Genomic DNA, 72,089 nt, shown 5'->3' with positions numbered 1-72,089 from the left:
ATGGATGCACACTCGGGAGACTGCCCGAGTTGTAGAGTTTGTATTTATGTATTTGTGTGATGCTATCTGTTTTCTTTGTTTTTTCTATTTCAGGTTGTTCCAAGATGAAACCGCTCGTACTCAATCTCCATTCGAGTCGGTTGATTTAAGGAGTATCCTATATATATAAAAAAAAAGAAAGAAAAAAAAATGTTTATTTCTTTATGTTTTTGTTTTCCGTATTGTACGCCGCTACATGCGAGCGGGTTTGAGTTTTGCAGGTTACATTATGCGCATAGTAGCTATGGTGGCATTTTGGAACAGGTTCTCCCGAGGTTGCGGCCGCGAATGAAATGCTATACGGTCGTTTGGATACTACTCAGCTGTTGAGGATTCTACACACAAACCAGGGGAGTAACCCGTTCTTTGTTTTGTATACTTTATTTTTATTTTCTGGTTTATTTTTATTTTATTTTATTTCTTTTCCTTATACTCATCGAGGACGATTTCGTTCTAAGTGTGGGGATGTGGTTTATTTTACTCAGTTGTAGGAAAATTTTTGAAAAAAAAAAAATTTAAAAAAAATAGTCCCTTGAAATTTGTTTTCTCTACGTTAAACAGGAGATGATATTATTACCAAGTAGTGGTTATTTTATAAATTCTTGGTGGGTTCAAAAATATATATATAATAAATAAGAACAGTGCCCATTAGACCCGCACGTAATGTATGGTAACCGAACGGTTTAGACTCAGTAATCGTGTGTCGGTAGGCTCAGCCTTTGAGAATGAAAGGGCGGTTTGGTTGTTGACCTAATTGAACCTCTTAAATGGCCTGACTATAGTGGGAAACATCTTAGGGGTTTTGTTTGCTTAACCAAGCTCGTGACAGGACTGGAATGAAAAGCCGGGTCATACTCAAGCCTCGAGTCACATGATCGTCTGTATATATTAGTTGTTTTATCTTTTGTATTTGTTTCTGTTCATGCAAAAGCCATGTAATTTGAGTATCAAAAAAGAAAAAAAAATTGCAAAAAGCCAAAAGGCAGAAAAAGAAATAAAAGAGATGCATTTGTAATTGCGTGCACTTGAAAGAGAGCTAGAGTTTATAGTTTGTACATGAATGAAATGTTTAATCATGTGGCAAAAGGTTTAAGTCAAGTTGGGGTGGCTCGGCCCGGTAAAACCATAATGGAATTGGTGAAGTGGCAGCAGGGCTTTAGGTGTGGGTTCCACTTAGTCATACAAATTAATAGAATCGTCACGCCTTATTTGTCTCGGTAAGTATTAGGGGCATGGGTTTAAAGTGGACAGCAATACCGGCAATCGACCTGATCTGGCTTATTAGGTGAAAGTTGGAAGGGGTAAAGGGTCACTCGTTCTAGTACTTTAATATATATATATATTAATAATAATAAATAAATAAAACCAAGAGTGGTCGGTTGAACTCGGGTATGATCCTGTGTAGTATTCTTTTTCAGGGACGAAAAAGTCTTAAGTGTGGGGATATTTGATGTGTTGTAAAACACTCGTATTTTCCGCACGTTTTATCTACGTATTATATTATATTTTATATGTTTTAACTCGTTTTAGATAGGTTTTACATACATTTATTAACCTTGTAGGTTTTGGGTGAAAGAAAGAAGAAAACCGGGACTTTTCGAGCATTCTACGAGCCTTTTACGCATACAAGTTCAAGACAAAGCTCAAGGCCTGACCCGTATGCATCATGGAGGCCCAAGACCATATTATATTATAACATAAAAAAAATTTAAAAACCCTAAGGCTGCTACAGGAGTTCCGATCGCAGCAGGAGCAAGGAAGAAAAGAAGAAAAAGTTTTGTGGAGCTAGGGTTTGGACTTGTGGTGGCTAGGGAAGGAAGAAGACACAAGAATCAATCCCCGGGATCGTTTACCATCTGTTTTTACAGCCAAGGAGCAGCCATAAACATCCAATATCCTTACATCTTTTTCATTGTTCATATACCTTGAATTACTTGTTCAATTACTTAGTAGTTTTGCAATTACTTGGGATATTGACTTGTTATTGATTAGTATTGATTATTGAATGCTTGAATTGATGGTTGAGATGAGTTTATTGATGTGTTTATTAATTGTTCATGGCTGTCCAAAGATGATTATTGGCTAAACTTGTAGTTCTACCTAGGAATGATGATTCTTGTTAGTGTTTGATGAGCTTGTTAGATTGTTTGATTGATAGACTTGTATTGCTATTGTAAAGTTTGATTTAGACATGAAATAGGTTGTGTTTAAGGGCTGGAAATTTTGGTGATTCATTGCATAAACCCCGTGTGTTGATTGATTAGTTTTGTATTGATTGATTGGTGCATTGTTTGATTCTAGACTTTGTGTTTAGGGTTTGTTTGCGGTAGGAACAACCGTAGGGTTTTGTTGCGGGATTAATTGGATTAAGTATAGCAGTTAAACACCTTCCTTGAGACCGAGAGGTGATAGGAAGTTAGGGTTGTCTCGTTGCCTTTTCATGCTAGAATAAGGATTGCGCGAGAGCGAGTTCGTTTCTTGTCAGGTTTAGGAGTTTTGAGCGACTAGTTGATCTATTTTGGTTTAAGTTGAATTGTTCCTCTATCCTTGGTTGTGTAGGATTCATTGCCATTAGGGTCGAGTGTTGGTGAGACCGAGAGGTGATCTAGCATTAGAACACGTTAGCAATTGTTTCCCGGTTTGGTCGTTTTAGGCGATTTTGAGTAGTTTAGGCTTGTTGAGTGAGACCGACAGGTAATCCAGTGAGCCCGAGCGATCCTTAGTCGTGTCATCTTTAGGGACCGGTGTCTAGATATCATTCAATCCATTAGCTTGTTAGGCCTACAATTTGATTCAGACATAGGTAGACGTTTTTCTCCACCCGAAGTCAACTTAGTTAGTTTTCCGTTAAGTTTTCTATTTTTGGTAAGTTTTATTAGTTAATCCAGTTAGTTCAGTTAAGTTAAAAGAATTCAAAAATCAATTAATTATTATTCTAAGGTAGGTCTCGTCTAGGGTTAGTGATCTTTAGCGTTCTTACGTGTCCACGTGTTCGATACTCGGACTTCCTATGTCTATACTACTTGCGATTGGTATACTTGCCGGTTGTGTGTGGTTTTAGGATTTTCGTTTTAATATTAAAGCTTAGTTGTGAGGGTCATTATTATAGGGTTATTAGACACACATCAGGTAGTCTTGCCAAAGCTAAACTTTATAATACTCTATAACGAGAACTTGACATGAGGACTGTCAGTTGTTACTCTATAGGATATCCCAAACATACTGTCAGTTTTTACTCTATAGGATATCCCAAACATTCTAAGGGATTTAAATTCTATTACCCTACGTATACTACTCGCATAGTAGAAACTCGTAATGTTGAGTTTCTAGAGAACTCCAAGATTAGTGGGAGCAGTGAAAGTGAAGTCTTTGATTTTTGAGAAGTGCAAGAGGGGGGGAGGGGGGGGGGGATGGGCTCTTCAACTTTGCCTCCTAATATACCTCTTGTACATAACACTGCACCACCTAATATTTCCTCAGAAAATAATGCTTCAAATATTCCTGAGAGTTAAGGCACATCAAACACACAAGAGTAAAACCCTGAACCCATTAATGATCATGAACCCGAAAATCAGTTTAGGAGGTCATCTAGGTCTAATAGGCCTACTAACTTTGATGCTTATGTAACATACCTTAATGAAGTTGATTTTGGATTTAGGAATGTATAATGATCCAACCTCTTATAATGAAGCCATTAGTAGTGATCAATCTTATGAATAGAATAAAGCTATAATTGATGAGCTTGATTCCATGAGTAAGAATGACGTTTGGGACTTGGTTAAATTACCCGAGGGTATGAAACCTGTAGGTTGTAAATGGGTTTACAAAACCAAATTGGACCTGAATGAAAACGTTGAACATTAGAAAGCAAGATTGATTGTTAACGGCTATACCCAAAAGAGAGTATTGTCAGGAAACTTTCTCACCTATATTACAGAAGGATTCCCAGAGGATTTGTATGACATTAGTAGCAAATTATGACTTATAGCTACGTTAGATGGATGTCAAGAATTATTTCCTAAGTGATGACTTGCATAAAGACATGTTCATAACTCAACCTAAGGGATTTAATCCCAAAGGTAAGGAACATTTAGTCTTTAAGTTAAAGAAATCCAAATACAGGCTAAAACAAATATCGGGTCAATGGTACTTAAAGTTTGATAAAATTATTAAAAAAATGCTTTATGAAAACCAAGTTGATCAATTCACCTACCTTAAAACGAGTGGGAGCAATTTTACTATACTTGTCATTTACACAAAAGATATCTTTTGTGGCAAGTAATAGCTTAGATTTATTGCATGGGTCAAAGCGATCATTCTCGCATAATTTTGACATGATTGATCTCCGAGAAGCCCCTTACGTATTAGACATCAAAATACACCGGGATCATATCTATGAGACATTAGGTCGGTCTCAAAAGGCTTACGTTAATCGTGTTCTTGCGTGATATAGCATGCAATGTTGCTTTCCATTAGTAGCTCCAGTAATTAAAGGAGGTATTTTCGTTTCATTTTAAATGTCCGAAAATAGAGGTTTAGAAGGAGTGAATGAAATTGATACATTATGGTTTAGTAGTTGGAAGCGTGATGTATAGTTAAGTTTATTTTTGTCAAGTTGTCACAATTATTGTCAAGTTATCTCATTATGGTCTAGATCATTGTAAGACAATAAATAAAGTATTGCGATATCTACAAAGAACAAAAGAAGCTTGATATACAAATAATTGATAATTGACTCTTATAATTTTACTTTGCTGAATGCAAAGATGATAGAAATCAGATTTGGGGTACCTCTTTATGTCGATAGGCGGACTAATGTCATGGAGAAGTCATAAGCAACAACTAACAATCTCCATAATGATGGTTGAATATCTTGTAGTGTACAATGCAGCATGCCATGGAATATTGTTTGAACATTTGATAAGTGGACTCAAAAATTGTTTAACTCCATATCACGAAAATTGAAGATATACTTTAATAAGTCAGTTTCCATTAGTTTCTCGAATAGTAAAAGTTCGAGTGGCGCTGCATTATGTTTTGATGCAAAGTACTTATTCGTAGTCGTACGTGAATGAGTAGAGGAAAATAACCTTTGCATCGAATACATTAACACTATAAATATGCTATCAGGATCCAATAACTTAAGGTCTCCTGCCCATAAATATCTGATAACTTATAACGCATATGGGTATAAGTAGAGGCATTGTATAATAGCATATGGTGTGTATTATTATGGTTTCCTCGAATGCTTTGTTTTTGTCTATAATAAAGATTACGTGCACATTATGATCTATAGACAAAACTTATGCAAATTAATTAATTACCTTAAATGGTTTATTCCAGTTATTTGACACTAAATTTTAAAAGTCGTATGTTGAGACTGTAGTATGACTGTTGGGGATCTCGAGTTATCAGCAACTTGAATGATTGTAACTATCTACTATAGTTTTAATGCACAACTTAATGAGTGTTTAACTTGGCCACTAATTTAACGAATTACTCATCATAAATGGTTATTCAGCCAAGTGGGAGAATGTTGGAAAAACCCATATAACGTGGCCTCATTACCATTTAAATATTATAATTAGTCAAATAACCTAATTGGGCCCATAAGATATATGGACTATTTGATGGACATACCCATATATATATATTAGGGTTTCCCTTAGATGTCATATAACAAAAACAGAGAATTAAAAACACACGCCAATAACTTTCTCTCTAAGATCTCCATCAATCAGTGACATCATAATGGAACCGAATCAGGAGTCATCATGGCATCATCATCCTTCTTAATGATCTCTATTTCTATAAGTAAGTTCTATTACTTTGATGTCTAATTTCTTATTTATGATTGAATCAATATGTTAGGGCTTATGTTTTACCCATGTATCAAGGATATAATCAACAGTTCCTCGATTCCGGTTGCTCAAATCACATGTGTGGTAGTAAAGATAAGTTTGTTAACTTTGATTAATCTTTTAATACCACTATGAAGTTGGGAAATAATACAAGAATGAATGTAAGAGGCAAAGGAAAGGTGAAACTTAGTTTCAGCGGAACAAAATTTGTGATTACAGATGTGTACTACATCCCGGATTTGAAAAATTGTTTATTGAGCATTGGACAACTTCAACAAAACGGGTTGTCATTTTTGTTTCAATCAAACTATTGTAAGGTATATCATCCTGAAAGGGGGATGTTATTTCAAAGCATCATGAGCACTAACCGATTGTATCCTCTAAATGAGGATGTCAAGGTTGCTGATCCACACTCAGATGGATGTAATTACACTAGTGTCGATAGCGAGGAAAGGCTATGGCATGAGCAACTGGGGCACATCAGCAAGACTTACCTGCAAGAAATGATAAGAAGAGATATGGTTCGTGATCTGCCAAACTTGGAAGTGAGTGAAATCGTATGTGAGCCTTGCTTGGTTGGAAAATAAATACGAGAAGCAATCCCAAAGAAGGCTAAATGGCGTGCAAATGAAGTTCTTCAGTTGATTCATTCAGACATTTGTGGACCTATATCCCTTATGTCCAATATGGGTAATAGATATTTTTTAAGTTTTATTGATGATTACAGTAGAAAAGGATGGGTCTATGTGTTATCAGAAAAATCTCAAGCACTTGATAAGTTTAAGGAGTTTAAAAATAAGGTTGAAAATGAAAGTGGGAAAGTGATAAAATGTTTACGGTTCGATAGGGGAGGGGAATATTTGTCAAATGAGTTTGTTGAATTTTGCGGTATTAACAGGCAACTAACAACTCGGTTCACACCTCAACAAAATGGGGTTGCCGAACGCAAGAATCGTACTGTTATTGGAATTATTCCTGCCTTACTTGCCTCCAAGAACATGGCTAAGATGTTCTGGGCAGAAGCTGTGGTTTGGTGTTTTTATGTTTTGAATAGGACTCCAAGTAATGCTAATTCCACTATGACACGTGAAGAAGCTTGGAGTGGATCAAAACCTACTGTTGATCACTTCAGGGTGTGGGGTTCTCTAGCCCATGTTCATGTTCCAAAGGAGAAGAGAAAGAAGCTTGACGATCGTAGTCAAGTATGTGTGCTAACCGGTGTAAGTGAGGAGTCCAAGGCCTATTGGTTGGTGGATCCTCAAACCATGAAGATTGTTGTAAGTAGAGATGTAATATTTGAAGAAGATAAGTCATGGGATTGGAGCTCAGTTAAAGGGAAAGAAAAGGAAGAGGAGCCTTTAACATGGGGAAATTATAATGTAGAAGAACAAGAAGAAGATCAATCAGATGAAGATATTGAAAGTATTGAAGAGGAAGCCGTGGTTAATGATGTTGGGGCTGTTGACCCCGGCCCTAGCACCATTAGAGCTAGGGAGGGTAGGGTGAGAAAACCTCCAACTTACTTGCAAGATTATGTTACTAATAAATTGCCCGTTGGTATTGAAGATGAGTTGAATGTTGTGATACAAGAACAAGACCCCATACGATTTGAAGAAGCTGTGAAATATGAGAAGTGGAGACCAGCCATGGATGTGGAGATTGAATCCATAGAAAGAAATGGTACGTGGAGTTTAGTAGATCTGCCAAAAGGGGTAAAATGCATTGGGGTGAGGTGGTTGTTTAAGACAAAATTAAATGAGAAATGAGAAGTGGAGAAGTATAAGGCAAGACTCATTGCTCGTGGTTATGGGCAGCAATATGGTGTTGATTATTCTGAAGTGTATGCACCAGTGGCTAGAATGGACACCATTCGATTAATGATAGCGATGGCTACTCAACGCGGCTGGGATATTCACCAATTGGATGTGAAATCCGCATTTTTACATGGTGTTTTAGAGGAAGAGGTGTATGTTCAACAGCCACAAGGATACGTGATTAAGCACAATGAACACAAGGTGTACAAACTCAATAAGGCCTTATACGGGCTAAAGCAAGCTCCCCGAGCTTGGTTCAATCATATTGAGACGTATTTCCTAAGTGAAGGTTTTAGAAGAAGCAAGTTTGAGCACACGTTATTTACAAAAGAAGGTCAAGGTGGAAAAAGGATTCTTGTAAACATCTATATTGATGATCTGATCTTTACAGGAGATGATGAAAGATTGATATTCAAGGATTCTATGAAAAATGAGTTCGGGATGACGGATTTGAGGAAGATGAGATATTTCCTTGGTGTCAAAGTAATGCAAACTCCTACTGGAATTCACGTGTCTCAAAGAAAGTATGCTATGGAGGTATTGTCTCGCTTTAATATGCTGGACTGTAATGCTGTGATGAATCCAATAGTTCCGGGTAATAAGTTGAAGAAAGGCGATGGGGAAAATGTGGATGAGATTACATTCAAGCAAATTGTAGGGTGTTTAATGTATCTTACTAACACCAGACCCGACATCCAATTCGTGGTTAGTCTTATCAGTCGGTTCATGTTCGGTCCTACATCCATTCATTTTGCTGCTGCCAAGAAAGTGTTAAGGTACTTAAAAGGAACAGTGGACTATGGGCTATGGTATAAAAGAGCGGGAAAAGGTGAGTTGAAGGTCTACACTGATAGTGATTTCTCAGGAGATCAAGATGATAGAAAAAGCACGTCTGGGTATGTGTTTCTTTGGGATGGCACTGCATTTAGCTGGGCTTCTAAGAAACAAAGTATTGTTGCTCTTTCATCTACCGAAGTTGAGTATGTTGCAACTGCTGCGTGTGCATGCCAAGTTATGTGGGTTCAAGGTATATTGAAGGATCTTGGAGTTGAGGTGAAAGCTGGAACTATAATTAATTGTGACAACACATCTACTATCAAGCTATCTAAAAATCCTGTCTTTCATGGAAGATGTAAACATATTGGGGTTCGATTTCACTTTCTTCGTGAGTTGGTGAATGATGGAAGCATAGAGTTAAAGCACTGTGGAACTCATGATCAGATTGCAGATATTTTAACTAAGGCAGTTCATCGAGATTGTTTCATAAGATTAAGAAGTCAACTGGGATTACTTTCTTTTGGAAGCAAACTTGACTTGGTTGGTATGTCAAGTTTGAGGGAGGGTTTGAAGGAGTAAGTCTTGGTCATCACTGGACCGTTAGATTTAGTTGCTTTCTGTTGGAGAATAAAGTGGTAGTGGAGATCTTATCGGGAGGATTAAGTCTTCATTTTACCAAGTCTTAGTTTAACTTATTTTTGTTTACATTAGTTTGTTCCTTCTTTTATGCAAGTTGTTATTTCTTTTCTTGTATTTATAGGCTTCTGCCTTTGATTAATGAAGCAGTTTTAGTTTTCGTTCTATCTTTGACTACCAAATAACAATATGAACTCATCATCATTAACTTAAGAACAAGGGTTAAATCATCATACCTTGGTTCATTCCTACGTGAATGAGTACCACTCTCTTAATTCTAGCTTTAATATCAACATGCACCATTAAAAAGACTTGAAATTCTTAAGTCACCTTGATTCTTGTTGCCTTCATCGAACCAGTGATGAAAAACGTGGGCTACCCCACCTAAATCTGATACATGGTTTTTATTTAACAAATTATAATTTACCCCTCCAACAATTTAAGAAGGTTACTTCTCAAACCTCCAAATTTAAGACTTTAACCCACCATAATTTATATGGTGGTAAAACTTAAGCTCCCACATTTTATTTGCAAACATCGTGTGCATTTTTATAAAAAGTTTCCCACCTTTTGCGTAAAACATAATATCAAAGATATTTTAAAATTCCCAATGCTTATTTTATTTGACTAAAATTTTCAAAGTTTAGGATGTTACATTTCTAGTAGTGATTCATTTCTAGTAGTGATTCATCATGTCCAGTAGATTGTGTTGAAGAAAGTGAACATGAGTTGTAAAAATAAAAGCGTTTTAAATTCACTTTTTGATTCTAACGTGAATCCAACCAACTCTGCATGTAATAACTTTATTTCCATACAAAATGCATTGACTTCATCTTCGGATGGTAAAGCAACGTGTGAATTCTATGACGTAGCACACGGTGGAACGAAAACCCGGGTGGGCTTAGGATTTGATTCGAACTCACAATCTTGCACAAGTCTTAACTCAAATCCTTCGTTGTTATACTCCACCAAAAGGGACACAAGTGAGGATTGAATTAACTTGGGTCTCCACTAGAGAACCCAAGCCGTCTACCTAGAGGTGGGCAAATAAACCGGTTAACCGAACCGACCCGAAAACTGAACCGAAACTGAACCAGTTTGAAACCGATTATGTAGAAACCGGTTTGGAACCGATTGAAACCGTTGGTTTGGAACCGGTTTGTAGTTTTCTCCACCAAAACCGGTCCAAACCAGTTAACCGAACCGAAACCGACCAAAACCGGGCAAAAACTGGTTTAAACCCGAACCAAAACCGATCATAAACCGGTTTTAACTTTTGTTGACCAAACCGAACCGGTTTTAACCCAAACCGGTTTTGAGTTTTAAACCGGTTTGTGCATCTCTACGTCTACCACTAGGCCATTGCTGTTGGTAATACAAGATTTGTACTTAACCATTAAAATGTAACGCATGCAATTAAAGCAGGTGTAATTGTCCGTATAATTTGCATTAATTAGTTTAATTACAGTTGATTTGACATGACTAAAATACTATGTATTTAATATGATTAATTAATTTATGAAATTGTTTTGATGCCTGTTAAAATAAATATGCTGGTGGCTTAGGCAGTTAGTTAATCAATCCGGTAGCCGCAAACAAAAGAGAAAACATTGAGGTAGGAAATTATATGGTTCATTTTTCTTTATAGCTATTTTATAGACTTTAGTATGCTGTCTTTCGTCCCCAGTACTACTACCAGATTGCCAGATGCTTTCTTTCCAGACTGTTGACCTCGGGATGTCTTAAACAGCCCGTCGTAATTCCTGCACATAATCAAGAAGCGATGGAGATGAGGTTTTAATGTGCTTATTTGGTCGCTGCCATTGAAATCAAATTCGTCGGAGGGAACATGAGACAGGCAACGGGTGCCAGCAATAGCAACTAGCCACTAATATTATAATTTATTAGGATGGTCGAAAAAGCTTGGTGCTTGCATATATGTAGTGTATACTGCATGTATATAGTAATATATACTGTTGTGGTAAGGCAAACCCACGCCCCCCATGAGTTCTCTAGTTCTCTCGTTAAGAGTTAGGAGGAATTCGCTCGATCCCACCCCATATATTATTTATATTTCAAGAAGGTTACCTTTTGCATTTATATACAAAAATATGTATAAAAGCATAAAATTTAAATTTCTTTTTAAATAAATAAATGAGATGACTAGAGTTTTCTACAAGCCGAGCTTGCTTAAAATTTCACTTCGCTCAGATAAATCCAACCCCCGAAGCCAACTTGTGTAATTAGCACTTGATCGGCTTTTCTACATTTATTGAAACATTGAAAATTTCCATATTTGTGCAAAATAGTTTAGTTATTATCTGCAAGAGTAATTATTATTGATTACGAATTAGCTTTAGAAAATTTTGGTTACTAACATTTATCTTTCTTAATTTAATTAACAAACGCAGAACATGAAGATGTCTAGTGTTCATCTGACCGTTTTCATCACTCTATGTGTGTTGCACTCGGTGTCTTTGGCAATCAAAAGTAAAAAGGTATACTAGAAGTAGCATTCATGCATGCAGTTAGTTTCATCACTGTTTTCTTTTTTTGTAAATTAATATTTTTAATGTCCGAACATTTTCTGATTTTTGCACTTATATAGTCTACTTGGGAGGACTAGATCCTGAATTAGAAGCATCTCAGATTCAAGATTCTCACTTTGAGTTTCTCGGTTCAGTGCTAGGAAGGTAAATTAAATTATCTGTAGAAAATAACAAAACATGATATGTTTACTTTGGATCAAAGTAGTGGACCTGTTTTTCTTCATTGTGCTTTGAAACAGCAAAGAAAGGGTCGATGAGGCCTTGATTTACTCGTACAATAAACAGTTTAACGGCTTCGCTGCGATTCTTGACGAAGAAGATGCCACTAAACTTGAAGGTTTATTATGTATTCTAACATGTTGGCCAATGTATATTTGAATTACAGTCAGCTAATCTTTAATTTGCAACTAACTTTCAATATTTATATCATGTAGAGCATCCGAACGTGGTGTCGGTGATCCAGGATAAAGGCGTAAATTTACACACAACCCATTCCTGGGATTTCTTAAAGCTTGAAAAGAATGGTTTAGTTGGTTCATCTTCTTTGTGGTCAAAAGCAAAATATGGTGAAAACATCATCATTGCCAATATTGACACTGGTAACTTGCTTTGTACCTTCCTAACCAGTTTTGATTGTAATATATAGTGTTAACCTTTTAGCGGATGAATCAAGAACACAAACTTTTATTAAGAAAACAACTAACGAGAAAAACTTAATAAAACTGATACATTGAAACTAGGGTATATATAAACCTACGGTTCCAATCCTATACTTACTCAAATACACAATTTGAATCCAAAACAAATAGGATTAAATAAAATAAGAGTAACTTATCTTATAATAATAAACTAATTATTATATTAAATATTCTCCAAGATACTAGGAGCCTTGAATCTGATTTTGTGTTGGACCCTTTTAACATATATGCTACATTTTCTAAATTTGTTCTCTGTTAGGTATTTGGCCTAAATCAAAAAGCTTCAGTGCCGAGGGTTATGGGCCGGTTCCATCTAAGTGGAAGGGTGGATGTGACAACCAAACCATAGTTCCTTGCAACAAGTAAGAACGTTACTTCTTTGTTCTTATCTGATTACATTATACATTAAAAATTAAATTATGATTTATATATATTGACGGTATTTGCAGTAAAGTTATTGGGGCCAAGTACTATAACAAAGGTTATCAGGCCGTAAATGGAAAACTAGATCCTTCAATGAACAGTGCACGTGACCACAAAGGGCACGGTAGCCATACATTATCAACTGCTGGAGGTAACTTTGTTCCAAATGTGAGTTTCAATGGAGCGTTGATGGGAAATGCAAAAGGTGGTTCACCAAAAGCCCAAGTGGCTACTTACAAGGTCTGCTGGCCACGTAAACAAGGAGGCGAATGCATTCATTCGGATATAGTGAAAGGGATTGAAGACGCCATCCATGACGGCGCTGATGTAATTTCGGGATCTCTTGGTGCAGATCCTGCTGAATACATAAATGATGGTCTAGCCATTGCCTCATTCCATGCTGTCATGAAAGGAATCACTGTGGTGTTTTCTGCAGGGAATAGTGGACCCGCACCTGGATCAGTGACCAATGTGGCTCCTTGGGTTATCACCGTAGGGGCTAACACGATTGATCGCGAGTTTGAATCTTTTGTTCACCTTGCTAATGGACTTACCTTGAAGGTTCAAATATCCATAGTCGTTACATTACCAATTCGCTTAGTTTTCTTTGGAGATATAACTTCAAGTTTTTCTGTCCTATAATGACAGGGATTAAGCTTGTCCAAAACCTGGCAAAATACTGGATTCATCCCCTGATTAATGCTGCAAATGCGAAAGGCAAAAATGCAACATTGATGGACGCGTACGAACTTTTAATTTCTTAAAACATTTTCCTAGTTTCTCTTGGTTTGTATTGTAATATTGATGGTGTTATATATGTGTGCCTGCTGACGTAGAATGCTTTGCCAGCAAGGTAAACTTGACAAGGAGAAGGTTAAAGGGAAGATCTTGGTGTGCCTAAGGGGAGGCAATGAGAGGATTGTCAAGGGGTTAGAAGCTGTACTTGATGATGCTTCAGGCATGATTCTTTGCAATGATAAAACCACTGGAAATGACATAATAGCTGATCCTCATTTGCTACCAGCAACACACATTACATATGCTGATGGGCTTCGTCTTTACGCCTACCTCAACTCCACCAAGTAACTACCATCAACCAGACCTCGTCTGACCCGACCCGGCCATTTTGCCACCTCTAATCACTATATTTCTCTGTATTTCTGACATCACTATATCCCTCCTGCGCCTGCTATACACACAAAGCCTGCTCCAGTTATGGCCAACTTCTCTTCTTGGGGCCCGAATTCAATCACGCCAGAGATTCTTAAGGTGTTTGAACTAGTAACAGATTTTTTTCTTGACGAGTTAGTTATCTTAGTTTTATGAAAAATGTGCAGCCTGATATTACGGCTCCTGGAGTGGATATCCTTGCGGCATATTCAGAATATGAAAATATTCTAGGATTACCGTATAACTTACTATCAGGCACTTCAATGTCTTGCCCACATGTTGCTGGAGTTGTTGGTCTTCTCAAAAGTGCCCACCCTGACTGGAGCCCTGCTGCCATCAAATCCGCCATCATGACCACTGGTAAACTTTACTGATTAATTGTTGCTAGTATGTTAGTTTAGTAACTGATTATCATCTCGCATGTACTTTTACAGCAAATACAAAAGACAACACGGGGCACACGATGATGGATGAAAATAAAAATGTGGCTGATCCGTTTAGCTACGGTGCTGGAGAGATTAATCCAAATCGTGCAATGAATCCTGAACTAGTATATAATCTTACGGTAGACGATTATCTCGACTTTCTATGCACTAGAAGATACCCACCAAACATTCTTCGAAGGTTTTATAATCATCCTCATGAATGTCCTGGAAAGAGCAGAATCTTAGACTTTAACTACCCTTCCATAACTGTCCCTAACCTACTCGGAACAGTCACCGTCAGAAGAAGATTGACGAATGTGGGCCCACCCGGAACATATACAGTTCACGTTAAGAACCCTGCTGGGATATCAGTGGATGTGGAACCCAAAGTTCTTGTATTTGGGAAGAAGGGTGAAGAACAGAAGTTTGAGTTGACAATAAAAGCTGATAGCACAATTGTAAATAAAGGTTATGTTTTTGGGGAACTAGTATGGTCTAATGGCAAGCATTTACATGTGAAGAGCCCCATTGTGGTTTCCGTGATATAGACCATTGTAAGTAGTTGATGGAATAAATAATAAGTTGTTTGTAAGTTGTTTGGAGGCCTAACGCAATCAAATCTTGTTATAGAATATGATTGTTATTATTGATTATAGAATGAATACAACGCCCAATATATAGATAAACTAATTACAGTTTTAGTTAAATAGCAAATCAGTTTTAGTTATAAAAAAAATTGATACCCTCAATAATAATAAACTTGTCTGTCTAAAATAACTTAGTCTAACAACACAAGTTGAGGGCAGGGAATGACCTGCAACTTGGACCGCAGAAACTCAAATCTTTGTAAAGACAAGGGCTTTGTAAATACATTAGCAACTTGATCATCAGTGGAGATAAACTTGACGTTCAGCTTTCCTTGAGTAACCTGTCCACGAACAAAGTGGTAAACTTGTAATCTACTTCAACGTGTTTCGTGCGTGCATGAAATAGTGGATTAGCAGAGAGATAGATCGCACCAAGATTATCACACCAAAGCAGTGGCGGCCCAAGGTTTTTAGAGGTCTCAAGCTAACTATCAAGTTAGAGGCTCTTTTTCAAACATTTTTTTTAATATAAACCCTCCTCCTTTATCCGGGCTTGGGACCGGCAATAATAAACCAAAATCGTTTATAGTTGGCGGAGTTAAAATTTTTTTTTAAAGTTAAATCATGTCGGTGGAAAACAATGTTAACATGAAATTTATTTTTCTAGCTTTAGTAGATCCAAATTGTTTAATGAAATAGTCATTTGCAAATTCATTGTTTATAGGATGATTGTCATTTGTAGGTTCATAACCAAAGCGTTGGTGCCTTGCTAACCAGACCGAGCTCATGAAGGAGAGATTTTAATCATATCAGTTCTGCTAAAGTATAAGCAATAGCCTTATATTCAGATTCTGTTGAAGACCGAGAGATAGTTCGTTGTTTACGAGCGGACCATGAAATAACCAGGTGGGGTTTCAGGAAAGATAGAGATATATGGCGGTTCGGGTCTTGGTGAGGGCTGGGTAGGTACAGGGGTATGATATGGGAAGGCATGTTCATTGAAACGAACGTGTCGGACAATGTATATCCATTCGGTAGACGGATCAAAGCACCGGTAACCATGGTGAACAAGGCTGCAGCCAAGAAAGACACATGGAGTGGACCAAAAATCAATCTTATGACGGTTGTACGGACGAAGATAAGGAAAACATTGGCATCTGAAAACACGAAGGAAAGAGTAATAAGGTTTTCATTTAAAAACATGCTCATATGGAGATTTGTTGGAGGAGACACGAGCGGGGAGTCGATTGATTAAGTAAACAGCATGTTTCAAAAGCAAATTGCCAGAAACGTTGAGGAAGATTGGGTTGTGCCAGAAGGGCAAGTCCTGTTTCCACAACATGGCGATGACGACGCTCTACGATCCCATTTTGCTCACTTGTATATGAGGACAAGATGCAGGTCCTCTAGAATGGATCTCACAACTTTAGTCGGATCAATCCGTGTTGTTGGTTAGCGGAAATCACCAACAACACTCGAATCTCGGATCTTAGTTTGTTAAAATAAGAGAGAAGTGGGTGATGGGTGAAGGGTGGAGAGAAACTTTATTTCCAGAGGTTATGTTTCTTAAGTTGTTTGGAGAAATGGGTAAAGTGACACTTTTATAGGGTCCCCATTTCTCCAAATTTTACATTTTAATCGTGCAAAATAAACGGACCGAGTACGAAATACATCGACTAAAAGCAAACTAAAACGACATGCACAATCCTAATAACAATATAGAATATTGGCCCTACATTCTTCCTCTAGGATTGAGTATGTCGAGGAACCTTCGTCAAGTTCTTTGCTTCGTCTTTATTTCTTAAAACTTAGTATTTGTCTTGATCTAGAATCTTGAACCAAATTGGATTTTGGACAAATCTTTATTTCCCGATTTTGTAGACTTGAATTTCAATCTTATTTTCTGGGAAGGATTGGCAACAGCATATTTGAAAAACATTAGATGCGGGAGGCTTGGCATCTAATTTTCTTTTATTGACTTTCTTGAGCCGACTGGTTTCTGTCCTTGTCTTCAGACACAATCAGTTCATTTTTTTTAGGTTCAACCATCAACTTTCACGTTCTCGTTTTCTTTTAAGCGCTTCAGTATCTGAAACTCCAAGCAAGACTTGATTTTGATCTACCTGTCTATGTATAACTACACAAAACTTAGAACAAATAAGATTCGTTCACGGACCCTCTCGAGGGTCAATGAAAAATTCATTCACAGGCCCTCCCAAATTTAGTCTCTCAACTTGTAAGTGATTTGTTTAAGTCCTAGGTTTCCAACAAACTTTGCATGAACGACCTTGACAACAAAACATATGATTTTGAATAAAACAAGGTTTAATAGAATATATACAAACACAATAAAAACTTAAATTCTTTTTGGCATTTTTATATATTTTAAAATTACGAAAATATATACATAATATTTTGAAGTTGAAACATAAAATAAAACAAAAACAAAAGTTAAGATTAAAGATGAAATTAATATTATATACAAAAAATATTTACTTAAAATTTTACTAAATTAATTTTGTGAGAAAGATCACGACATGGAATCACATTAGCTGATAGAGAGAGCGCGCAACAATGAGCTAATGCGAAAGGTATTCTATCATATTTTAAGAGTCTTAATTTTGTGTTTTATATACACTTGTTAGACAATATTTTAGGCCACACAAATGCTCTATCAAAGCATCTTAAAAAAAGAGTCAAGACTTGTTAGAAACATCTACGTCGATAAACGGGACAAACTGAGCATTGAATAATTTAATACAAAAAGGGTTTGAAAAGATGTTGGATAGAGTGACATCTTTTTATGAAAAAAAACAAGATTTAAGATGCTAGATATGACGAAAAGTTATGATAATAAAAAAAACAGAAAGTACGGTTTTGGACATGCAAATTCAATAAGATGCAAATTCAAGAAGTTGGAAATAGATTTAGTGAGGTCTCAACTAGTTTGATAGAAAATATGTCCGGTTTAAATCCTTGTGACTCATTTTCTAGGTTTGGAATATCTAAGATAGTGGCATTTTCAGAGATGTATCCAAATGACTTTAGTAATGAAGAAAGAGGATGTAGTTAGGGTGATCTTTCGACCTTTTATCATGTAACATCTCGGATTTTTTGTATTTGTATTTGTTTAAGTTTGAATTGATTCGGGAACGTAATTTGGATCTTCCAAACTATTTAAAACTTGTATTTATTGGTATTTAACTTGGTTTAACTTATTTTATAATTTCATAACTTTTAATTATGCCAAATAGCCCTTAGAAACCTTTAAAATCGCTTAAAACGGCTAAAAATCGCATTTTCGAGAACTACAGGGACTAGCTTTGCCAATTCTTTCCTATTTTCGATTAAATTAACGAAACTTAAACTCCAAGAAATGTTATAGCTGGTCCAATTTTGTTTTCTTGGTTTTCAAGCCAAATTTTGTTAGTTATTGTACTAAATTTCTCATTAAATAACTTATTTTGTTTCCTAATTTGTTTTTAGCATCCAAATCGCTTATTTTTGGCATAAATCAGGTAAATTAAGGTCCAAGAAAAGGATTATAACTAAAATACAAGTCCATATTCTTAAATTACTGATAAATCACGAAATCTTTGATATATTACATTGATATTCTCATTAAAATCGTATTTTGTTACTTAAACGAGTAAATCTTTCAAATATAGTTCGTTTTTGTAATCTCTATATAAACACATCATAATTCTCTGCCACAAACCTGTATCCTAACCCTAGAGAGACCTCCTAGCCGTAACCTACCTCTGAACATCACCAAACCTTTTGGTTTTTGCTTATTCGTTGAAGATACAATGCTTGTTCGTTTGACTTTGCATGCGTATGGACCTTTGACTCATCAAATCTCTTGATTCTTTCACTTTCAAGGTAAGTTGTAAACATAGGAATCATTCATATACATTCCCTAGTCAATAACCTTTAATCAATTTCGGTGGTTGAAGGGTGTTGACTGGTCAAATCGTTTAAAACTCGTTAAAGGGCAAAATAGTCAACAAGTTTGACTATCCGTTTTCTCATACTTCTGGTCGGATTCAACGTTCGGTCCAGAAGACTTTTATTCTCATAACATGATTTTTAAGGCTACTGACCAAAACCCGACTTTTATTCTCGTAACATGACTATCCGCTTAAATCTTAAATTTAAACATAACTTAAGTTCTAAACGTCTGTTTGGATTGATTCTAGGGGCCACGAGTTTGTTTTTATTTATATTATCGTATCCTAAAATCTCAGATTCTGAATTATATTTATCGTTTGACATGTAGTAGACGACTCGCTTATTCGTTAGCTCGTTTAATCGCATTTAGTAATCGCTTAAGGTGAGTTTATCATTCCCCTATTTTACAACTTTTCTAAATGTTTTGGGGACATATGCGTACGTATTTGTATTTCATACTATATATATATATATATATATATATATATATATATATATATATATATTCAAACAGATGCATACGTGTTATTGTGAGTGATTTAATCAAACATACGTGCTACTTGCTTACTTGTGTTACCATTCAATCAATCGTATATTGGGATTACTATTCAATCAATCATATAGCGGGTGTTCCTGCTAGTGACCAACGCCCGATTCGCTTGGCAACGGTCTGCATACTTGTTTATGGTTTGATTATATTTACCGCACTTCTCATGTTATGCTATTTATATTGTTGTGTCAAAACTGGTGATATTCTCACTCAACTTTATGTTGACAAAACTCCATTTTATACGCATATATAGGTTGCTTGTATTGAAGATTGAAGTTTGGACATATAGACAAAACCTTATGATATAATCAAGTTAATATTTATTTGAGCTTATATTTGTATATTTAAATTGTTTATTGTATTTGGATATTGTGTGTGTAATTGCAATAAAATAATTAATTAGATATTGTCATATTTATATTATGATAGTATCTTCGAGCTGTAAACAATCAGATCACGCCCCGACATTTCCGCTTAGGTTGGGATGTGACATATCACACTTGAAAGGAAGATAGTAATTTTGCAAATTTGGGTGGAATGTGTGACCTTGCTCAGGTAATGGTGGAATGGGTGGAATGTAATGGCTTGATTTCAAGTTATCAAAAACCGAAGAGGAGAAATCTGCAGCCCATGTGTTTAAATGTATTTATTATTGTGTTTCTATTTTGTTTAATTTATATTATATGAAATACGGTAAAAAAAGGTGAACGTTACCCCTAACATTTTGTTCTAGATCCGTCACTGGGTCAGGTTGAATAACCTATGCTAGTTTTTAGTAACTCTATGAGCGTTTATCATCCCATAAACCTAATTCAGTTTGATAGAATATTGGTACTTGTTATCTACAATATTTATGACATGATTTTAATATCAACTTCTTTCTATCAATAAAGTTTATAAAATTGTAGAGCACATGCTAAAATTTAAGTATTATAGCTAAGAAATGAAAATAAAAGAAAAAGAAAAAAGTTAACGTAAATGCAGATAAAAGGAAAATGCAAATAATAAAACAAAATGATCGATAGATCTTGAAACAAAATTGATCTTTTGTTGGGTGATAAATATACTAACAGTGTTTTTTTTAAGTGTATAACATGATAGAGATTAACACTGAGATTTTTTTTCTTCCTAATTAAGGGCCCTTAGATTTTTGGGGCTCAAGCCCATTGGGCCAGCCGTGGTTATAAGTACCGAAAAATCCAGATAAAAAAAAACTATTCGTAAGTCTCATGATCTTTGGGAATTGGGACTACCTACAGTCTAACGTCAATGATAATGATATAAAGCATGTAGGAATAGGATCGAACAAGAGAAAATAGCCATAGATAATTGTTGATCTTAAAACATGAACACATTAACGGTGTTTAGTGATTAGGTCACATAACCGTGACTTCCGGCAATTTACTATCTAACTTCGTCAGACATTAGCCAAAGTACAAACTACTAAGCCTAATTAAAACACTATCACATGATAATTAACATGACATAATCTTTCGTTATGAACTTGAATACTTCCCCTTAAACTAAAGATAGTTTAAGGACTTCAATCCATCAATTCTTCTTGTTCCAACTTGCATCGACATCTTCCTTCTTCACATCATATTCTACAACACTCTTCCGTGTATCAATCTTGATATCCTCATGCTGCATTCTTCCTTCCATCATTCTTGCATAAGATTTTACTATTGGATCATCTATCATAATGTCAATTGTCGTCAACGACTTCGTTCTTCACTTACATTTTAAGTTTGCTTGTCTCTGTTTATGCACTTACCTTATGCTCTCCTTCGTTTATTTCATTCTTCATCACTACATGTCATACGCCCTTAAAACGGGCTGGATATGACACATTGTTGTCTACGGATCAACCATGACCCAAACAGAGTCTTGGATGCAATCGCATCACTAAAGTAATTAAAGGGTTGTTAATAAATGTCTACACTATTATTACATCAACTAAAACATCAAAAGGTTCTTTATTTAGATATCATCATAAGGCACCCTCTTAGTTTCCACTATCGTTCGTCTACATGCACTTCCCCATCAATAAAGTTTCCTGTAAGTACAAACTCTAAGTACGTCAACAAAAATACTAGTGGAGTCATGAGTTTAAGACACATAAATAAACAAATTATAATGTTTGACACATATGGTATATGAACCAATGAAGTCCACAATCAATCATACATCTAGCGTACGTGCTCCCAAGGGGGGCGGATACAAAAATGTTTTGTAAGGTGGGCACAATATGGGTTGGCGCAAAATTTGGCCGGGTCAAGTTAGTGCAAAATAAAATAGGAAATGTTTTAAGTTAGTGCAAAATAATTCCTAAAATTAGCCACTAAGACCCTCAAATCAGCTAATCATGCATCTAACTAAGATTTAAATCATAAATAAAAATGAATATTTATGTAAATTAGCAGCTAAATATGTATTCAAATCAAGTTATCAACATTCAAGAGATAAAAAATAAATAAAGAAAAGAGTAAACTTACTAGCTCGACTCAAATTTTGTCCCGGATCGATTGGGCTTCATACTCGTCGAGTGTTGCGTATTTTTAAGTTTACTGCTTCTGTACTTATATTTATTAATTATCGCACTACACAACTGAGTTCATGCCGAGCTTTAGCTCATTTAAGGCCACTACACGAGCTTGATCCGAACTTAAACTCATTTAAGTTTTTTCTCAAAATATATAAAAAAAGTTAGAACAAATATAAATTAATTAATAAATAATAAACAAGCTAATCTCGAGCTTGAAAAAATAACTCACATGCCGAGATCGTGCCTAGTTCAGCTCAAACTCGGCTCGACTCATTTACGCCTGTACTTTCTCAAAAAGTTCTTGGGCACTTGGGCTTAAATTGGGATTTTTGGTTATGTATAGCAGTGTAAGTTTGGGCTGGACAGTGAGCACATGCCCACCCTCCTTCGGCCTTGCATCCGCCTACCCAAACATACCATAAACATTACAACCTTCCCCAACTATTTCCCTGCCAGGATTAATAAAATATGCAGGATGTATGATGCAACGATTCCAGTGAGAATTTCCTTGCATCGGGTCACTGTGCGTGTGAGTCTCCACAGATGGTACTGCTCGTATATACCCCTGGCTCACTCCCTGAGTTACTAATTGTGTTGTTAAAGTTGGGACAGAATAATGGCAGAAATAAAGTCTTGATTGATTATATACCAATAAAGGTGTAGGAATGTATCAGCTCCCAAAAGATTAAGTAAAAAGAGAAACACTCAGACTCACTGACTTAGGATTCCTAAGTTAAACAAGGACGTGTCCGTTTCACATAATAGAATTGAATTGGAATTAAAATTTGCATAGGATTTGGAATTAGAAAGAACTGGATTTGGAATATAAACATTCTAGTAGAAATTGGAATTGGAAGGAATTGAAATCCAATTCCATTATTGATGTTTTCATTTGACCATGAATTGTAATATATCATCACATATATCACCGCATCTCCGGCCAACCCCACCACTTTCAGGTAGGGGTGACAAATGGGTTGGGTCAAACGGGTCATGGGTCAAAATAGGTTTGGGTCGGAATGAGTTGGGTCAGAACGGGTCGATTAAAAAAGGGTTGATTTGGTTTGGGTCAAAACAGGTTTGGTTTTTTTTATTTTTTTTACGAGGATAACGACGGAAACATTTTAGATTTTTTGTTTTTTATTTATATTTTGCGTTATGATTTTTTTATTATTATTTTTTTGAATCTTTTTAGGGGTTTTCTATTAAGATCAAAAAAAATATTAAAAAATAATAATAATAAATTCATAACTCAAAATATAAATCAAAAACAAAAAATATTTAAAATGCTTTATTCGTTGTCCTCGTTAAAAAATAAAAAATAATAAAAACAAACTCAAGAAATGAGTCGAACTGAACTGGCCCGAGGCGACCGAGCATGAACCGAACCGGGGCGTCAAACCGGACGCGAACTGACCCATAGTGTCGAACCGAACGCGAACACACCCAAAACGTCGACCTATCAAATATTCCTATGAATTACTTGAATTCCTCCACATTTTGGAAGAACTTGGAATTCATTTATTTAAAGGAATTTGAAGTAATTGAAATGCAATTCCAATTCTTTGATAACCGTACACACCAAAATGGAATTAAGATTCTAATTCCAACGAAATGAATACGCCACGTAGGGCTGTTAACGAGTCGAGCCAGGGTGTTTTCGAGCTCAGGCTCGAAATTAAACGGGGTAACTTAGTTAGGCTCTAGCTTGATTTTAAAGTTAAACGAGCTTAAGATCGAGCCAATGAGCCGAGCCATAAATCAAGCCGAGCCACAGTCAATTTTGGCTCGGTTACAAAAATGATCCAAATCAGCTCAGGATGTTTAAAATCAACTTTTTATAGCTAGTTTTAATCGAGCTTTTTTCGAGCGAGCCACATGCCCGAGCTTCGAGCCTCGAGCTTTTTGAACAGCCCCCACGTCATGGGATTTTAATTCCAATTTCTTTGAATTTTCACAAATTCCATGAAACGAACACGCCCTAAGGTTAAATAACTGAATTACCTTGGATATGTCCTACGATGATTCTTGTGTGTACTGCCCTAACCAAACTTGGGTGAAGATTCGAGTTTTAATTCTTGGTTTAACAAAGTTTCTATTTTATGAAATTGTGTCTTACAACAAGTAATTGTATGGATTTGGTTATCACAAATATTATATGGGTTATTATGGAAACAACTTTTTGTTATTAAGGTATTGTCTTTTAAAGATGAAAGTTTCTATAATAATTAAGTTTGGGTTTTCCTAATTAGGCCTAGTGATGTATTTTAACGCCCAACATAAATTAAGATAACATGACACTTTAAAGATGGATTAAACCACTCCTCACTTGTATTGAATTTGTTCAAAAGGGTCATGGATTATGCTTTTTACGGGTTGTTAAAAGACAAAGGACAATATATTAAATTAACAATTAATAGGAGTGAGATAGAGTTAAATAGATTAAACCATTTTCTTTGGGTGAGATGAAGTGAACAAGAGAAAAATGAGTTATGTGATGCTTATGCGGTGTTAAGGAGGTTAGAGTATACCCATGACCTTATGCTACGTACATAAACTATATATAGCTATAACCTATTATACTAATTAATTATAATCTGGTTATAAAAGTAATTATAGATGTGGTGATAAATGATAAATCTGATAATGTGAAGATGGAAGGACATTTCGGAATATAATGGATTACCAAAAATAATAAATAAATAAAAATGGAGCCTTTTAAAGAATGAAGTTTTTATATTTCTCTGTTCATAAACGCTTCTCGACTTCAGTTTTGTTTTTCTTTATAAAAAAACCGTGCACATATAGCAGGCTATTAATTAACTATCCCATTTACTTATAATAATTAAAGCAGGAATAATTGTCCATATATTTTGCGTAGTAAATAATTAGTTTAATTACAAATTAATCATGATTTGATATAACTTACTAATTAGACTCAGCTATTTCCAAAATAAACTATCTGTTTGATATGGTTAATTACCTTCCAATATTGGTTTTTTTGCCTGTTTAAAAGAAAAAAAAATGAAGATGGCTTAACAAATTAATCCAACTGCAACAAATTAAAGAAAAGGTGAGGTGGGGAATTGAATGATTTAATTCTTCTTTCAAACTATTTTATAGATTTTATTATGTTGTATTTCTTCCTGTGACTATTACCAGCACTGGTTGCAAAAATCGTGCCTAGGCGTCGAGTACTCGACCTGTAATCCCCGAGTGCTCCCCGCCTAAACCAAGTCAGGAATGGGATGGCTAGGTGTGTTGTCCGAATAGTTATTAATCTTGCATTAATTAACAAATGCAGAACATGAATTTTTCTAGTACTCTTTTGACCATCTTCATCACAATATGTGTGTTGGAGTCTTCATCTTTGGCAATCAAAAGCAAAATGGTGAAGTAGCATTCATTTTATGACATGTTTCTCTTTTCTTTTTCTATAAATTGATTTTATATATATATTTTCGGATTTTCAGTCTTATATAGTCTACTTGGGAGGATTAAATCATGAATTTGAAGCATCTCAAATTAAAGATTCTCACTTTGAGTTGCTTGGTTCAATGTTAGGGAGGTAAATGTTTGGTATACAAAAAACAAAAATAAACCTATGTTAAATTCGCCCCTTAATTTACTCTATGTTTTGAAACAGCAAAGAGAGAGTTGACGAGGCCATGATTTACTCATACGATAAACAGTTTAACGGCTTCGCTGCTCTTCTTGACGAAGAAGATGCAGCTAAAATTGCAGGTTTATTATGTTCTTAAAACACTCGACTTATTTGTTGTGTGAAAATCTATAATGACGATTTAATTTACGTGTATATCATGTAGAGCACCCCGACGTGGTGTTGATGATCCAGAATAAAGGAATAAAATTACACACAACCCATTCCTGGGATTTCTTAAAGCTTGAAAATAATGGTCTAGTTGGTTCATCTTCTTTGTGGGCGAAAGCAAAATATGGTGAAAACATCATCATTGCCAATCTTGACACGGGTAACTTGTTTTGTGCTTTGGTTGTCATTTTTTTTTTTTTTTTGTATTAGTAGGTTTCTAGAAATTAATAAACATACCTATGTATTAAAATCAAGAACTTTAACAAGAAATCAAGAACTTTAAACTATTAATTATAATTAAAGGTTAGAAATATAATGGTAGTTACACACTGACTGATTAGTGACTATGGTTTATGATTGTCACCCATCGGTACCGATATTGTATCATTTGGCAGGTGTTTGGCCTGAATCAAAAAGCTTTAGTGGTAAGGGTTACGGACCCATTCCATCTAAGTGGAAGGGCGGATGTGACAACCAAACCTTAGTTCCTTGCAACAAGTAAGCATATATATATTAGTAACATATGTATATATTAAATTATTACTCTTTTCTTTTTATTTCCATTAAAACATGCATACCTATTTATATATTGGTTATGTTTGCAGTAAACTTATTGGTGCCAAGTACTTTAACAAAGGTTATCAGGCCTCATATGGACAACTAGACCCTTCAATGAACAGTGCACGTGACCACAAAGGGCACGGTAGCCATACATTATCAACTGCAGGTGGTAACTTTGTTCAAGGAGTGAGTTACAAAGATGAATTTAATGGAACCGCAAAAGGTGGTTCACCACGAGCCCGAGTGGCAGCTTACAAGATCTGCTGGCCACCATCTTCAATTTTTGGAGCTGAATGCAATCTGGTAGATATAGTCAAAGGTTTTGAAACCGCCATCCATGATGGGGTTGATGTAATTTCAGCATCTCTTGGCGGAGATGCAGCCGAATACATGTATGATGGTCTAGCCATTTCCTCGTTCCACGCAGTCAAGAATGGAATCACTGTTGTGTTTTCTGCAGGGAATAGTGGACCACAATTTGGAACAGTCACTAATTTGGCTCCATGGGTTATAACTGTAGGGGCTAGCACGATTGATCGCGAGTTTCACTCTTATGTTCACCTTGCAAGTGGACTTAACTTGAAGGTTCAAAAAATATTAATACATTATTCTCTTGAGCTTTAAAATCTAGTGTTAGCTAATTTCTTTGTTTGTCTCATAATACAGGGATTAGGCACGCCTAATCTGTTGCCGACTGATGGATTGTATCCACTAATCAGTGCTGCAAATGCTAAAGCTGATCACGCAACAATGTTAAATGCGTACGTACCTTTACCTTTATTTTTAAAGTTAGAAGAAAAAAACATCTTTTGGAAACGAATTGATGGGGTTTTATTTTCTTAGTTACACTTGAAATCTGGGTTAGCCGCTATCTAAGATACCTACCTTAGAGCATCTCCATCATTTTCATAATTTTCTTGAAACAATTAATTCTTAGTTTCTCTCAGTTTTGTATTGTAGTATTAATGATTTAATGACATATATATGTACATGTGTGCGCATAGAATGCTTTGCAAAGATGGAACACTTGCCGCGGAAAAGGTTCAAGGGAAGATTGTGGTGTGCCTAACGGGAGGCAATAGGGTTAACAAGGGCATAGAAGCTGCGACTATTGGTGCTGCTGGCATGATTCTTTGCGATGATAAAACCAAAGGCAATGCCATAATGTCTGATCCTCATGTGCTTCCAGCAGTACACATCACATACGCTGATGGGCTTCGTCTCTTTGCCTACCTCAACTCTACCAAGTAACTACCATCAACCCAATTCGGCTACCTCGTGTTTCCACCTTTATTCATTTTATTTACTCTATTCCTGACATGATATGTTATGTTGATGTAGTAATCCATTGGGCTACATAGCCCGTCCTGAAACTGTTATACATGCGAAGCCTGCTCCAGTGATGGCCGATTTCTCTTCTAGGGGCCCGAATTCAGTCTCACCACAAATTCTTAAGGTGCTCTCTTTTAGAGAGGCATTATGCATTGCATGTTATTAACTGAAAATGAATTATCTTTATTTTATGACAAATGTGCAGCCTGATATTACGGCGCCTGGAGTGAATATCCTTGCAGCATATTCTGAAGATGTAAAGCCGGTATTACCATATAACTTAGACACAGGCACTTCAATGTCTTGCCCACATGTTGCTGGAGTTGTCGGTCTTCTCAAAAGTGTCCACCCTGACTGGAGCCCTTCTGCTATCAAATCTGCTATCATGACCACCGGTAAACTTAACTAGATTGATCGCATGAGTTAGTTATATGTTAAGTGTCTCCCATATGTTGGTTTAATAACTGATTAATATCAATCCTGGTTATATCTCTGTGCAGCAAATATAAAAGACAACAGAGGGATCCCGATGCTGGACGACATTAATATTGAGGCGACCCCATTTAGTTATGGAGCTGGACACATTAACCCAAATCGCGCAATGGATCCTGGACTGGTTTATGATCTAACCATACACGATTATCTCGACTTTTTATGCAATAGAGGATACAACAAAACCATAATTCAAAGGTTTTCTGGTCAACCTTATGAATGTCCTAAAAACTACAGCATCTTAGACTTCAACTACCCTTCCATAACTGTCTATAAACTTAATGGTACCGCCACAGTTACAAGGAGATTGACGAATGTGGGCCCACCCGGCACGTATGCAGTTTGTGTTAAGAGCCCTGTTGGGATATCAGTGGATGTGGAGCCAAAACGTCTTGCATTTGGGAAGAAGGGTGAAGTACAGAAGTTTGAGATGACAGTCAAAGCAGATGGCAAAAGAGTAATTAAAGATTATGTTTTCGGGGAACTACTGTGGGCTAATGGCAAGCATTACCATGTGAGAAGCCCCATTGTGGTTTCTGTGGCCTAAACCATTTAAAAGTAATTGTTTTGAGTAAGTAATGACCTGTTACTTGTTCATTGGTTTTTATTATTTGTTATTTTGTTGGGTTTGTTTCTATGGAATGTGATTCAGGTTTATTAATGTTCCCCTTCTCTATTCTATATTGTTATTATTAATCCTATGGATATCGTTTTTTTTAATGGCCAAATTTTATAGACGAAAAAGAGGAGCTTCTAACAAGAAGCCAGAAGCCCAAGGTACAACTGAGACTCTGAGAGTCTAAAAATTATAACATAACAATACAAGAAACTAAAAGTTGATTACAACGGAAAATTAATAAAGGTGAATTAGCTTCAAGACTCCCAATCCTTTTGTATATAGTTACGTCAATTAATAGAAATATAGAAGTGACGATGTATTTAACAAACCCTATTTATAAAAGTTGATACAATTACGTGTGTAATGTTAAGAAAGAAATATACAACTTTCAGTAAATCTGAAGTCTGAAAAATAATGTTTTTAGTATAATAGGCATATAGAGATAATAATTTACAACTATCCTATACTTTGTAAAATCTTTTTTTCATCATGTATTTTTTATGTTATAATAATTGATATTTTTTTTAAAATAAATAACTAAATATTAGAACTAAAATAATAAAACTATACAATTAATTCTAAACTAATTATTTGAGCCATGTTCAATCTATCTCCACCGGTTTTCCCAATGCATGTACGTTGGAAGATTCCTTGGAAGAAATTTCCTCTGGTGCATACAAGCTCCTTGAAAGATTATAACAATTCCTTTGATAACCTATTGAATAAGGTCACAATTAGTTAATCATATCCTCAAGTGATCGACACCCAAGATTTGTGGACCGGTAAATGTAAGTCCCCGAATTCCGATAATCCTATCGTTGGTAATCATACAAGAAACTTTTAAAACCAAGAAAAATTTCGTTTTATTTAAAACCGATTCAGAGTAAATAACAGCGGAATAACAAGTGTCAAGATTCCCAAAAACTTAACAAAATTTTAACCCAAAGCAACTCGTTTTATTTGAAAACCAGTTCAGAGTATAAAATCAGCGGAAAATCACAAGTACTAAAACAAGTTCCCCAAAGCCGGGAATGATGCCCAAAACAAACTTTAGATATATCTAGTCATAGTTAAAAAGAAACAGTGTTCATTATTGAAATCCCCGACTAGATATGTCTTCAACCGTCCAAGTAGTTTCGAGCACGTCCAAGCGGTAAGCATCCTCCTCTAAACCTGAAACACACACTAACATACACACAAAGTCAGCTTAAGCTGAGTGAGTTCAAGTTTTAATAATTGACATTTAAATAAATCATTCCAAGGGTTTAAATATAAAAACGGGATCTGGACAGTTAGGCCATAATAAACAATAAGTAGTCATACTTATATATCTATATAATTATATCCCTATGCTTAACATCCAAGTAATAACATCAGGGTCGAGCACACGTACAACCCAAACACGTAATATCCAAGTAATAACATCAGGGTCGAGCATACGTACAACCCAAACACGTAACATTCCATCCGATGGTGATTATGCCACACGAGCCTCCCCCCTTACGGGCTTTCCAGGGCCCGCCACAGGATTTAGAACCTGAGTAGTATAGTTTGGCCCGGCCAAGGTCACCATCCATCCGTATGCAAACACAAAGTAGGCATACACAAACATCCTTAGTCGATAACGACCAATTAACATCGTCAATTATTGGCCATAAAGTAACACATGTATAAACATACGTATGTATATATATATATATATATTTCATTCCAGAATATATCATAATGAAAGTAAGCCTATGGTCATAAAGTAACACATGCGTATACATACATAAATATCATCTCAAGGCATACTATGATACAAGTAAGCCTATATCCTTGAGCGTAGGCCATAAGTAATATATATAACCTTAAGGAATATATATGACCATAAACGAGTCTCAAATATCCTAAGGCATAGAATATAATTCACACATATTTTCATAAACCCACAAACACAAGTAAGGCCATGTAATACCATCCAATTAGTTTAAACAAGTAAAATCGGGTAAGTTGTAATATGGTGTGTATGCTAGCCCAAAACGTAAAAATATAAGAAGGGGCATCATGAACTCACCTGACACGAGACACACAATCACAACAGGCTAGAGGACCCTTAAGTACTTCCACAACTCAAAAGCCTGTCGGATTACGAACAGTAATTACTAACAGTACCGAATCGACTTGTTTATCCTACGAGGCGTTCTAACATGGTTTGATCTATCTAACGCCTCGACCTCGCCAAATTCATTTAAAACAGCCCCCCCCCCCCCCCGGGGGCCTTGAATTAACCAAAACCACCCTTAGGAAAACCCGAGAGTAGAGAATTCCCAAATTACCCCCGGAAGTGCTAGTAGGCGCATATGCGCGTTTAAGAGTTGTTTAGGCACTTAACATTCAACTCAGCCCCGTGTGGACCAAATTTAATAAAATCACAGCCAACAAGTCCACACAACACTACACGAGTTGGATGGGTCGGTAATTCGCGAACACAACGCACCAACTATCAAATAAACGCGAATTCGCGTTGTACTAACCCGTTTGAGTAACCGACAACCAATTCAGCCCCAATACTTAAAAAAATAATTTTCCAACAGCCTGTATATCAAACCGAAGCTACCCGAACTGAATTGGTTGTTAATTCATTCAAACCTCGCGTTAAACGCAACAACTCACTATTCTAGACAACCGAATACTAACTTACAATCTACCACTAGTTGACCAATCAAACGAGCACCAAAGTGCACGATACTAAAGTATATTATATTAGACATACATAGGAAGATTATGGAGCAAAAACCTCAATCAAAACAGTCCCGAAAGGTACTCGAATGGACAGCCACCAGTTAAGCCTAAAACGAACGAATAGATCAATAACGAGTATAACGTGCAGATTTTAGTATGTAAAGATGTATTTTCTTACATAGGAAAACCATAGAAATAAATTATGAAATTTTACCAGAGTTGCATAAATGTCTTAGATTTAAAAAAATATTTTTATTATATTTTTCCAGTTGACACAAAAATCATAAAAATTCTTCCAACACAGAAAGGTATGTGCAGCTATTTCAGTGCGCAACAAAATGGTTTTATTTTTATAAAAATCATTACCCAACCAAATTAAATGATTCCAATTGGGTTTCATTCCTAACTCAAAATATTAAGTTCCAGAGGTGGAACCAACCAATTTGGACTTGTCGAAAAAGAGTTATGATGTCGAGAAGACAGACCAGAATCTGTCATCCCGCATCAGCTTTGACACTCGATCTTATAAAATCATAAACACCATTCAAATCTCGTCCAAAAATTACATATTATACCTTTATGGAAACTAGACTCAAAGTATAACATTATAGAAACAAGAATCGATCAAAAACAATAAATTGTCAATGAGTTACAGACCGAGCAATAAACGAGTACGAATCTGTCAGAAATTGTTATAATCAAAACTCAACCCTAACGTGTTCAACAAAGGGTTTAATGGTGAAAAAGAGTTATACTAAAATGGAACCGACCTTGAATTAGACGAGAGATGGCTGGAACCTGCTTGAAATGGCACGAAAACCGAGGTGGGAACACCTCCTTGCTGCCGATCGGACTCAAGGGAAGAAAGAAAAAGACTAGGGTTTATGTTGTACTAATTTTATACTTTGGCCCTCCCACTTGCAAAACGTATTATCTTAAACCAAAAGTTAAATGAATAGACTTACAAGAACGACTAGAAGGTCCCTAAAGATACCGGATCAGGTTTTGGTTAAAATACAAACTCTACATGGCAAAATCCTTTTTAACAAAAATTGACGGGTGTTACAGTAAAGATAGTTAAACCTAAAAGGCTAAAACCTTGGACGAGGCGTATGAGTTGGCCAAATAAAAGTGTGCAAAACCGGTTTCCGAACCGGTTTGGTTTTGCATATGTCAAACCGGTTTGGGTCAAACCGATTCAGTTTAGAAACCGGTTTAAGCATAGAACTGCCCAACCTGACCCAAACCGGTTTGGGTCGGTTTTAAACTGGTTTACCGGTTTCAAATTGGTTTTAACCGGTTTTAAAATCGGTTTGATTGAAAATAACCCAGACCTCTATACGAACCGGTGGTTTGGTTCAATTTGGGAACCGGTTTGGTAGAAACCAGTTTGAGAATCGAACCGGTTCGATTTCCAGTTAACCGGTTCTAATCAGTTTTTTTGCACCTCTATCTTCAAAAATCTTAAAGCATATCCAGCCTACAGGGAGGACGACGAATCCAAACCCATTCTTCTGAAAGGCTCATTATTATTAAAAAAAACTATATATTTTATATAACTTTGTTTTAAAACATAAGCCCGATTTCATATACGAAAAATGGACGGAAATACAAACGAAAATCATCACTAATTTAAACAACACTTTGAACCAGTAAGAGCATTCTCATCCTATCCCCAAATTTGTGTGAGGGGAGTTTATAAATTATAGGGTGGGGTTTTGAGTGGTTGTAAGTGTAAATTATAGGGATGGAGAGAGAAAATGCAATGATTATTTGTAAATTTGAGGAAAATGTAATGATTTTTAATAAATTTATAAGGTATAGAGAAAAAACTGTAATGGTAAAAGTATTAAAAAATATTATTTTGCTAAACAAAAGAGAGAAATGTAGTATTTTTTTAGTGTAATTATAGAGATGGGGATAAGGGATAGGTTAGGAATGCTCTAACCCATGGAAGATTTCTTTAAATATTGTAGCAAATAATTATTTGCTTTGCTTTTTCTAATTATGTAATCTACGATTACTTCAGCTTTTCTAAAATTGAATAAATAAATATAATAATAATAATTTGAGATATCAAATGCTCCCAATTTATTCAATTAATATCATATCTTATCTACCTATATAATAAAAGAGTGGATTTTTAAAAAACCTTTCTTTTTTATATTTAACAAGGAGTCTTCAAAATACCACATGTCAATTCCTATTATTTTTTAATTATTTTAAATTCAAAACTCAATATCTTTCCTTTTATTTTAAATTAACAAGAAGTTTTCAAAGTGGTACATGGCAAATGGATTTTCCATCAAATTCTCCTTCTATTTTACATCAAATTTCTTCAAAGTGTCACATGACATTTCTTAATTATTTTAATTACTTTAATTCAATTTCAAAATCAAACTTGCGCTGCCTATCATATTCAAAAAAATTTTCATCTCAATTCACATGTTTTTAACCTTGCAATCACTATCTACCTATTACAATGAAATTCATCAGTATTCAAGGTAGCTATCAGACATTTGTAATCAGATTCAAGTATTCAATTGTTTCACCTTCACATATTCAATCGGGTTAACATCCTCAATCGGAGTCAATCGATTCACCTACACATATTCAATCGGATTCAATCGATTCACAGGTTCATTCGATCAATCTACTTAATGCAATTTATTTAATCCGAGTCATATAATCTGATTCACGTAGTTGATTTATATGTAATCCTTTGTCTTTCAATTGAAACCCTAATTCTATGATCATTATATAACATCGATTTTTTACTTAGAGATATATTACAAACAAAATAAAGTATGTCATCCGTTATCGATAAGTATTATTTAAATAAAGACATATTATCTTTAAAAACACACATTAAACTATCCAAAAAGCAAGTTGATATAGTACAAGATTTAATGTTTAATAGATTAACAAGTAAATGTCTTCGAATATGCAATGTTTGAATTACTTTTATTCTTAGTTGATTGTTTTCGAAGAACTATGGGCTTTTTATTATTTTTAAGGAAATGATGTGTTCTATATTTAGCAATACTACCTTGCGAATATCTCTATCTAATATTACTGATGGTATATATTTCTAAACTCTTATTCTTATTATTGATTACATAATAGTTATTTATTTATTCAGTAAATTTACCATCTTTAATTTTTTTATTTTTTTACAGGTATCACCAATGAGAATTTTAATCTCTACACAACAAATAACACAACAAAGATTGACCACAAATTGTAAGTTTCATTTTTTTTAACTAGCCATGTTACTATCACTATTATATCATATTATATATTTTTTTTTTAAAGTTTAGCTATCTTAAAGGAAAACCGAATGATAAGAAAAATGGTTTGTAATAACAAAAAGAAAAACTCCTCCCAAATATCTTGTCAGTCTCCACATCATAATACAACTTTATATCACCCTTATCATACAATTAATTGTAAGTAATTTTAAATGACCGGCTTGGGTTCATGTTTAATTTAAAATAATTGTAAGTAGTTTTATTGAAATTTAATTGATATAAATTAAAATTTTCCGATACATATATTGCGATGACTGTAAACCAAAGTTAAGGAAATATTTAGAGAATTGTAATTTATATGCTTACTTAAAGTAGTATAATTGCTTATATAATATGAAGCCATTATCTATCTTATTATGTATATATATGTGTTTATTTTATTTTGTTTTATTATATCTTTGACCAAACCGTGTGTCATACGGGTTCTAACCTAGTCCTATCATATCATATCCTAAGCTTCTAATAAAAGTAAATAATTGTGACACGTGTCGCATATGGTTAAACCTCATAACTTTTTCCTCTCCTAAACTAATATCTTAAGTAACACCTCTTACTCTTCTAATAAAAGAAAATAATTGTGACACGTGTGTGTTTAAACCTCACAATTATTTTTCCTTCTAAACTAGGATATTAATTAACATTAATATATAACATATATCAATAATTATGCATTTTCATTTTACACTCTATTTATATTATATTTATACAATTTTATAAAAACAAATATTAACATATTATATTACTATATATTCCAAAATATATTTGGTAAAATTTATAAATCAAAAACAAACCTTGTTTAATAATGATTGAAAGAATATATTTCAAAATATTATCACTAACATATAATACTATGTATATTGTTGAAGATTGTAAATAAGAACAAAACTCGAATATGCTTTCATTTTATGAAGCAATTTTTTTAATCATTAAATTATAAATATATGCTTAAAAGTCAATCCATTTTTATAAAATCAATTCATTTATCTATTATTATTATTATTATTTGTAAATTGTCGTATAAATTCCAAACATATGTTTTAAATCTATCCATTTATTTTTTTAGTTAAATTAGCAAACCATATATATATATATATATTAAAATGTAAGGATAGTATATATCAATCACTTTCATATATAACAAAATTTATCATATTTAATTTCTTGGTTTTTTTATCAAGGATTGTTTCGGGTTAATTGTGGAACTTAAACTTGATTGTTATGGGTCAAAAGTTGGTAAATGGAGTGTTTGGTACAAGTTAACTACATTTGGGTTAAAATTTGTTACGGGTCAAAAATAGGTAATTTGAGTATTTTTAAAAGTTTGATAATGCAAATAGCTTTATCGTCAAAGTTGTTTTCAGGTTTAAAGTATTGACTTGAAAATGCTAAACGGATGAAAGTTAGAATTTTAAACGTGATTCGGGTTTCAAATTTATTTTAATGGCATTTTTGGAAATAATCAAAAGGTTCGGGATTTGAAAAATTGACTATTTTCCCCTCGACTATTAAAATTTAAGAAAAGATGGTGAACGCTTCCGACATGCCACCCCTAGGCCTATTGATGCTTCTAACTTTTATCAAATTTGAAACACTTGTGTCAGCAATAAATTTTCCTTCAATTATGATCAGAATTTTGCATGGGAAGCGTGTCATACAAAACTATACTCAAGTGAAGCAAAAATATTCACAAAATTAAATGGGTTAACATGCTATTTTTTTATGTTATCATTATGGCAAAGTCAAAAAGCCTCCTCAAAATATTTTTCATGGTATAGCTCAGAAAAGCTTAGTTCTTGAAGAGTATCCGTCGTCACAATTTAATGTTAATACATTTTCCCATATACGTTATGTAATTATTTGCTTTATATTTATAACTTTATAATTTGAATCATCCCGGATGTTACACGGGATCTAAAGCTAGTTTAAAGTATAAAAGTATATATGTTTAAATTTATTTTGAAAAAGTAATTTTGAACAAAAATAAACTTCAATATCGTTTTTTTGATATCATAAAACAAATAAAAAATAAAAATTTAAACATTCAAAAAAATGAAAAAAAAAAATTAACAAAATATCTATTGAAACAAACTTAACAGTTTTTAAAAATTTGAACATTGTGAATATATATATATATATATATATATATATAATTTGAATTTCAGTTTTTATATAACTCAAATACTCATTAGAGTTAATATTAACCTATAATTGGTACTCCTCACTTCTAAACGTAACTAAATAAAAAGTTTGTCATGATTTATTCATAACTTATAATTATAATATGTAATTTTTTATATTCTCTTCCCCTTATCATATATAAGACCATCTATACTTCTAAATTAATGAGAAAATTAATTTGCGATTAAACAATTACGAATAACTCATCTTTATCTGGATAAAGCTCTTGATCAAGAGTCCTGCTTCTACTAATATTCCAAAGGCTATAAATATATTCATTAATCAAATCAAGAACAACCTCAACTAAAACTCCATCGCACTGCAGAAGATGAAGTTGTTTAGAGTTCTTGTTGCCATCTTCATCACTGCATGTGTGTTGCAGTCGTCATCTTTGGCGATCGAAAGCAAAAGGTTATATTTTCTTCACAAGAAGCAGCATGCATGCATGCATATATGCATGGTGTTCATCCCTGTTTTTCTTTTCTTTTTGTGTATATTATTTTTCGATTCTTGCAGTCTTATATGGTCTATCTGGGAGGACTAGATCATGAAATTGAAGCATCTCAGATTCAAGATTCTCACTTTGAGTTTCTTGGTTCAATATTAGGGAGGTAAATTAAATATCTGTGTACAAAAACAAAACATAATTATAGGTTTACTTTATATCAAAATACTTATTTTTTGCTTCATTATGTTTTGATACAGCAAAGAGAGGGTTGATGAGGCCATGATTTACTCGTACAATAAACAGTTTAACGGCAGTTAAATTAAATATCTGTGTACAAAAACAAAACATAATTATAGGTTTACTTTATATCAAAATACTTATTTTTTGCTTCATTATGTTTTGATACAGCAAAGAGAGGGTTGATGAGGCCATGATTTACTCGTACAATAAACAGTTTAACGGCTTCGCTGCTCTTCTCTACGAAGAAGATGCCGCTAAAATTGCAGGTTTTTAATTATCTTTATGTCAATGTTGTTATAATAAGTCACTAAATTGCATGGAAATTTTACCACATTTGTGTCATGTTGAGCATCCGGATGTGGTGACCATGATCCAGAATAAAGGGCGAAAATTACACACAACCCGGTCTTGGGATTTCTTGAATCTTCAAAAGAATGGTCTCAGCGGTTCGTCCTCTTTGTGGACTAAAGCAAGATTTGGTGAAAACATCATCATTGCCAATCTTGACACTGGTAACATGTTTTGTGCCCGACTAATGATCAATTTTTAGTGTAATTATATTTTAATTTTCTAGTTTTTATTTTATAACTTTTTCGTATTTAAGGTGTTTAGCCCGAATCGAAAAGCTTCGATGACATTGGTTATGGGCCAATTCCATCTAGGTGGAAGGGTGGATGTGAGAATGGAACCTTAGTTTCTTGTAATAAGTAAGCATGCATATTACTTCTTTGTTCTTGTCTGTTAAAATATACCAATATTATTACATTTGTTATTTATTGATGATGTCGGCAGTAAACTAATTGGTGCCAAGTACTATAACAAAGGTTACCAAGCTTCATATGCAAAGTTGGATCCTTCAATGAACAATGCGCGTGATCACGAAGGGCATGGTAGCCATACATTATCTACTGCAGGTGGTAACTTTGTTCCAGGAGTCAGTGTTAACGGAATCGGAACTGGAATCGCTAAAGGTGGTTCACCACGAGCTCGAGTGGCGGCTTACAAGGTGTGCTGGCCAAAAACCCGTAATGGGGGAGAATGCGATGATGCACATATAGTCAAAGGGTTTGAATCAGCCATTCATGATGGTGTTGATGTGATTTCGGTATCTCTTGGTGGAACCCCTGCTGATTACATGGATGATGGTCTAGCCATTGCCTCATTCCATGCTGTCAAGAAAGGTGTCACTGTTGTGTTTTCTGCGGGGAACAGTGGGCCCACGCCTGGATCAATCACCAATGTGTCTCCTTGGGTTATAACCGTCGGGGCTAGCACGATTGACCGCGAGTTTCAATCCTTTGTTCATCTTGCTAGCCGGCTTAACTTAAAGGTTCGAACATCCATAGTCTGTTATCTTGTTTTCCATTTGGGCAATAAATTAATTAGCATCTTGTTTTTCTTTGTTGTGTATTTAACTATTTATAATAACAGGGATTGAGCATGTCCAAACCCTTGCCGCATTCTGGATATTATCCTCTAATTAATGCTGCAAATGCCAAAGCTGAAAACGCAACGATGATGAATGCGTAAGTTTTTATTTTCTTGAAACACTTTCTTAGTTTCTGGCAGTTATGTATTAATATTGATTGTGTGCATATATGTGTAGAACGCTTTGTGCTTCAGGTGCGCTTGACCCCAAAAAGGTTCAAGGAAAGATATTGGTGTGCTTAAGGGGAGTATATGGTAGGGTCGTAAAGGGTAGAGAAGCCGCACGTGCTGGTGCCGCTGGCATGATTCTTTGCAATGATAAAGCCAATGGCGATAGCATAAACGCTGATCCTCATGTGCTCCCAGCAACACACGTCACATATGCGGATGGGCTTCTTATCTACGCTTACCTCAACTCTACCAAGTAACTACCTTTTTACCACCTCTAAATTTTCTATTACTTTTGTCTCTATTTTTGACATGATAAATTATGTTGATGAAGTGAACCACTGGGAAACTTAACTCCTCCTAAAGATGCTATAAACACAAAGCCTGCGCCATTTATGGCCGGGTTCTCGTCCAGAGGCCCGAATTCAATCACACCAGAGATTCTTAAGGTTTTTGTTCTTTCAAATATTTTGGTTTGCATGTCATTGGCTGAAAATTAATATATCTAACTTTATGAAAATCAACAGCCTGATATTACCGCGCCTGGAGTGAATATCATTGCAGCGTTCTCCGAAGAGCCAGAACCAGTATCTCCATATAACTTAGAATCAGGCACTTCAATGTCTTGCCCACATGTTGCTGGAGTTGTTGGTCTCCTCAAAAGTGTCCACCCTGACTGGAGCCCCGCTGCCATCAAATCCGCCATCATGACCACAGGTAAACTTAACTGATTAATTGTTGCTAACATGTTATTTAATAACTGATTAACATCTCGCGTGTGTTGTACAGCAAATACAAAAGACAATACAGGAAGCCCGATGCTGGACGAAACTAAAAATGAGGCAAGCCCATTTAGCCGTGGTGCTGGCATATTGATCCAAATCGCGCAATGAATCCTGGTCTCGTGTATAATTTAACTGCAAATGATTATCTTGACTTCCTGTGCACTAGAGGATATAACAAAACCATGATTCAAAAGTTTTCTGATCAGCCTTACCAATGTCCTGAAAACAACAGCATCTTAGACTTCAACTACCCTTCCATAACCGTCCATAAACTTAACGGTACTGTCACCGTAACAAGAAGACTGACGAATGTGGGGCCACCCGGCACATATACAGTTCATGTTAAGAGCCCTGCTGGGATATCAGTGGATGTGAAGCCAAGTACTCTTGCATTTGGGAAGAAGGGTGAAGAACACAAGTTTGAGTTGACGATGAAAGGCGAAGGCACAAGTGTGATCAGTGATTATGTTTTCGGGGAACTAGTGTGGTCTAATGGCAAACATTACCATGTGAAGAGCCCCATTGTGGTTTCTGTGGCCTAAACCGGCCATATTGTTACTTATACATCAGTTTTTTTTTAAGTTTTGACTTATCCTAGAGGTATTTTAGGATTTATATGTAGGATATATGATGTAGTGAGCATTGTTATTATTTTGGATTTATTATGGTTTTCTTTTACGGAATGTGAGTAGCTTTATAATTCCAATTCTCTAACAAGGGTTATCTGGTGATTATGCTAATTAGTTTGAAAACTTTGAAATATCCAAAAAACAAAGGGTTTTATACTTAAGTTATCTTTATACCACACAATAATTTCATCTAAACCCAAGATAGATTGAGTTGCTCTTGTTCACAACTCTTTACATATTCTAGTAATTGGATGAGATTTCATTTACTTGTTAATCTATGACCAACACACAAGGGTGAAAGTGTACAAAGCAGGTAACTAGAAGCACCCACAACAAAAAAAAACCGTCACACCAGCTTCACCTCAGATTCCAAACTTTTCTTAAAAACCTCAATTACTTTCGCAACAAACCTTCACAAATATATGCGTATGTGAGAGGAGTGACCATAGGCCCACGCACCTCGTCCACATACCAGTCTGCAACCACAGACCTCCGCCCGCAGACTCTGCTCCACAACGGTGGGGTGAGTCCCACCATAAGCTCGTCCGCCTCCCTTGCCGCCTCAGACGGACCTCAGGGGCATAGCCCGATGTGGGTGCTCTAAGAACAGGCTGGGAATGAGAACTCGAATGTTTTGTTAAGAATGACACATAATAAAGAAAAAATAATCTCAACTTATTATGTTGTTTTAAGAATGACACATAACAAAGAAAAATATAACATTCATGTTAATTATAGAGTAAAATATGGTTGGTTTTATGCACTCCTACAACTCTTGTCCTTTGTCCAAGTGTTGGATCATTATATCAACCTCCCTTCATCACCAAATTAACATAATTCATGGCAAATGTTTATGTCAAACTAACTTACTTCTCTCCGGCCACCTGAATAAACCACCATGAACACCGTCGACATCCAAGATCAGCTAGAAACCCTCACAATCTCCCCCATCAACGTCAAACTAAAACGACTCCCCCACCTCGCCGACTACCTCCCGGCCCTCCAAACCAGAACCAACCCGTTACAACACAACACGTTTTACCACCACTCGCACCAAGACGGGTTCTTCATCTCGCACTCCGACGTCATCCTCCGTCAAATTGTTTTTGACTTTTCGGGTAACTTCCCATCATCAACACCGCATTTGGCATACCACAATGCCGGGCCCCGCAAGGAGATCTTGTTTGATCCCAAACAGGTGCGTGCCGCCATTGTCACGTGTGGGGGGCTTTGTCCCGGTTTGAACACGGTTATTAGGGAATTGGTGGTTGGGTTATGGGAGTTGTATGGTGTTCGGGAGATCTTTGGGATCAAGGCTGGGTACCGTGGGTTTTATTCAGGTGAGCCGATGCGGCTTGACCCGAAACTCGTTCATAATTGGCATAAGAGAGGTGGGACCGTGCTTGAAACGTCTAGAGGAGGGTTTGATCTTCAAAAGATCGTTGATGCTATTGAAAAGCGTGGATATAATCAGGTTGGTCATTTTGATTCTTGAATGTCTACAACAATTAAATAACAGAAAAACAAAACTATATTTTTTCTATTTAATGGATCACTTATTGGATAAACGGTTCACAGTAAAACGGGGAACGACCGGCTTCATGTTGAAACATTTAACCACCAAACCGTAAAACCTAACTGTGAACCCGAAGGTTTGGATCTCAAACTGGCCAATTGATTTCGGTTCAGCCAGTTTGATCACGTTTCAACGGTTTTTTAACACCTATAAATTGCAAATATCATAAAGCCCATGGTAACCCAACTCGATGTGAAACAGGTGTACATCATCGGAGGAGATGGCACTCTTCGAGGGGCGGTAAAGATCTTCAACGAAATCCACCGCCGCAAACTAAACGTTGCGGTTACCGGAATCCCCAAAACAGTCGACAACGACATGGGAATGATCGACCGATCATTCGGATTCCAAACAGCCGTGGAGATGGCCCAACAAGCAATAAGTGCAGCCCATGTAGAAGCCGAGAGTGCACCCAACAGTATAGGCCTGGTCAAGCTCATGGGCCGCAACTCGGGCCACATCACCCTTGATGCAACCCTAAGCAGTTGTGATGTCGATTGCTGTTTAATACCCGAAAACGACTTCTACCTCAAAGGCAAAGGCGGTCTGTTTGAGTTTATCGGCAGTCGTTTAAAAGAAAACGGGCACGCGGTTATCGTGGTAGCCGAAGGAGCGGGCCAAGATATTATTCCTAGGCCTGATTCGCAAACCCAAAAAACAGATGATTCAGGGAACCCAGTTTTTTTAGATGTCGGGTCATGGTTAAACACCGAGTTAAAGAAATGGCGGGACCGGGATCATAAAGGCGAGTTGTTTACAATTATGTATATCGATCCAACTTATATGATACGTGCGGTTACAGCTAACGCTACCAATAACTTGTACTGTACATTATTGGCCCATGCCGCTATACACGGGATTATGGCGGGCTATACTGGGTTTGTAACGGGCCCGATAAACGGGAACTACGCGTACATTCCTATGGATGAGGTGGCGAATGCTAAGAGCCCGGTTGGCACTAGTGACCATAAATGGGCTTGGGTTAGGTCGATCACGGCCCAGCCTGATTTTCATAGAACAGAACCCAACCCGAAACATTAATTGTTATGTCAAAACAATGAGTACATAATAAAAGCCACGTCAGCGTTTACCTAGTCAGCAAGATATTTAGGTTAAAGTAGAATGCATCATACATGTTCATTTAATCATCAAGCACTATAGTGCTTTCAGTAACGGTTTTCAGTTTCTTCAGCTCGGTCAATGCAGCGGTCAACGGTTCCTTTACTTTGCTTTTCTTGGCCTGGAAGAAAAGATAGCTTTTAAAGCAAGTAAAAGAAAAGGTATACAAAGATGTATCGTATGTATCGTACCTTTAACGATGGCATGAAGGCAAACGCTTGTTTAGTAGATTCAGTTCCAGTATTTGCAATGACACATATCTGAAACGGTATAAAATTTTAAAAATACAAATTTGTGTTTTAAAAATATGTTGTTAAGGTTTAGATTAATACCTCGCCATCAGAAACGTCATGTTTTTTGAGAGATCTAGATTTAAGTTAAAAATCAACAACGATTACAAAGAATGAAGACAAAAATGGATCAAAAAAGAAATAATAAGCAATTAAACGTAATGCATATAACTTTATGAAGGATACTCAAGTATTTGTCTAACAGACTGCGGGTTGGTGTAGAAGTTGCATGTGTTAGCATACTGTAAAGCCCTGTCAAATGAACTGGAAAAGGGATACAAGTTCAGCAATGTATCATTTTGAAACAATTGTGACCCGACCCGTTGGACGCACCTTGGGATTTTAATTGTCGGATCCTTGGACAGTAGGACCATGTGGTCTTGGATTCCTTGCAAGATTTGAGCAGCTTCACAGTCCATCACACATGTGGCATTTTCAGGAAGCTCTCCATAATAATAATTTTATCAGCTGTTAAAAAATAATACATAGAAATATTAATAATAAGTAAAACAATACTAACCTTCTTCAACCTTGAGCAAAAGTGCAGGAGGTTCTTTCTTTGAAGATCCCCCCTTTCCGCCCTTGCCTTGAGATATATATAAACAAGCATTGCCCACAAAATATAAGCAACAGAAATTGAAAGAATAATGAAAAGCGAAAGGAAATATAATCATACCTTTACCATCTTTCCCATTTGACTTTCCATTTCCATTCGTCTCAAACTTCTCATCAAACATATCTATAACACAACAGCAAAAATATTCCGAAAAAACTGTGAATTTTCTCGATTATTCACGGTCCAGTTTTGACAGTTTTTAGGTCAAACCGTGAGCCAAACAGTTAGTAGCGATTTTTGGTAAACCAAAACCAAACCGCTGGAAATTAAAACCAAACCGAACTATACACATAGCAATAATATTAAGAAAAAAACTGTAAAATTTAAGGTTATTCACGACCCAGTTTTGACAGATTTTAGGTCAAGCAAACTGTGATGATTTTTGGTAAACCAAAACCAACTTGTTTGAAAATTGAAACCGAACCATTATCCCTAAACGAGAAACCCTAGAATGAGTAAGAAAGAATTGAAGTGAAATGGAACCTTCGGAATCGAATTGAACTTTCCTTCCTTTGGATTTAGCAGAGCCGTCATCTTTCCCTTTAGAAGCTACACAAGAATTATTCATCAAATTAAAGCCCTAAAATAAAAAATGTAAATTTTGAACCTGGAGACTTTAGAGCAGATTTGCCCCCTTTTCCTCCTCCCTTATCTGCCATTTTTGTCTGCTAAGCACACACACGGATGAACAAATTGGAGATGGTAAGTGGGTTGCTAATGCAATATGCTTTTCTTTTCTTTTATATGAAGGAAAATCGGCACCTTCACCTGCCAAATTGAAGGGAGATTAGGGTTTAAGGTGAACACTCTACTTCTGATTCTCCGTCTTTTGACAATAGAAGCTGAGGTGAGTGTGAGTGTGAGTGTGAGTGTGAGTGAGTGGATTATTATTATTATTATTATTATTATTATTGTTATTATTATTAGTTTTAGGGTCAGGACAGAGTCTAATTCAAATTATAAAATTATAAGTAAAACAGCGTATATAAAAAAAATGTAATACATCTACGCTTGTATCTATACAATGTATACATAAATTGATTTTATTTATATCACAAAATTATTTTTTTAAATGAACTTAATAAGAAAATGCTCGTGCAAAAACGTACTCGATAATATTTCTTTCTATTGAAAAATTCATTCTCGGTGTCATATATGTATAATTGAAAAACTTTTGGTTATAAACCAATTTCGGAAATAAAGTTTCTCATACGATAGTAGTTCTAACCACTCGGTCTAAATACAAATGGAACGTTACCTTTATTGATATATTTATCAATTTACCACTCATTAAAGGAAAATAGAACATTAAATTGTAACAATGGATGTTCTTTAAGAGGTATGTTTTTCTGAGCTACACCATGAAAAAGATTTTGATAAGTTTCAGAGGGCTTCTCGACTTTGTCATAATGACAACATAAAAAATAACATGTTAACCCATCCAATTTTGTGAATATTTTATTTCATTTGAGCATAGTTTTCCATAACATGATTCCATACAACGTTCTGATCACCATTAAAGAAAAAATTAATGTTGACATAAATATTTCAAAATTGATAAAAGTTAGAAGCAGTAATAGGCATGGGGGTGGTATGTCGAAAGTGTTCGCAATCTTTTCTTACATTTTAATAGTTGAGGGAAAAATAGTCAGTTTGCCAAATCCCGAACCTTTTGATTATTTTAAAAAATGCCCTTAAAAATAAATTTGAAACCCGAATCATGTTTAAAATTCTAGCTTTCATACTTTTGGCATGTTAAGGTAAACATTTTGAACCCATAACAAATTTGACGATAAATCTATTTTGCATTCTCAAACTTTTAAAAATACTCAAAATTTTCATTTTTGACCCGTAACAAATTTTGATCTAAATGTAGTTAACTTGTACCAAATAATCTATTTACCAACTTTTGACCCATAATTTTAAATTTAAGTTCCATAAAAAAACCCGAAACAATTTTCATTTGAGAAACATGATTTGTTGTTGATTTTTGAAATTCACCAAGTATTTTGAAATATGTTGTAAAATAATATGTTAATATTTATATTTATAAAAATATATAGATATTATATAAATATAGTGTAAAAGAAAAGTGAATAATTATTGATTTGTTACATATATTAAGGTATATTATTTTTGGAGGGAAAAAATTGTGAGAATTAACCAAAACATGACAAGTGTCCACATTTATTTTACTTTATTAGAATAGGTAGATTATTATTATTATTATTTCGAATGATGTTTTTTTTAATGTGGTCACCGCGCTCCTTAAATTTGGAGAGCATTTCGTTTCTCTACTCTAGCTAGACTATGTTGTTTTAACCGGACCCGTCGACTGCCACTTGACAGTCGTTGAGCCATCACAAGAGCGGAACTCTATGGCGTAACGCACGGCATGACGAAAACCCGAGTGGGCTCGGGATTCAAACTAACAATCTCACAAATCACAAGGCCTAGTTCAAATAATACACTTATAATCTACCAAAAGTAACACAAATGGGGAGATCGAACTTAGGTCTTCACTGGAGAACCCAAGCATCCTATTGCTAGACCATAAGTTGTTTGGTATTTTTTTTTTTTTTTTACTTTTAAAATTTTATAAACATTTTCAATAATTCGTACTTAAAATGTGTTAACCGTGAATTAAAGCTCTTGTTAGAAAATTAAAAATATGTATATAAAAAGTTGTGCCCCGACTTACCAAATGTTGAATTTCCTTCGTGGAATAAATAGAATACTAAAGTTGTGTGATTTGATCTTGAATTCAATATTTGTTGTTTTCAGTTTTGAGTTAAATTAGACAGAATTACAAATTTTGTCCTTTAAAAAAAGCCAAAAACCGGTTCGTGTCCTTTTCTAAGTTTCCTTGCAGGCGGTGTACTTTAAACTTTTTTTTCCTTCAAGTTTTGTCCTTTACGCTAACTGGGTTAGAAAAACTCAGTTAAATGCCCTCACGTGAGACGCATGTGAGGGCATTTTTGTCTTTTCACCTGTACCTGCAACCAGTCACCTACATCACCACCGCCGGAGAACCCATAAACCCAGATTCCGGTCAAACCCTCACCACCACTATCTTCTTCCTTGTCTCCCCTGCTATATGACATCACCCCCACCACCACTGCCATCCACTCTGCTTAAGAGAAAAACAAGAATCTTTCGGCGAATCTTAAGAAGACGCTGACTTAGCTCAATATGTTTGTAGCCGAAGGTAAGTTGGTTAAAGTCAAAAATTTACGGTTAAAGAACCAGATCTGTAAATTGGTTTTCCACCGTTGCATTTGAGGAATCGATTGCAAAATTAGTGCTCGTTTGGTGGTGGTTGTAAATTTGGGCTCGATTGGGGCAAATGGGAAAGATTCAATTATGTGATCAGGTTTCAATCTTGGCGGTGAACCTGTGTTGTAGACCTGTAGTATGGTCAATAATTGATTGTGAAACCATTTGTAGATTTTTATATAGAAAATCAAGTGCATAGAATAATTCGGTTCTCTCTATATAAAAACCCCTGGACTTGATTGCAATCGAAGAGGGTGGTTGACCATGGTGGTTTCCGGTGGGAGTGGAGATGGATCTGGGTTTGTGTCTTCTCCGGCGAGTTTGACCGGAATCTGGGTTTATGGGTTCTCCGGCGGTGGTGATGTAGGTGACTGGTTGCAGGTATGGTGGTGTGGTTGTTTCTGGTGGCCGGAATTTGTGACGGTGGCTGGCGGTGGCCGATTTAAGAAAGTATGGTCTTGTGGTGGCAGTTACAAGTGTTGGTTGGTGTGTGGCGGTAGCTGTGGGTTTTGTGTTCATGGTGGCCGGAGTTTTGGAAAAGGATGGGTCGGTGGCTTAGGTAGTGGTGGTGTTGGTGTAGTGAGAGGGAGGGAGAGAGTAGAGAGAGAGAAAGAAGACGGGAAGATCATTTTTAGTGACTGACATGTCGTTTTCCGGCGGTGATCTCCGGCGTCGGACGGCGGCGGTGATGGATTTGACCGGCGGCTGGATGTTAAAGACGGAAGCAGGAGAAAGAATTGAAGAAGAATTAGGTCTGGGGGTTATTATGGTGAAGAAGAAGATGGATACTGGATTTGATGATATATTATTATTATAATATATTAATTTATTTTTTAATTATAAATAACTACCAGTAGACGAAAAGACAAAAATGCCCTCACATGCGTCTCACGTGAGGGCATTTAACTGAGTTTTTCTAACCCAGTTAGCGTAAAGGACAAAACTTGAAGGAAAAAAAAGTTTAAAGTACACCGCCTGCAAGGAAACTTAGAAAAGGACACGAACCGGTTTTTGGCTTTTTTTAAAGGACAAAATTTGTAATTCTGTCGTTAAATTAAGGTGTTTCAACTTGAGATGTTGCATTTAAGTGAAGTCCTGAAGGGTATTCTAACTTTGGGTTCCCTGTAAATAAATACTAAGGTAAATTTTGGTTGCTAGACACACATGAACAAATCATAAGACACATTCTTGACCTCTCACATTTTTCTTTAAAAGTTCTCACAATATTCTTCTACTTTATTCTTAACTCAAGTATCCTTTTTAGGTGATAGGTCCTCGCCTGTAATACTAGTCATTTCGCCCATTGTACCTTTGAAAACTAACGAGTTCTCTTGGGTGACTCGAAATTTATTCTAAGGGAGCCGTGCTGAACACGAATTTTCGCCCAAAAAATCTTTCTACTTCTACTCCATTCGTGTATTTCTTATTTAATTTCAATTGTAAAACTACTTGTAATTTACTTGTCTTTCTTAATTGGATTGTAATCAAATAAAAGTGTTTTATTTATATTTTATACGAACAGTTGCCTACATCAAAACCTCTGTTATAGATTCTTCACGTACCTTATAGTGTTACGTATAAATTAATGCAATACCTTTCGTCTTCATAAAACTATCAAAGTTGTTGGGAGCCTTGCTAACCACAATATATAAATTTTATTCGAGTGTAAATATAGTGCATGCGGTAAGAAAGAAGATCAGAAGTGTTATGAGGCACCCACGTTGTATAAGGTTGCCAACTGGAATGAGATCGGGGTTGTTAGAATGTCGAGCAATAACAACTAATTGTGTCAATATGACACAATGAGTGGTTACAGGGTGGGGTATTTTCTGATGACTTGAGTTAGAAAACCTTTGCTTGGGAAGGGCTACAAAGAAGGGAATTTGAAAGAGTTAGCAGGGTGGATGTGAAACGAAAATGAGGTCAAAACTTGCTATAATTTTTTTGTTAGGATGGAACGTGTACGATATTTGATTTGATTTTTTTTTAACTGCAAATTTCTACACCTAACCTTGCACTCGCACCACTTTTGTGCTAGAAAGCAATATACCACTAGACCGTTATATCACTGTTCATTGTTCGGTATTAGGCGTAACCGATCCTATTACATGAAAATATACATACCGGCTTACCGAATCATACTGTTTGTCATTGATAGTAGAACAATCGTTTTATCCACTAATTTTTAGTTATTATATTTCTAATTTTCTTGGATAATAAAATAATATAAAAACTAAATAATCATAAATATATTAGGGAATCACAGCATGTAAGTTTAATAAATTATCAGGTATACCCAATATCCTAAAGGTAATTACTTGACACGTTACAACCAGTATGAGATTGAGATTATTAATACCTGCACTAGCGTCATCTATAGTGTGTTACATTACAGTTTACATGAATATTAAGATTCATATTTTTCTAAACATTCAAATGTTAGATGGTTTTAAGCAATACATCTTTCTACACAGCTTTTCTAAAAGAGCAAAACTGATAAAATTCATATCATCACTACATATAACACGACTTTGTTTAAAAATAAAAATATAAATATATTTGTTTAAAATAAAAGAGTATACAAAAGTGGCAAATGTCTACATGAATCATACAAGTCTAGACTACTTCCTACACTATCACACAACTATATCTATCATTCCAAAACCATTATTACAATCATCAAACTGTATAATAACAAATTATCAAATTACAAAATCAACCCTGACCTTCCGCTTTTGACCCGTCTTTGCTTTCATGAATCGTCACCGAGAGCCCACGTAAACGGATTCCCGGCATTACAACTGGTGTTACAATGTTCTTTCACTATAGAATAAAGTCTGAATCTATTGCTTTCCTGATACGTATTCCTTCTCGATTGTACTGAACATGATGGTCATACGGTCTTGCAGATTCGCGTGTATGTTTTTGGTGATCTTTTTCTTATGTTTGGTGCTTTTTAACCATGCAATCCCAAAATGCACCACCACTTTACATCCTGTTGATCTTGACCCTATATCCTCTATTTGGTACTTTGTATGAAGCTGCAATAATTATGTTAAAAATTAATCATTACACTTTTCATAACAATTTTAACATCATAAATAACCGATATACTTTCTTATTTTTCACCTAAAATCCTCAACTTAATTTTGATACATTAAAGTGCTTCAACTTGTAAAAAAAATGCACGAAAGAGTTTTAACCTTAAGTTCGTATATTGAAGTTACTAAAATTGTCGAAAATGCATGTTAACTGTTAACATGCGAATTTATTAGGGTCAACATGTGAATTTATTTTAATATAATGGCATGTTAACTGTTAAATTGATCTAAATTTGATAAAATTCAACAATTTTTGCAGTAAAAAAATTATACCATCTTATTTTAACCAATTTAAAAGTTAAAAGCTTGTAAAAATATACATGAAAAAGTCACTAACCTAAATTTTTTATACTAGAGTTACTAAAATTGTCGAAAATGCAGGTGCTGGTGAACTTTTTTTTAATATAATGAATTGCTAATACTTAAATTGATCAAAATTTGATAAGTAGATTCAATATTTGTGCCAAAAAACAAAAAAGAACTATACCGTCTTATTTTAACCAAATTTAAAAGTTAACAAGTCATTAATTTTAAAAAAAATATTCAAAAGTATGTACATTTTAGACAAGTTTAGAGATTTTAATATACAACACTTAGTTTAGTGACTATTTCGTGTATCTTTTACAAGTAGAACGACATTTTTCGTAAAAATATTTTTTTACGGTATTAATCCTACTTGTTAAATGCATTATATATAAACACATGCATACCGTGAAATAGTCTCCAAGCGGGACCCCATGGAGAGTCGTGACTTCCTCTACCAGCCAGCCGTTTCTATCAGTCAAACGTGACTTTTGTTGACTTGAAGTAACCTCTCCTCCATACCGAGAAACACTAATGTCAAACTTATAATAAGTTTGTCTCTGATAAACATCCGTCTTTTCAAACTCCCACGGGCTCGTTGAATAGTTAACACAGTGGGCTCGGTCCATTGCTCTTCGCTCCAATTCACTCCCACTAAACAACTCCATCACAAAATTCGACTAAAATTCCAAAAAAATTAAAAAAAGAGAAAAAGAAAAATAACCCATGTCAGCAAAATGAATATTAATACTAAACTATTAACAATAATAATATGGGACTTACTGGAACTGAAAGAACTGAGGAGTACACAACCGACATGCTGACATCTTCAAGTCCTAAAAAGGATCCACTTTCTTCACTTTGGAGGCTTCGGTTTTCAGAATCATCGTCGCTTTTGATTGATGATGATTCGTCTTCAAGAATCTGTTGGTTTTTATCATCCGATTCTTCTTCGGCTATTTCAGCCTTTTGTTCTGGGCTTAAGGCTCTAGCCCTCCATAGGGCCATGATTGTCCTGTGTTTTTTCAACAAATTTCACTTTTTTTAGTCTACAACATATTAAAAACATGGTTTCATCCCAAGACCCTAATATATACCAATTTTGACCAGGACCCTAACTAAATAAACGAACTTCCTGCCGAACAGTTTACGAGCTGCTCACTAAGCGTTCAGTTTATTGACGGGCCTAATAAGGATCAAAGATTTGTAACAAAATTAGTTACCTGTGTGCAACACTAAAAGAGACAAACGACTGAAAATGGAACTTTAGTCGGCCTTCTGCATCTTGCGTTTTAGCACCATGTTTTGCATCCAAACCTCGACCCGGATGTAATGTTATAACCACAACAGGACTACCCATTGATGACAAAGTTGGTGGGACCACTTGAACATCTTCTATATCTTCCCATAAAAAGTAAAAGTTGGTTTTGTGTCCAAACAAGTCCCCATGAAACCCTATTATTCTTGCTGACAGAAACAAACGCCCCTGCAAACCATTCAAACATTTAATTTCCATTTAGCCATTTTTTGAAAAAAGAATAAAAGAAAACAAATCATTTCTCACCTGAAGGGGCATTTTGCGCTTTAAATGACAAGTGAAATCATTTATCAGAAATTCCTCGGGAGGAAGCTTAAATAGCTTTTGAAAAGCCGAATTTGTTTGAGGCGAACGTACTTTTATCTAGAATTAAAATAAAATAAATAAATAAATAAATAAGGAGAAGTAAGAATATCAAACAAACAAGAACTAGGGTTTGTAAGACGAGCCTGAACTCGCCTATGATCAAGCTCAACTCGTTTAACATAAGAGAGCTCGGGCTCCTATATATAATGTGTGTGTGTGTGTGTGTGAATCTAAAAGAAACCAAAGATTTTGTTAGTTTGTTACCTTCTTTCCAACCTCCTTTTCCATCTTGGTCAAATATTCTTTAATTATATTGCTACCTCGCGTATTATTCAAGAATATCCTCAAATGCAATTTAGATTGACAAGCTTGGGCTAACTGCCCTTGAAGCGGGACCCACACGTCACCTAACTCGGTTATATTACTTCTTACAAAGTTAATTTGTGTATGTCCCAGTGACACCGCTTCATCAAACGGTCCATCAAAATCAAAAACTTCAACATCCAGTGTTGAAGGCGGGTCATCCATCGCATCAAACTCAAATATTTCTGCAATTTACGATAAAATATGTAAAAATTATTATTATTATTATTATTATTATTATTATTATTATTATTATTATTATTATTACTACTACTATTACTATTACTACTACTACTACTACTATTGTATATAAATAAATGTGTTTCTCACCATTCCATCGAGGATCAGCTTTTTGGAATTTAATTGAGCTAGTTCTTGTTTTCCCATTGCAAGTAAAAACCACATACGGGTCAGATAAAACGTTTGATTCAACCGTTGGTATATTGCATCCTTCAACCAACGCAACCGTTAGCAACCACCCATCACCCGTTGCTTTTATGCCATGATCACCGCCTACAGTTATTATTAAACAAAGTTAAAATTCATCCACCACATAAAAAAGCACCAAAGTCACTCAACTACTATTGTATGTAACTTTTTTATGAATGTTAAAAAAAATATTAACTAAGTGAGGCAAATGAAAAATATATGAATCGTGGTTACTATTTAGTGTTTTTTTTCCAATCTGACTTGATTACTTGAATTTAACAATTATGAAACTTGGTTAACTGGAAACCAATTTCTTCACTATTACATCCTATTTAAGTTAACTGGAAAAAATTATCACTTAATTAGTAACCAAGATTCACATATTTATCATCTGCCAGACTTCATTTTAAAAAAATAAACATTTATAAAAATAAATAAACATTGGATAAGAACATCTAATTAAAATTGAGTGCTACTACTGGTGTAAACGAGCCAAGCCGCTCGTGAGCTACTCAAGATTGGCTCGCGAGCCTAAACGAACCTATTACTTATATAAATTTTATTTAATACATTTACATAATGTCATAATTATAATTATCATACCTAAAATTATGATCAAATTAATAAATAATATACTTTTTATATACCGAAATTATAACTAAAAAAACATGTATATAATTGTAATTAATAATTAATAAAAGAGCTGAGCCCAAGCCGAGCTCAAGCTTTATAAAATACTCATGAGCTGAGCTTGACCTTCGGAAACAGAGTTCAAGCGAGCCGAGCTCGAGCTTAGTCAAGCTCAACTCGGCTCGTTTACACGTAACACAAAAAAGCTATCTAATAAACACTTTACATACCTTTTTGCCCTCGTGCTTGCATGAACCTCGATATCAAATGCATAACTCGTTCACCTTGCAAAACCAACACCCCACACACAACAACTTCACCAATCGAGTCCGGTAAATCCAACCCACCAAACTCAAGACCTTGAATTGTACTCGGCTTAGATAAAAATATATGCACAAGCAGATAAAACCCCATCAAAACGGTCGAAACAACCGTAAAATTAGCAAAGTACTGAACCGCAAGCTTCCAGTCCGACTGCCTTTCCACTTGTAACGAAGCCAATGCTTGTTCTTTCTCTGACCCAACATTTTTCACATCAACCAGTTTTAACTTTTCCGATAACAATCTCGCCACTTGTTCAAAACTCTCCTTTACCCCTTGGCGAGCCCCACCTTCAATCATCCCCTTCATCATTGTACTATGTAAAAAGTTCATTCGCCACGAAACCACCAAATGTGAACACTCATCACCAGATGGAAGCTCGGGCCCCGGTGATATGTTCGTTTGAACCTCGACCCGGTAATTACTCGCATAAGGAGCTTCAGGCGTGTTCACGCTCGCTAAAACTGAGAAGCGTTTACCGTCTGCTTTTAAATACGTTTGGTCTTCGATCGCTTTTATAGCTTTGATCAACCGAGACGGTGCTTTAACATACGTAAATGTTCGTTTCAAACTCCCAGTTTCCGGGTCAAACTTCCACAGGCCCACTTGGAGATCCGTACTTCCTTGAACTTCCGCTAGTTGTTTCAGATAATTTGATTCGGATGAAAAGATAAACGTGTTTAACTCCCTTGGTGAAATCGCATACATTTGATCCAACATGATCCCGCCCGGTAAATTAACGGGCATTTCACCACCGTCATCTTTTTCTTCCAATTTTTTCATGAGTTGTTCAAAGTTTGAAGATGATGATGATGATGATTGGTCTTCGGTTTTGTCTTCAGGCAGCTCGGATTCGTCGGTTTCAGGCACCTCGGGAAGTTCCGTTTTGTTTGAAGCTGGTGGCAGTAATTCGTTGTTTCTGCTGAATATTTGTGAAATTAGACCCGAAAGTTTTTCTTTGTTTGACTTTTCTTCTTTGACTGGAGCGGCCAACTCTTCTGATCTTAACGGGGATGACATTCGTGAACTTGTGGAAGTGGATGATCTTGCGGGTGACATTGTTCCGTTTTCAAGTTGCGGTTGCGTGTCTGATTGCGAGTTATTTTGTGTGAAGCATATTGTGAGAAGAATTTCACCTGGTAATAAACGCAATCTCGGGTTAAAGTGTGCTTTGAAACTGATCCATGCTACAGTAATCGATTTTAATGCTTGGATAAATAGAACATTCTGATTATCTGACTATTTAGGAATCAAAATATCAATTTTGAATATTTAGCTGCTATAAAGCTGATTATTAAAAGTTTTAAACCACTTAATGACCTCTTCTTTAACTGAGTTTAAAACACTTAATTACCACTTATTTTTTCATCATTACAACTTCAAAAGCACATCAAAACATAATCCCAGAAACCCAGTTTGTTAAACTTAAGTAATTGATTATGCAAAGTCAGATAATCGCTTCCAAAACCCGTATCCAAGCAACCCATATATGACTGTTTCTTTTTGTACCTTACAGGGCAGCACATAGAGGCAACAAACACACATATCCCCTAAAGCAGGAAACACAATTTAAAACGTGTGACATCATCAAAAGCTGATTATCAAAATTTAAAGTTAAGTCTCCTAATTACCTCTTACATTTAACCGAACTTTAAACACTTCTACATCCATCTGGCCATCTCACAAGGACGTCTCATTATATGCAAAAACGCTTTTTTTCGACTTTAAGTATTAATTAGTCATATAATCATAATTTGTTGAATTCTTGGCATAAAGGGGTGCCACCATTTTACATGCATCACAAGGTGATAGTTTCTTGACCAGGTTTCACAAGGGGGGTCATCGCGACTGCCATGGGTGACCTCTTGGTGTTAAAATGTGTGCACCAGTTTAATCAGGTGAGAAATACAAGTCACATAAATCGCCCCTATCAAGGGCGAAATATACCATTTCTTGGAGATATCAAAAAATGGCAAATGTCCCCACATATGGGCAATTTTTGTGGAGCAGTACTAATCACCTAATTAAACTAATACACGCATTTTAACACCAAGAGGTTGCCCATGGTAGATGTTACGATCCCCTTGTGAAACATTGGCAAGAAACTACCCTGTTGTGACGCATGCAATGAGTGGGTACCCATTTATATAAAATACTCTAATTTGTTTAGTGCTCAAAACAACTTATTATCTCATCCTTACAACTATAAAAACCACATCCAAACACCATCCCAGATACCCATTTTGTTAAACCTAAGTATTTGATTATGCAGAGTTCAATAATCACTTTCAAAACCGTATCAAACAACCTATATGAATGTTTATCATTTTAGTGCCTTACAGGGCAGCACATAGAGGTAACAAAACACAGATACCCCTAAACAGCATACACAGTTTATAATAAAGGTCATCATCAAAAGCTTACTATCAAAATATAAAGTCATCCAATTACCTCTCTACTAAGTTTTAACCAAATTTTGTAACACATATCGTCCCCTTCTTTACAAACAAAAAAAAAAGGAAAAAAAAAGTTATATTTTCATCACTTAATGCTTTAACTTCTCAAATAATCATAACTTGTTTAATGCTCAAACAACCTATTATCTCATTCTTCTAACACTAAAAAGCAAATCCAAACACGATCCTAGAAACCCATTTTCTTAAACGTACCCAGTATAATCCCACTTATATCAGAGCTATTAACCACACAAAGTTAAGCCACCTAATTACCTCGGTATTAACCAAATTTCATAACATCTAACGTCTCCTTATTTACAATAAAAATGTCGTTTTCGTCACTTTATGCTTTAACTTCTCAAATAATCATAACTTGTCTGATCCTCAAACAACCTATTATCTCATTCTTACAACTCTAAAAAGCAAATCCAAACACCCCTTTTTCTTAATCATACAAAGTCCCATATCCAAACAAGCAAACGTACCCAGTATAATCTCACTTACAGCAAAGCCATTAAACCACAAAAAGTTTTTTTTTTTTTTTTAAAAAAGAACACATGACATCATCAAAAGGCAAAGGCAAAAGCAAAAGCAAGAACCAAAAGGGTATTTGAGATTTACCACAATCTTTAATCTTGGACTTCTTCTTAGGCTCCAAAGGGTACCAAACAGTCCCTAAAGAATTGCCAACAGCATCAAAGACACTGGACACAGGAATCTTAACACTCCCCACAAAATCATCACTAAAGAACTTATCTTCATCAAACACAGACACCACAAGCTGCTCTTTCAAATCCTCTACTTTGAAGCTAAACTCCTCACACCAAGATGGGTTCAAACACTTCTTCACCACTTTAGTCTTGAACCTTTGATGCCCTAATTTCAATTTCACGTACGGATCACTTGACCCGTTGGGATCCATGGGCGGCATGTTTCTTGCTTCGATCACACGCACTAAAAGCTTCATGGGTAATCGATTGGTGTTAAAGTTTCAAACTTTAATTGGTTTGGATCAAGAAAGTGAGTTGCATTGTGGTGGGTTTGAATAATAATAATAATAATAATAATAATAATAATAATAAAGGTTGAAACTGTTGAATTGATGGAATGATTATTGAGAAAATATTGAGAAATAGAAGCAAAACCAACAGGAAATTGTTGTTGTTATTATTATTATATTATTGATTTGGGGCTGATGATCGAAGAGGAACAAGATCGTTGAATTTGTGTAGCAGACGACGGGAAAATGACTTTATTTATTTATTTATTTATGATAATCATATTATATTATAAGGATGGGAGGTAAAGAAAAATTGGGAACTAAAAACTAATAAAAATTATTTTTAAAATCTTTTTAAAAAAATATTTTATGATTTTTTTTTTCTTTTCTTCTTCTAATAAGATGATATTGTTCCTAAAAAAGAAACTGTTGATGTAATGCATATGTGCACTAATGTGTATTGCATGTATACAATAGTGTTTTATTGTATATAATACAACACAATTACATTATACAATACACACTATTGAATATGTGCAAATACAACACTAATAATTGTATGTAATGCACGCTATTACGTATACGTAATATACAACACTAATGCATATGTGCACTATATCGATTTTTTTAATTTTTGTATGTAATATAACACTATTGCACTAATACAATACAAAAAAAATTGCATATGTGAAATTCAAATTTATTGCACATATTAAAATACACACTAGTGCACATATGCAATAAAAAATAGTCGAGGTATTGCATATGTGCACTACAACGAGTTTTTTTTTTTATTTTTTTTATTTTTTCCAGTGAATGTTAACAAAATATAAGAATAATGGCAAATCGAAAATTTAAAAATATTTTTTTTAATTAAATTAAAAATATTTCTTTGTTAGTTATCTCTTGATCATCTCTCTCATATTAATATAATCTATATCTATCTTAAATATTAATCTTATCTTAAATCTTAAATATATATAAACGAAACATTTAAAAGCTCTCTGATTGCTCTCTAAATTTTCTCAAGCCACCAAATTGTTTTATTTGTAAATGGAGGTTTCTCATGCATTTGATCCGAATTCACGGGTATGAATGTCACCAAACCCCTAATTGCCCTTAAACAGGTTATAACATCTCATTAAATTAAAAACTAATCTTACCAACTATTTGATATGAAAATCCTATAAAATAGATATATACTAAAAATTAATATCCGATTAAAAAAAAGATATTATTTATAACTAAAAAACAATTTTATGGTAAAAAATAAGCGGGTCATGGGTCTCACCAAACCCAGATAGCTCTTAAACCGGGTTATAACATCTCATTTATTTATAAAGTCATTTTATCATTAAATCTTAAGTATATTATTAACTTACTTATAATAAATAAATTAAAATGAAAAAAGAAACGAATAATGTAAAACAACCCCCATAATACGGGGGATAAAAGCTAGTAATATATATAAACGAAACCTTTAAAAGCTCTTGCTCCCTATTTCTTCTCAAGCTATCAGATTGCTTTATTAAAAAAATAAATATTAAAAAACGAAAAATGTAAAACAACCCCGGTAATACGGAGGGATAAAACCTAGTTTATTTATATAAAGAAAGCACTAAAGCATCCCACGTTAACAAATCAAAATAAATGATGGATTAGTTTTTTATATGGTTTTGAATCAAATACAAATTCAATTAATGTGCTAACTATGTGAATCAATTAGTGTAATTACATATACAACATAGCGTAATTACACTACTTGACTAGCACATATAGCACACAATTTTAGTATGTACGTTAACTTTCCCCGTTTCATATGCATACCCTAACAAAACTGAATATTTCATATATGCTCAACGAAAATAAATATATAATAGATACTTAACTTTAATAAACTTTTAGTTAATGATTGTTTTCTTCCTTTTTTTCGTTTTTCATTCTATTTGTTTAAATCTAATTTTTTTATTTAGATTTTAACTGTCGTTGATGATAAGTAAGGGAACTGAATCATCGTCTCTTCTCTTTTATTCTCTCGATGACATATGATTGAACAATCGAATCTGTATGTACGTCCAAATCATGTAATCGAACCAGGTATGGTCACATGATTGAACGATTAACAATCTAATATTTTAAGTGAACTATTGTTTATTGGTAAAAAAAATGTAAGTTAAGACTGGTTAAAATAGCTTAAGCTAAAAATGGGTAAATAAAAATAAAAATTATTGAAGTTATAGATGGTTATATATAAATTTAAAAGTTTTTGAAAAATAAGGGTCAAATAGTCAATTATTTAATTATTTTTAATTGATTTGATATATTTGATATTTTAACTATTTTGTAGAAAATATATGATATTTTTAGTTTTTTATGGGTATATATAACATTTTAATATTTGTATGTGTATATATAAAATTGCCTCTGAAAAGATCAACCCCTATTAGTTTGTTATAGGCTTGTGTACCAACATACGAAGTTCAATAATTCATACATGACTATATATGTTTGTGAAACTTAGTTTGAAAATTCCATTAGAAGTATCAAACTAAAAACCAAAACTTAGTTTTTGAAAATTTTATCTTGTTTCAGTTTTAATTACATGTAAAATCAAGACCGTTCTGAAAATTCAACTTTTATAAAAGCATAAAACCAAACCGTTGGTTTTTATTTAGGTTTGGTTATGCAATCGGTTTTTCAATTTATACAACATGATGATATAAAGTATGTGTAAGAGCATTCCCATCCCATTTCCTATATTTTTGTGAGGGGATTTGTAAATTATATGGTATGAGTGGTTGTGGGTAGAGCAGAGAGAAAATATTATAGGGGAAAGTTAAATTTGGGGATTCACTGTTCATGCCGTATAATTTTTTAATATTTTCTAAAAGTGGTTGTGAGTGTAGGAAAGAGAAAAGATAATAATAAAAGTATAAAAAGTATTATTTAATTAGTGATTTTTAGTGTAATTATATGATATATATGGATATAGGATAGGAAATGGGTTGGAAATGCTCTAGTGTATTCCAGGTAAATTTATACAATGGATGAGCGTCTTTTATATCATGAAAGAATATAAATTATTAAATTATTTTCAGTTTGTACAATCTAATAACGATTTGCACGTCAATGTTTGACTTTTTGGAAACCCGTGACGTATCTTGGTTTCTACTATCCATTTATAGTTAACTAAGTTTAGATAAGATGATAATATTCAAGTAATATATATCTAAACCATCCTTAAAAGTATTAAAATAATTTAATTATTGAAGAAACACAGATTTAAGTGAGTTAAACGGGTATTTTCACAAGGTGTGATGAATTGAGAATCTTGAATCCATGTATGAATATGTTGTGATTTGTAAAACTAACGTCGTTAGCCTCGTTACAGAAAGGGAGAGCTTCCTGTAACAATCATACGTGTGAATCAGTATAGTAAGTTGTAAGTATAAAGAGAATCGAGAGAGTGAGATTGGAAGCCGTTTACTGTTCGGTGGAGTCTTTTATGTATAGCCGGAGGTATGAATGCTTATTGGGCCACTTGTCATGAGAATATCTGGTCTATCCCTTCTACAACCGGCATAATGGAGACTGTTGATGTCGTTTTGCATGGGGCCCACTGCTCAGCATTGTTGTCTCATTTGCATGATTGTTACAATGATTCCGCGCACACCTGCTGTACATGTGGTGTTACCCTTTTAGTGCTTGCGCTTGCACAGATTTGGTACCAACGGTGATCCCAAGTGTACTTCCACCTATGTGACATTCTTGGATTTATTGGCCTCAGGGTGTGTTTCTTTTTTTGATGTTTTTCCTGTTTTGACGGCTTTAACTTATTTAGGTTTGTGTTCGGATCCAGGACCATATCTCTTCAATTATCTAACTCATTTTTTAACAACACAAACATACTTTTAAATATTTCTATAAATCATCTATACTATATGTCTACACCGTGCAAGAATTAAACTATTCACCTTTAGAATAAAGAGCATGCACATTATTAAAATGATTCGATTATCTAACTTATTCAATAAATATTTTCTATTATGGTTTTTCGTATTGTTAGGAAGTTTTTGATAAAAAGCTTATGCTTCAAGTTTTCTATGGCAAAATTTGCATGGTCATTGATGGAGCCAGCCAACGAAACTAGTTTTAAGACGAAACCAATCAAATGATATTAGGTGCCCTTGAAATTTAATTTTGTTGACTTCTCGACAAAGTTGCACGGCTACAGACGGATTCTCTTAATGTTGCCTCAAATCGCGAAACCTAGGTTTTTGTGCTAATGTGCCTTCTTCGCACTGATGTACACAATAGAGAAGTATATAACCATTTTAAGCATTCAAATAGATGGTTAAGTTATATTTTCGGTTAAAGTGGTCATTTATGTGTTTCTCAATTTATCATCCTTCTCTTTATAATGTTTTTGATTGTGGTTAGATTATATTTAGAGCTTTCCTACATATAAAGGTCAATAATAACATTATCTTATCACATTTCATTAAAACTGAACAAAATGATCCAATTACAATAGAGAAGCAGGTGAGCGGACAACAAGCTACGCCGTCATCCCCTCTTGAATGGCAAATTCAATCTTACTAAAAGCAAAGTTATAGTTCCTTGGCTTTGATAGGAACTGTACACAACCCTCACCGAACTCTTTCATAAACATAGAAACTTCCAGGGCAAGGGACTCAAATGCATGAAAATCAAATGGAATAAAACCGTGTTAATTCTCATGTTGTTAGGCAAAAGACACGTTAATTATAATGCACGTTAAAGTTTTCCAATAAACTAAGTCTTACTTTTGTCTCATGTTAGGCAAAAGAAAAGCCATCACCGAATAGAAATTTAGCAACGTACCAAGTGAACTAGTCATTGTCATGTTAAGATAACCAATACGTTATTCAACTGTAGTTTGTCTTTACTATAAAGACTATAACGGTATTGATTAAGAAACAAGTGAAGATAATACATTCTAGCCAAATCAAAATAAAGCTAAAAAGACCATTGATTTTACTATATTAATACTAAGCAATACGTAAATACTACATCAATCAATCATATACAGTAATTACTATATTAATACTAAGCAATACGTAAATACTACATCAATCAATCATATACAGTAATTACTATTAATACTAAGCAATACGTAAATACTATATCAATCAATCATCTACAGTAATATCTCGCCAATAGGTCTAGGGATAATGTGATGTAAACAAACCATACGTTTATTCCAAAGGATAAAGATGCTATTTCTAGACTCACACCTCTAAAATTAAGTGTAGCGCCATATAAAAGAAAGAAAATGTTCTAACAAAAAAACCTAGGCAACATGGAAAAAGAAAGCGGACAAACACAATAAATAATAATATTAATGATATTACTAGTCATAATAAAAATAATGATGCAGCAAACATTTATTTAAAAATGTATTAATATCCATCAAGCATATTGGCCTTTTCCTTCCATCAAAGGTGACAAAAGCAATGGAAGCCACCACCGACGAAACATGCATGCCCTACCATTCATTAAATGTCTTCTTCACCCATGATCTACGTTTGAGTTGGTGCCTAGTGGAAGACTGGATTTGGATTGCACTAGAAATCTCTCACATATATTGTGCATATTTTGTTGCAAATGCTAATTTCCAGCCTTTTCTCTACCTCTCTTTATCTCAAATCTTTTATAAGATTAATATCTCTCTTCTCCAAGCATCAACAACAATCAATCTGTCTTCTCTCCACTTGCTCGGCCGTGTTTCCTGGAGAGGAAACAAAGAGAGATGGGCATGGACGATTCAAGAGGGAGAAACATTAATTGTATATTCATTTTCTAACTAACAAAAAAGTATAATAAACACTTGTACAATGTTTAGAGCCAGCTACAACATTTAATTTGATGAGAACTGGTATTTAAATAGGTTGATGCTAATTACCAATCACGATCATCCTCTTGGTGAGAGGATGAATTTATATTAGACTTGACTTCAAACGTACTAAAACCCATTTATTAAGTGAATTCAGGAGTAGAGTTCATAAAAAAGTATCCAAGCTTTGAAAATACTGGTTCACTAATTTAGAACTATATGGTGTCCATTTCAAGAAAGTGCATTAACTTGATAAGATGTTGTGAAACGATTTAATACGACCTTAGGTCTAACAAAAAACCACAATATTGGAGTTAATGATGCTATAATTAATTATAATAAATCATTTAACTTATATCATTAATAAAGTTGATACCCACATATAATTAGTTAACAACACTAGTAATATTAAATTTATTTAACATAATCTGTTGAAACGAAACTAGAAAGCATAGAAAATCAATCCTTCGGAAATAAAAAGAAATTAACAAGTATTGTTATTTAATAAGTAAACACAAGAGGGCTAGGATTAACAGTGGCATAGAACAGAAGCTCTGAATCACGTTCCAATATCTCCATTTTATTTGGAGTCAGTGTGACTATCGCTTCAACACCACCACCCTTCAGTGTGTTATTCAAAGTCAAAAACCTGGTGAATCCCGTATTCATCATATAAAACCATATCGGCTTTGTTGGGAATTTCGGGTGAAGAGCGTTATTTGGCGTGCAAAGCAAAGTAACATGGTTTAAGAAGTGGATAACTATAAACAATTAAATGTGCCAGATTTAATTGTTAGTATAATTATCAGTTCCTATTATTTAGCAATCCTAATTGTAGTCTAAACGTGATAGGGTAGATTATAAATACCCGTGTTTTGAGGTTTAGAGATTGTAATATGAGCAATTGAGTTTTGTGAAGTTTCTCAATAATAACAAACGTGTCTGGGTTTGTATTTGGTTTTGTGTTTCGAGTTCGTGTTCGATTACTAGTACCAATTCCATTAATTGGTATCAGAGCGTTCGACATACCTGGGAGCCGGCGTGAAGGTCGGACCTGTGCAGTCGAAGATCGGAGTGACCTGCGACATGAGGGAACTCCAACCGGCGATCAGTTAATCACCGGTGCTTGTCGGCGTGTGCTACAATCGTTTTAACGACGACCGATCGGTGAGCAGCAGTAATCGGTGACCGGCGATCGGCGTGACGGAGATTGACGTCACGGGATTGAGTTGGTTTATGGATCAGTTGACGGAGATTGGTTTTGGATCGGTGATACGGCGAAGCTTGTTCAATCGCTGTAAATTACTTTAATCCTTCGATTATTGTTTGTTGAAGTTGGTGCTTTCTGAGACACAAAAAGAATATTATGATAGTCAAAAGGTATTTTTGTGGACAGTAGCTACGAAAGCAAAAATCAACAAAAGAAACTTTTAAGGTTATTATTAAGTTTCTTTAAGATTAAAGTTTTTTTTAAGGTGATTTGGTTGTGTACAATAAACCGAATCACGTGTTGGAACCATTGAATCGAGGTCACGGGATTTTTCGAAGACTTATAGTCGAAGAAAGATGAGTGGCGCGAACCAAACGGGTAAAGAGACAACCTCCGGATCGTTTCAGTGTCCGCGTTTGACAAAAACGAACTACACGAGTTGGAGTATGCACATAGAGGTTATTTTTGGGATTCATGGAGTTTGGGATGTAATTGACCCGGGTTCTAATGACGCGAAGAAAAATATAAGGCCCCGAACCCGGTAGCCTTACTTTAGCGTCGGATTTACTTATAAACACAGTTCTTGCAATCAGAGTTAATTAAAACTTCCGCGGAAACGTTTACTTGAAGCATTCGATACAAAACATTCAATCTCTTCTTTGATACTATAAAACAAATCATTATATTTAAAACATCTTTTCTTCCATCTTAAGATGCCAGCCGTTCAATCCATGCCATGTGCCATCCTCATGCTAGTTCTTTGGTCTGATCACCTGCGTGCATACTAAAAGTCAGCTACGCTGAGTGAGTTCTAGTTAATCAAGCAACTTATCATACAACCACTACATGCATCATATACGTATCCGCAGACCGTAGTCCACTATCTAACCTGCTTACATTACCACTTAGCCTCTTATTTACGCCTACCACTTTGCCACCTTGCCACTTTAATAACGTATAACGTTATGCCACTTTGCCACTTTAATAACGTATAACGTTATGCCACTTTGCCACTTTAATAACGTAAAACGTTATGCCACTTTGCCACTTTAATAACGAAGGCACGTATAGGCTTACCCTACCACGTACTATCGTTATGCCACTAACACTCTTACTAGACTCTTGCCACTTCTAACACGCTCTACCTCTACTTGTCTACAACACGCTTCATATCATTTACATAATAAGCAAGTCACATCAACAATCATACACACATAATAACGATGGCACGTACAGGCTTTCCCTATCACGCGCTCACGTTATGCCACTAACACCCTTACTAGACTCTTGCCACTTCTAACACACTCTACCTCTACCTGTTTATATCACACTTCATATCAGTTCAGTATTTACGTAATAAACAAGTCACATCATAACATTCATACACACTATCAACCACTTTGAATTTACTATTCTTGGCGATACGTGCAATAGATCGTTCACGTACCGACAAGCATTATAAAATATATACCTCGTATAACATCTATAGCATACACTTACCACTTAAGGTAAGTGTATTCACACTTCACATCGAGTATGCACACAGCCCCGAAAACACAACAAGGAAATGGGGCTAGAAACTCACCTGAACTCTGCTTCTTCCTCCGATAGTTGTAAATCCCTTCTTTAACTGAGCTCGGCTGACTGTATAAGTTACACGTATCAATACTCGCCTGATTTAATCTGGTGGCCTAGTATTAGATTACTTTTACTTATCGTTTTAATTTATTTTCTAATCGAACTTGACTCTAGGCGAAGTTAAACCTTAGGCGAACTTAGCTTTAGGCGAAGTTGTCATCAGGCGAACTTAGCTTTAGGCGAAGTTGTCATCAGGCGAACTTAGCTTTTAGGCGAAGTTGTCATCAGGCGAACTTAGCTTTTAGGCGAAGTTGTCATCAGGCGAACTTAGCTTTTAGGCGAAGTTTTCATCAGGCGAACTTAGCTTTTAGGCGAAGTTCATCAGGCGAACTTAGCTTGCAGGCGAAGTTGTCGGCTGCAGCTATTGTTCGTCCTTAATCATCTTCGTTTCTTAACCAAATAACTCGATTTAGGTATCCACGGAATCGTCTGACCAGCGCCTACAAACCCCAACCATCAAATCGGCCTAACATCGATGTTTAAGGGGTGCGATTTAGGCATATAGGTTACGGGTTCTTTTATCAATCGATTAACCCATCAAATCTTAACCATTTTCAGTAAGTTTAGCTTTGTAGGATTCGTTTTTACCATACAAACACCGATCTATCATTTCTATACTAATCCAAACCTAAACGAACATGTTCTCGATATAAACGTACCGTAAATGAGTCGAACTACGAACACGAGCTGGCCTTGTTGCTTTGGTTCGTCACGACGATCTAGCACCAACGAGCTCGGGTCCTTGCCTTTGGATCTTGGTTCGGGTTGTGTGTGTTTTGGAGTGTGTAAAGATTAGGATGGATAAATGGATGGAATGGAAAGGATTGGGGTTTAAGGGGGTATTTATACTCTCTTAAGCCCATGGACCGAAGGCCCATATTTCCTTTTGGTCCATATCTAATCCCATCTAATTATCCTACTAAGTCTTCATATTTTGCTATTATTATTATCGTTCCACTAACTCGTTTATTTCACCCGAAAAAATAATATATTAAATATTACTTTAGAAATTTCGGGATGTTACAACATCGCGAAGGCGCTTCTGTTTCAGTCGATTCTAGAGGAACAGATACTTCAAATCCGTAATTTTAAATTGGCAAAAGAGATGTGGGATGCCGTAAAGTCAAGAAATATGGGCGCGGAACGTGTGAAGGATGCTAGACTTCATACGTTAAGACGTGAATTTGACGGTTTGATGATGAAAGAAACCGAAACAATTGACGAGTATGCCTCGAGAATAACCGCGATCTTCTCTAAAGCAACCACACTTGGACAACCGTATGAAGAAAGGAAGCTAGTTCAGAAATTCTTCACAAGCCTACCGAGCCGGTTTATCCAAGTTGTAGCATCCCTCGAGCAAGTGTTAGACCTTAAAACAGTCGGTTTTGAGGATGTTGTTGGGAGGTTAAAGACTTATGAGGAGCGTATCAAAGGACACGTGTTGCGTTCTGAAGAAGGTAAGCTTTTGTTTAATCATTCTGAATCCTCTTCTAGTTCGAGGCAGGTTTCACGCGAATCAAGTAGGGATCGCGGGAAAGGTTCGAACCGAGGGCGCGGTAATGGACGTGGTGGTGGGACGTGGCAATCAGAACCGTGATTCACAAGGAGGGTCCAATGAAGGGGATAAACGAAAGGTTAAAAAGGATTACTCGGAAGTTCAATGCTTTCGTTGTGATGAATTTGGTCACTTCATCTCGAGGTGTCCGGAACGAAGGAAAGAAAAGCAAGCAAATTTGGCCGATGCAAAAGAAAAAGACCCGTCCCTCTATATGGTGCAGTGTATTCAAGAAAAAGTGTACTTGAATGAACAAAAGGTTATACCAAAAGATTACAATGGTGGTTCGGACGAACAAGACGTGTGGTATTTGGATAACGGTGCGAGCAACCATATGACGGGTAATGAATCTTTTTTCTCTGAATTAAATAAGCGTGTTGGTGGTAAAGTTAAATTTGGAGATGGGTCTTATGTTGATATTTGCGGGAAAGGGTCGATATTGTTAGTTGGTAAAATGGGGGGAGCAACAATTATTAACCGACATTTACTATATTCCTAGTTTACAAAGTAATATTATTAGTCTTGGGCAAGCAACAGAAAGCGGTTGTGATATTCGTATGAAAGACGATTACTTGTTGATGTATGATGATCAAGGAAAGTTGTTGATGCGGGTTACTCGATCCAAGAATCGTCTTTATACGATTAAATTAAAGACGGGGAAACCCGTGTGTTTGCAAGCCCGGATTGATAACGAGAACTGGCTTTGGCACGCGAGACTAGGACACCTAAATTTGGAGTCTATGAAACAAATTGTGAAAAAGAATTTGGTCGTTGGAATGCCAAAAGTTGATCAAGAAAATCAAATTTGTGACTCGTGCTTAGTCGGGAAGCAAACGAGGAAGCCGTTTCCGAAGTCGGCGACTTTCAGAGCAACCCGAGTCTTGGAACTAATCCATGGAGATTTATGCGGGCCCATTACTCCTAGTACCATAGCCGGAAATAGGTACGTGTTCGTCTTGATTGATGATTTTTCTCGTTTCATGTGGACTTTTCTGTTGAAGGAAAAAAGTGAAGCGTTTGATACCTTTAAGCGATTTAAAGTCATGGTGGAAGCGGAAAATAGTGAGAAAATTAAGACGTTTCGAACCGATCGAGGGGGAGAATTTACGTCTCGTGATTTCAATCGGTTCTCGGAAAACGAGGGTTTTATTCGGCATTTTACCGCTCCATATACACCTCAACAAAACGGTGTTGTGGAGAGGTAGAACCGCACGATATTGGATATGACTCGGAGTATATTAAAAGCGAGACAAGTTCCGAATTATATGTGGGGAGAAGCGGTGAGGCATTCGACCGACGTGATTAATAAAATTCCAACTCGAGCGTTAAAAGACAAAACACCATATGAGATGTTAAAGCGAAAGAAACCAGATCTTAGATTTCTTAAAGTTTTTGGATGTGTTGCGTATTCAAAAATAGTTGCGGGAAATATTAAGAAATTAGACGATCGTTCGACTCGTTTAGTTTATCTCGGAAGCGAGAAAGGTTCGGCGGCTTATCGTTTATACAATCCATCGACTAGAAAAATTGTTGTGAGTCGAGCGGGGTGACACAGATTTTGATGAAAAACAAGGTTGGAATTGGGATAAAAGTACCGAAATAATCGACGAGCAGGATCGATCACTAGGTATGTTTTGGGTTAACTTTGGTGATGAAATTGACACCGGAGAAGGAATCGTGAATACCGAAAACATCGGGTCGAGCCCTGTGTCAAACTCTACGAGTTCAAGTGGTGACGGGGGTGAAGAAGATGATGAAGTACCGATTGTTGAAAATGCTCCAACAAGCCTGCTAGTACAAGCTTGGTTACACCTGAGCCGGCTGTTCGGAGATCTTCTCGAGCCACAGTTACCCCGGTACGTTTTAGTGATTATGTCTTGAATTCGAGTATGATTGATGAAGATATTTTATTGCTTGCTGATGATGAACCAGTTTGTTTTGATGATGCAAAATCAAAACCGGAGTGGGTGAAAGCAATGCGTATCGAAATTGAGTCGTTAAATAAAAATAATACGTGGACGTTGACCGAGTTACCACGTGGTGCAAAGGCGATTGGTTTAAAGTGGGTTTTCAAGGTTAAAAGAAACGCGGACTGCTCGCTTAATAAACACAAGGCGAGACTCGTGGCAAAGGGTTATGTTCAGCAACCCGGAGTCGATTTTGATGAGGTATTCGCACAAGTGGCAAGACTCGAAACGGTTCGTTTATTATTATCTCTCGCAACGAATGAAGGTTGGGAATTGCATCACCTTGATGTCAAATCCGCGTTCTTACATGGCGAGTTACAAGAAGAAGTATTTGTTACTCAACCGCATGGTTTTGTTAAAAAAGGTGAAGAGCACAAAGTATACAAATTATCCAAAGCGTTGTATGGCTTAAGGCAAGCTCCGAGGGCGTGGAATACAAAGTTGAACGGTATTTTGTTAAATATGAAGTTTCACCGGTGCACGCAAGAACAAGCGGTATATCGAAAGAAAATTGGAACTGATATCTTAATAGTTGGTGTGTACGTTGACGACTTAATCGTGACGAGTTCCAGTTTAAACTTAATAATGGAGTTTAAGCGCGAGATGACTTTAAACTTTGAGATGTCGGATTTGGGAAAGCTAACTTATTATCTCGGAATTGAAGTTTAACAAAGCAAGGATCGGATAAAAATCAAGCAAGAAACATATGCGAAGAGAATTTTAGCTGAAGCGGGAATGGAGATTTGCAATTCGGCTCAAATTCCATTGCATCCAAGTATAAAAGTTTCTAAATTTGAAGATGAAGAAGATTTTGATGCTACGAGATATCGAAAGATTGTCGGGTGTCTCCGGTACCTTTTACAAACTCGTCCCGACTTGGCGTATTTGGTCGGAGTCGTAAGCCGGTACATGCAAAGCCCAAAGCAATCTCATGCAACTCTTATAAAGAAAATTATTCGTTATATTCAAGGTACTCTCGGTTTTGGTATTTCTTACACTCGTGGGAAAAACGTGTTAGTTAGTTATAGTGATAGTAGCCATAATATTGACCAAGACGATGGCAGAAGCACTACGGGGCTCTTATTTTATCTTGGGTCTTCACTAATTACTTGGTGTTCTCAGAAACAAGATACAGTTGCACTCTCATCGTGTGAAGCAGAGTACATGGCGGCAAGCGCAGTCGCGTGTCAGGCGGGTTGGCTAAGGGAATTGATAAGTGAGTTATTCGACAAGGAAATTCCAGCAGTGGTGTTACGTATCGATAATACATCAGCGATAGCTCTCGTGAAAAATCCAGTTTTCCATGGTAGGACTAAACACATTAAATCTCGGTATCACTACATTCGGGAATGTGTTGATCGTGAAGAAGTAAGTGTCGAGCATGTTAGTGGTGTTAAGCAATGTGCCGATATCTTGATGAAGGCTCTTGGGAGAATCAAATTCAAGGAGATGCGGGAATTACTTGGAGTTGAAGACTTGTCGGTTTCGAGTTCGAAATTCCGGGGGTGTGATTGTTGGGAATTTCGGGTCAAGAGCGTTACTTGGCGTGAAAAGCAAAGTAACATGGTTTAAGGAATGGATAACTATAAACAATTAAATGTGCTCAGATTTAATTGTTAGTATAATTATCAGGTCCTGTTATTTAGCAATCCTAATTGTAGTCTAAACGTGACAGGTTAGATTATAAATACCCGTGCTTTGGGGTTTAGAGATTGTAATATGAGCAATTGAGTTTTGTGAAGTTTCTCAATAATAACAAACATGTATGGGTTTGTATTTGGTTTTGTGTTTTGAGTTCGTGTTCGATACCTGATACCAATTCCATTAGGCTTTCACCATCCGAAATCCAACTCGAATATTCAACTATTCAACAAGCTCGTATAAAACATGAAGTCTCCCTCGTCTATCATATCTACCAGCTGTTTAATTCTCCGCAATATTTCATTGAATGTCTCACGCCCCTTCTCC

General features: G+C 35.4%; 4 protein-coding genes and 1 pseudogene across 5 annotated transcripts; 3 read left to right on the top strand and 2 right to left on the bottom strand.

Annotated features, from left to right (window-relative positions):
- The first annotated feature begins 16,039 nt into the window (after positions 1 to 16,039).
- Positions 16,040 to 28,789, top strand: LOC143599808 (subtilisin-like protease SBT5.4). The gene is made up of 12 exons (XM_077077677.1): positions 16,040 to 16,164; positions 16,267 to 16,359; positions 25,486 to 25,593; positions 25,672 to 25,769; positions 25,853 to 26,017; positions 26,253 to 26,355; positions 26,463 to 27,003; positions 27,085 to 27,179; positions 27,423 to 27,665; positions 27,760 to 27,874; positions 27,956 to 28,145; positions 28,251 to 28,789. Exons 1-12 carry the CDS (start codon positions 16,040 to 16,042, stop codon positions 28,787 to 28,789), a joined length of 2,415 nt encoding a protein of 804 aa, XP_076933792.1.
- An 8,654-nt stretch (positions 28,790 to 37,443) lies between these two features.
- Positions 37,444 to 40,685, top strand: LOC143599806 (subtilisin-like protease SBT5.4; annotated as a pseudogene). Its single transcript, XR_013147356.1, has 11 exons — positions 37,444 to 37,485; positions 37,591 to 37,685; positions 37,931 to 38,026; positions 38,108 to 38,274; positions 38,367 to 38,469; positions 38,555 to 39,092; positions 39,194 to 39,288; positions 39,369 to 39,614; positions 39,693 to 39,807; positions 39,886 to 40,075; positions 40,148 to 40,685. The product of XR_013147356.1 is annotated as a subtilisin-like protease SBT5.4 (transcript).
- Positions 40,686 to 41,670: 985 nt separating this feature from the next.
- LOC143599804 (ATP-dependent 6-phosphofructokinase 2-like) lies at positions 41,671 to 43,389 on the top strand. Its single transcript, XM_077077675.1, has 2 exons — positions 41,671 to 42,246; positions 42,550 to 43,389. The coding sequence occupies exons 1-2, from the start codon at positions 41,671 to 41,673 to the stop codon at positions 43,387 to 43,389; spliced, it is 1,416 nt and encodes a 471-aa protein (XP_076933790.1).
- LOC143599805 (DNA-directed RNA polymerases IV and V subunit 4-like) lies at positions 43,311 to 45,037 on the bottom strand. The gene is made up of 9 exons (XM_077077676.1): positions 44,981 to 45,037; positions 44,857 to 44,922; positions 44,434 to 44,496; positions 44,278 to 44,343; positions 44,091 to 44,202; positions 43,944 to 44,021; positions 43,800 to 43,833; positions 43,659 to 43,727; positions 43,311 to 43,588 (listed from the first exon to the last, which is right to left on the bottom strand). The coding sequence occupies exons 1-9, from the start codon at positions 45,030 to 45,032 to the stop codon at positions 43,490 to 43,492; spliced, it is 639 nt and encodes a 212-aa protein (XP_076933791.1). The 5' UTR covers positions 45,033 to 45,037; the 3' UTR covers positions 43,311 to 43,489.
- A 5,345-nt stretch (positions 45,038 to 50,382) lies between these two features.
- On the bottom strand, positions 50,383 to 57,850 carry LOC143599809 (C2 and GRAM domain-containing protein At1g03370-like). The gene is made up of 9 exons (XM_077077678.1): positions 57,498 to 57,850; positions 54,330 to 55,556; positions 53,371 to 53,553; positions 52,942 to 53,225; positions 52,618 to 52,734; positions 52,277 to 52,539; positions 51,837 to 52,068; positions 51,461 to 51,733; positions 50,383 to 50,690 (listed from the first exon to the last, which is right to left on the bottom strand). The coding sequence occupies exons 1-9, from the start codon at positions 57,841 to 57,843 to the stop codon at positions 50,493 to 50,495; spliced, it is 3,123 nt and encodes a 1,040-aa protein (XP_076933793.1). The 5' UTR covers positions 57,844 to 57,850; the 3' UTR covers positions 50,383 to 50,492.
- Positions 57,851 to 72,089: the final 14,239 nt, after the last annotated feature.

Source organism: Bidens hawaiensis, unplaced genomic scaffold (assembly GCF_021521415.1).
Source record: "Bidens hawaiensis isolate Kalapana, Puna unplaced genomic scaffold, B.hawaiensis_p1.1 tig00052911_1, whole genome shotgun sequence".
Classification (NCBI taxonomy): Eukaryota; Viridiplantae; Streptophyta; class Magnoliopsida; order Asterales; family Asteraceae; genus Bidens; species Bidens hawaiensis.
Note: the sequence above shows the minus strand (reverse complement) of the source record. Positions and strands in the feature narration are given on the sequence as shown.

Coding starts and splice junctions, on each gene's coding strand:
- LOC143599808 (XM_077077677.1), top strand. CDS start 16,040: ATGGTGAACAAGGCTGCAGCCAAGAAAGACACATGGAGTGGACCAAAA. Junction 25,594..25,671: donor CTTGGTTCAATGTTAGGGAG/GTAAATGTTTGG, acceptor GTTTTGAAACAG/CAAAGAGAGAGTTGACGAGG. Junction 27,666..27,759: donor GCCTACCTCAACTCTACCAA/GTAACTACCATC, acceptor ATGTTGATGTAG/TAATCCATTGGGCTACATAG.
- LOC143599804 (XM_077077675.1), top strand. CDS start 41,671: ATGAACACCGTCGACATCCAAGATCAGCTAGAAACCCTCACAATCTCC. Junction 42,247..42,549: donor AAAAGCGTGGATATAATCAG/GTTGGTCATTTT, acceptor GATGTGAAACAG/GTGTACATCATCGGAGGAGA.
- LOC143599805 (XM_077077676.1), bottom strand. CDS start 45,032: ATGGCAGATAAGGGAGGAGGAAAAGGGGGCAAATCTGCTCTAAAGTCT. Junction 44,497..44,856: donor AGTTCAATTCGATTCCGAAG/GTTCCATTTCAC, acceptor GTTGTGTTATAG/ATATGTTTGATGAGAAGTTT. Junction 44,344..44,433: donor AAATGGGAAAGATGGTAAAG/GTATGATTATAT, acceptor ATATATCTCAAG/GCAAGGGCGGAAAGGGGGGA.
- LOC143599809 (XM_077077678.1), bottom strand. CDS start 57,843: ATGAAGCTTTTAGTGCGTGTGATCGAAGCAAGAAACATGCCGCCCATG. Junction 55,557..57,497: donor GTCCAAGATTAAAGATTGTG/GTAAATCTCAAA, acceptor GTTTATTACCAG/GTGAAATTCTTCTCACAATA. Junction 50,691..51,460: donor CGCTTGGAGACTATTTCACG/GTATGCATGTGT, acceptor TAATTATTGCAG/CTTCATACAAAGTACCAAAT.